Source organism: Eschrichtius robustus, chromosome 9 (assembly GCF_028021215.1).
Source record: "Eschrichtius robustus isolate mEscRob2 chromosome 9, mEscRob2.pri, whole genome shotgun sequence".
NCBI classification, from domain to species: Eukaryota; Metazoa; Chordata; class Mammalia; order Artiodactyla; family Eschrichtiidae; genus Eschrichtius; species Eschrichtius robustus.
Window position 1 is genome coordinate 25,219,519 of NC_090832.1, and position 72,089 is coordinate 25,291,607.

Genomic DNA, 72,089 nt, shown 5'->3' on the forward strand with positions numbered 1-72,089 from the left:
GAGCCAAGGAATGTGGACAGCCTCTAGAAGCTGAAAGGGCAAGGAAACAGATTCTCCTCTGGAGCCCCCAGAAAAGAATGCAGCCCAGCCAACACCTTGATTTTAGCCCAGCGAAACCTGTGTCAGGCTTCAGACCTACAGAACTGTAAGATAATAAATTTATGTTGTTTGAAGATGCTAAGTTTGTGGTCATTTGTTGTATCAGTGATGGAAAACTAATACAAGTGGAAACACATTGGTAAGTTAGAGAAATAGCAAGGAAATATCACTGAAACAAAGTAAACAAGGGAAGGAGTGGTAACATATGCACTAGAGAAGTAACTGGGGGCCAGACCATGTAGTTTCTTGTTGGCCAGTCTAAGAATTTTGACTTTCACTCTAAGAGAAAGGCGGAAGCATTACACAGTTTCAAGTGGGACTGTTATGCTACAGATTCACTGAGAGGGCAAAAGGCAGAAGCAATAAGAGGGACAGGAGGGCTACTGCAACGAGCTGAGCAAGAGACGATGACTTTGTCTCTTGACAGTGACATTGACAATGACCAAGCAGCAGCACTGGGCTGTATGAAGTGTTTGGATTCTAAACATATTTCAGTGGCTGAGTTGACAGGACTTTCTAAAATATTGGATATAGAATATGAAAAAGAAGAGTCCAGCATGATCCCAAGGATCTTGGTCTAAGCAACTGGAGTTGCCAGTAACTAAAACGGGGAGGGATATGGGAGGAGCAGTTTTGGAGGGAAAGATCAGAAACTCGGTGTGGGACATGTGAAACCTGAAATGTCTAATAGACATTCTGCTAGATTGTATTGTTCGACATCATCCTCTCCCTTTCAGTTGATGGAGTATACTTCCCTATTTTATGGACTTTGGTCTTGGCCATCAAAAATCCCCACCTACCCTTTCATTCCTGCTCCCTGCTACAAGAGAATAGCCCAGACCAGACAGAGGTGGGGCCTTCAGACTGGTACCTAGAATGAGAAGACAGAGAAGATCCATCTATGGAACAAGGGAAAAATCTGAACCCAACCTATAGCCTGGAGCTAAGATGCAGCTGAACTACAAACCCATGAGCAAGAAATAATGTGTGTCAGTGTAAAAGCCACTGAGATGCGGGGTTCATTTGTTTTTGAACTAATGCAGCCTAGAGTTTAGGGAAGAAGTCTAGGCTAGATATGTAATGTAGGTATCCTCACTATGTGGGTAGCATTTAAAGTCAGGAGACAGGAAGAGACCATGAGTATAGATAGAACAAAGAAGAGGGTCGAAGAGTGACCACTGGGTACTTCACGGTTAAGTGAGTGGGGAGATGAAAAGAGCCAGGTGGTGAGGGATTGAGAGGAAGCTAGCCAGTAAGATAAAAGGAAAAACTGGAACCTGTGGCATGGTGCCCTGGCGAAGGGAGTGATCGCTGTATTAAATGCTCATAATTTAAGTACAGTGAGGACTGAGAAATGACCACTAGCTTTAACATATGGAGGTCACTGATGAACTTCGCAATAGTCTTAATGGAGTGATTAAATGAAAACATTACTCTTTGTGATCCTGGTCACCTATTAATTCATTCATTCAATAACTACTCAGAGCACCTACTCTGTGACAAAGCACTATTCTAGACATTTGGCATATACCAGTGAAACAGACACCCACACCCACCCCAGAAAAATACATGCCCTTAAGGGGCTTAGATTTTATTAGAGAGAGACACACACAATAAACAATAAGCAAAATAAATGAGACAGAAGGTGATGACTGCTATTAAAAAATAGTGCAGGAAAAGGGAAATCAGGGATGCCAGAGGATTGCTGTTTAAATAGGGTGGTCACCTTCGTAAAGGTGACATTTGATTAATAGCTGTAAAGAGCTTTCTGAGCTAAAACTATACTCCAAGATTTTATTTCCCTCAATGTCCTTAGTTTACATCCCTCAGCTGACATTAAATAATCAAGTATATCTACAAGACCTGTGACTTTAGAGGAGTCCCCAAATGTTAATTAGTTGAATAAATAAACCAGGAGTAAAAACCAGGATTCAGCCTCCACTTATTTCAGTTACTCAGAATAATCCAATTAGTACTGTGATCTATCAGAACCACTCAACAAAGAAAACTCATCTTGGATTAAGTCTGATGAAGGTTCATAAGATATCATCAACTCAAAAAAAAAAAAGCCATTAATAATAGATTATTAAAAACTGAATTACAGGGACTTCCCTGGTTGCGCAGTGGTTAAGAATCCACCTGCTGATGCAAGGGACACGGGTTGGAGCCCTGGTCTGGGAGGATCCCATATGTCGCAAAGCAGCTAAGCCTGTGTGCCACAACTACTGAAGCTCGGGTGCCTAGAGCCCGTGCTCCACAGCAAGAGAAGCCACTACAATGAGAAGCCCGCACACAGCAACGAAGAGTAACCCCCGCTCTCAACTAGAGAAAGCCCGCGCTCAGCAACGAAGACCCAACACAGCCAAAAATAAATTAATTAATTAATTAAAAATAAAAAAAAAAAAACCTGAATTACCTGTACGTTTAGCTACTCATAGAAGAGGCTTAGTTAAGCAGACGTGCTAAATAAGAACACCAGCATTAGGATCACATGACACAGACCTGAAATTAACCTTGGTGTTTCACACGAGGCAGGCAAGGGCCAACAGCCAGTTTCCATTCTGTCTCAGGAACATGCCCTGTGATTGCTCATTCAAGACTGTTGATGTCTGAACCACACACACTCCATGGGGCTCCTGGGTACACCTCCCTCCTAGGAGAACCAAAAATGCCTAATAAGTAACAGAATCATTTCACACACGGTTTCCAATCTTAAATTCTTTATTGAAATATATGATCCAGTGCTAGGGGCCAATCATCGGGAACCTGTACATTAAGGTTTTTCATGGTGGAGAGGAAAGAGTTGTGATGAAAAAGTCTAGTCCAGCAAGGTCCAACAGAACTTTCTCCAATGAGGCAAAAGTTTTACAATTGGCCCAGCCCAGTATGATAGCCACTAGCCACACATGGCTATGGAGAACTTAAAATAGTGTAACTTGGGAAGGGGATTTTTATTTTAAATATTTTAAAATTTAATTAGAATGGCCACTTGTGGCTCTTGGCCACTGGACAGCATAGGACGGCTCTGAAGGCCTCGATTCTAAGTGACGCTTGTATCTGTTTCCCTTTCTATAGTAGGCGGATTGACAAAGAGGATTTTTAAGGTGACTTCTATTTCTGACATTCTCTAATTCTGATTTTTTAATCCTAACTACTTAAATAATCATAAACATGATCACCTTTCTTCTAAATATGTGAGAGATGAAGTGACTTTTTACCAATGCCCCAGAATAAATGTCAGTTCTTATGACCTAGGTATTTCTTTCCTTTTAATATTTTGATATTTGATTTTCTAAAAGGAATCCCCAAAGGAGCAGGCGTCAAAAACACAAAACCAGGGAACACAGGATAATGTATGCTATGGTATAACATGTGAAAAGAAAAACTCTTTGAATTCTCCCACAACTAGCTCTTCCGTGTCTCTGGCATGCAGAGCTGCTAGTACCTTCAACTGTTCATTTAGCTGATGGGTAAGGCTCTGTCCTGGGCATTATGAATACAAGATGTTGAAAACATAGGCCCGGCCCTCAGGGCATAATCAGAGTGGTATCTGCTGGAATCCTATCACATGGTTTCCAGAGCACAACAGTCTAGCACCACCTCTGTACCCCACATCTGGGCAACTTCATAACAATAAGAGCATCCTTGCTAAATGCTGACCCTGAAATCCTATAAAGCTCTGTTTTCATCTGGCTCTGCCCTCCCCGCTCCTGCACCCCCTGACAGCTGCAGAGACGGTATTGTTTTTGAAGAGTTGAAAGCTTACTTCCTTGGCCCACATTAGAAATCTGACCCGGAAGTGTATACTTACAAAATGAGCACATCTCCACAAGCACACCATTTACTTCAAGACATTTCTGATTTCCTTTCTTTGGGGTTTACTGATAAATTTTGAAATCTTTACATTCATAATTAGTATCTTGTTAATTAAAATTATATGTAAACCAAGAAAACTAGTAGTACCAAAGTACTTGTTCCAATCTCAAAATAGAAGTTCTAAAAGAAAGAACTTCAACTTGACTATCTTAAACATCATTCTTCTTAGATAAAATCATCTCTTTTGAATTTTAGCAATTTTGAATACACTTTCCTCCATAGCTTAGAGGATTTGCTAGAGATATTTTCTTAAAACTTTCAACTAATGCAAATCCAAATATGCACATCAGCTTTAAGAGAAATCATAAACTTTTTAGCAACAGAAACAATATGCCTGTCACCTCCTTTGCAATGTTTTTACCCCGAAAGCTATAATAAAACATTAGTACTTCTTACACTAAGCATCATATAAATGCTTAATGTTAAAATCCCAATTTCAAAAGAGTAAGAACCAGAGCCTATATCCCGCCTACACAGACACCAGATTAAAGACATCTGGAAAATGACTGCGATTCCAACACAATTCTTCAAAAAGCTCTTGCTTCCCTGCACACAAAGTGCTACATATGCAATAATAAACCTGACAAAAATGTAAATGAGAGACATGCCAGGAGTGAAATTTCTCTTTCAGAATTTTTTCAATCTAATAAAATTCTTCTTAATTGAAAAATGCAAACCTTGTAAGTCAAACACTTTGTTAGAACTTCATTATTTTAAAAAGGATCTACATTTACAGTTTCATTTTGGTGTTAGGGTAATCACAGATGAACACAGTAATTTTGAACAAGATGTATTTTAGTTGTACATACCTCGAGGAGTCTTGTCACCTCTCACAGAATGCCACCATTTCAAAAGTAGAATTCAGCAGAGTTTTTAAAAGATGTTCATAGCTATTGAAGGTGATCAGCCTTCTGAACAAATAATCATGACTCCTTTTGGCTCCTACTCCTCCTGCACATAGTATGTGCTCAATAAATGCTGAATTGACTAGCATTTAGCGTGTCAAGCATGACATGTGACAGATTTATTTTAGTGAGAAAGTCACAGATGTTTAACACCAAAAATTAAAGGCAGGGATAGATGCTTTTTTTTTTTTTGGCCCGCGGCATCCGAGATATTAGTTCCCTGACCAGGGATCAAACCTGCACCCCTGAAGTGGAAGCACGGAGTCTTAACCACTGGACCACCAGAAAAGTCCCAGATGCTATTTTTTTTTTTTTTGACATCTTTATTGGAGTATAATTGCTTTACAATGGTGTGTTAGTTTCTACTTTATAACAAAGTGAGTCAGCTATACATATACACATATCCCCATATCTCCTCCCTCTTGCGTCTCCCACCCACCCCTCTGGGTGGACACAAAACACTGAGCTGATCTCCATGTGCTATGCAGCTGCTTCCCACTAGCTATCTATTTTACATTTGGTAGTGTATATATGTCCATGACACTCTCTCACTTCATCCCAGCTTACCCTTCCCCCTCCCCGTGTCCTCAAGTCCATTCTCTACATCTGCGTCTTTACTCCTGTCCTGCCCCTAGGTTCTTCATGACCTTTTTTTTTTTTTTTTTTTCGGTTCCATATATGTGTTAGCATACGGTATTTGTTTTTCTCTTTCTGACTTACTTCACTCTGTATGACAGACTCTAGGTCCGCCCACCTCACTACAAATAACGCAGTTTTGTTTCTTTTTATGGCTGAGTAATATTCCATTGTACATGTGTGCCACATCTTCTTCATCCATTCATCTGTCGATGGACACTTAGGTTGCTTCCATGTCCTGGCTATTGTAAATAGAGCTGCAATGAACATTGTGGTACATGACTCTTTTTGAATGATGGTTTTCTCAGGGTATATGCCCAGTAGTGGGATTGCTGGGTCATATGGTAGTTCTATTTTTAGTTTTTTAAGGAACCTCCATACTGTTCTCCGTAGTGGCTGTATCAATTTACATTCCCACCAACAGTGCAGGAAGGTTCCCTTTTCTCCACACCCTCTCCAGCATTTATTGTTTGTAGATTTTTTGATGATGGCCATACCGACTGGTGTGAGGTGATACCTCATTGTAGTTTTGATTTGCATTTCTCTAATGATTAGTGATGTTGAGCATTCTTTCATGTGTTTGCTGGCAATCTGTATATCTTCTTTGGAGAAATGTCTATTTAGGTTTTCTGCCCATTTTTGGATTGGGTTTTTGTTTTTTTGATATTGAGCTGCCTGAACTGCTTGTAAATTTTGGAGATTAATCCTTTGTCAGTTGCTTCATTTGCAAATATTTTCGCCCATTCTGAGGGTTGTCTTTTCATCTTGTTTATGGTTTCCTTTGCTGTGCAAAAGCTTTTAAGTTTCATTAGGTCCCATTTGTTTATTTTTGTGTTTATTTCCATTTCTCTAGGAGGTGGGTCAAAAAGGATCTTGCTGTGATTTATGTCATAGAGTGTTCTGCCTATGTTTTCCTATAAGAGTTTTATAGTGTCTGGCCTTACATTTAGGTCTTTAACCCATTTTGAGTTTATTTTTGTGTATGGTGTTAGGGAGTGTTCCAATTTCATTTTTTTTTTAAAGCAGAAGCAAATGGAGTCATTACTGACTTGCTCACTTTAATAACCTCGTGTCTATTTCCCATTAAAGAGTTTATAAATTCATGAAGCTATTAATTCATTAAACCTCACTCTAAGAACGTTAGAAAGTTGGTATTTACGTTTTCCTGTTGTAACAGAAAGCACAATTCGAAAGGTTAAATGATGTGCCTGAGTGTGTAAGAGGCACAATTTAAACCCAGGCTTCCTGCCTCCGAAGCCACGTCACTGGCCCTGGTTGGCTGAGTGAGTTCAGATGCCTGTCAGGGTTTAACGACCCTGCAGCTTTTCAGCAGGTGCACTGCAACTTTGATCCCTCAAGCTGGATCAGGCCAGTAGAGGCAAACACCAATACCGAAGGGCATCGTCCTGGCCAGCACAGGGTGACCATGATCTGTTTCCGTCACATTCCAAGTGTTAGCATTTGCAAGTGATGTTCACTGCACCAAGTCTGGAGTGTGGATGCCAGCCTCCATGGGCATACTTCAGATGAAAAATACAATCCCTATAGCACAACAGGTAGGCCGGTTTGTTTTCACAAGGAAGGGGAAAAAATGGATCATTTGCCAGCCCAAGAAAGCGTAGGTCTTAGTTTGAAGCTACACCCAAGTGGGAAAAACCAAACGTGGCTTTCATGAAATTTCTAACCCACCTTATTAAATCAGATTTCATCTGTTTATTAGTCCCACAACCTCCTCACTCCCTTCGCGGCTCACTGATGCCTGGTTTTAGCTCGCTTCACACACCCACTGATTTCAGCTGTGTGAAGGAATACCGACACTTCAAAAGTAGAATTCAGCAAATGTTTTTAAAAGATGTTCACAGATATTGAAGATGATCTGCCTTCTGAACAAGTAAGGCTGCTCTCAAAAGAAGCTCTTTTATGAGTCTGACATAAAGTGTGCAATTCCTCCCCTGGATTAGAGAACTCTCTAGATTTTCAGGAGCCCCTTAGGAAGAAGCCTCCTGGGAAGCGTCCTGAGATTATCAACTTGTTGGCGATGTGCGCGACCTTCAGCCCTACTTGCCAATGTGTGTGTTGTTGAGCCACTTTCCTCATCTGTAAAATAAACGGGTTGAGTCAATCTCTAAGGTCCTTCCTGCCCTAATATTATAAAGATGTTTTCTGAAATAACATACATGGTCAAAATTAGGCACATTTTTAGCACTTACTACATGCCAGGATAAGTGCTAAGGACCTTACTGCACTAAGCACTTTATTTACATTACTTCACTTAAACCTTAATAATACCCCAATCCCCAGGCAGAGACTCTTAATATTTACAGCTGAGGAAAGTCAGCATTAGCATGCTTGAGCAGTAGAATCTTCCTCAACCAACTTTTCCTTAGCCAATCCAGCAAATGCACTGACTCCAATTCATTTTGTAAAACTGCACTGTGATGAATGCTTTCAGTACAGTGGATACTACCATCCGGTAGCTTCTATTAGGCAGGGTCTGCATACAGTTTCCCCCTGCAAAGCCGTGTGCTTACCAAAAGTTAGTCATGTTTGTTCCCAAACTTGTTTATGCCAGTTATACTTGGCACTGCAATAATGTAATTTAATAAAAATAGTACATAAACCACTGACATATAATTATATAAAGAAAATACTATTTCAGTAACTCAGTAGGATGCTTTGGAATGATAGGACAAATCATATACACACAAAAACATTGTTGAGTTAAACATAGGAGATAATACAGTAAAAGATTAGGGGACAGAAATCCCCAAAGTCTAGAGAGTTGGTAAATTTACATTGTTTCTCATATGTCTTTAAGTTCTTATTCCATTTTGAAGAGAACGAGATGGGAGGTTTCTTAGATAATGCATCACAAAAGGAGATTTTGCAAGAAAGGCAGCATGGCCCTACAAGTGCAGGAATCACACATGAAAACTAACAAAAGAACCAAATCTGTCCAATGAATGTGTATTCCTGATTTAAATAAAATGTTTATGGTACGTAAGTCATTGGGGGTGGCACTTCTTTATGGAGGGGTATAATTAATGTAATAAACTACACATATTTAAAGTATACAGTAAGTTTTGACATATATATAAGAAACCATCATCATAATCAAGATTATGAACACATTTTTCACCCCCAAAATTTCCTCATGCCCCTTTGTAATCATTTTCTCTACCCCCCGCCCCCATTAACATTCCTCTGCCCATCCCCAGGCAAAACTGATCTGCCAATACGGTTCATTTGCCTTTCCTAAAGTTCCACATAAATGGAATCATGTAGTATATACTTCCCACCCCCATCCTGGCTTCTTCCTCTTTAGTGTAATTATTTTGTGACTCATCCCTGTTGCATGTATCAATAGTTTCTTCCCTTTTATTGCTGAGTAGTATTCTACAGTATAGATATCCCATATTTTGTTCATCCATTCTCCTGTTGATAGACATTTGTGTTGTTTCTGTTTGGGGCTATTACAAATAAAGCTGCCAGAAACATTCATAAACAAGTCTTTTTGTGGACATGCTTTCACTTCTCTTGGGTAAATACAGAGAAGAGGAATAGCTGGGACACAAAACAGGTATATGTTTAACTTTTTAAGAAACTGCCAAACTGTTTTCCATCAGCAGTGTATGAGTGTTTCTTACTTTGCTTACATCTTTGCCAGCAATTGGTATTTTTTTTAAAGTCATTCCAATGGGTGTATAGTAGTATTTCATTGTGGTTTTAACTTGCATTTCCCTAATAACTAATGATGTTGAGTACCTTATCATGCATTTGTCACCTTCATTTTTTTGGCAAAGTGTTCAAATATGTTGCACTTTTTAAAAAATGGGTCATTTGTTTTGTTACTACATTTGGGGAGTTTTTCATTATTTTCTGGATACAAGTCCTTTTCTTCCAGTCTGTGGCTTGTCTTTTTATTTTCCTAACAATGTCTTTGGAGAAGCTCTTAATTTTAATAAAATTCAATTTATCCATTTTTTTAGATTTTACATTTAGATCTATGATCCACTTTTAGTTAATTTTTTTTAATAAGGTATGAGTATGGATCCAGGTTTGGTTGTTTTGTTTTTCACATATGGTTATCAAATTTTCCAGCTCCATTTGTTACATTATTCTCTCTTCACCGAATTCTTTTTACACCTTTGTCAAAAATTAACCCATATATGTAAGTGTGGTTTACTTCTGGATTCTATCCTTCCATTAATCAACTTGTCTATGTCTGTGCCAACTGGAGGAATCTACTCTTTTTAACTTTTTTTTTTTAAGTTTTTTTTTTGATGTGGACCATTTTTAAAGTCTTTATTGAATTTGTTACAATATTGCTTCTGTTTTGGTTTTTTTGGCCCCAAGGCACGTGGGATCTTAGCTCCCCGACCAGTGATCAAACCCGCACCCCCTGCATTGGAAGGCGAAGTCTTAACCACTGGATTGCCAGGGAAGTCCCTAACTAACTTTTTTGATTTACCGACCAACTCATGTCTAGGTTTATCAGGTGGCTATTACCGTATTCCAATGGTTAAGAAATTTGATGCAACAGGAGAGGCAGGAGAAAGGACAAGATAGGAAAGAGAGATGGGCAGGTACAAAAAAGATAAAACAGAGATATCACAACAGGTAAAAGGAAAATGATTAGGAAAAGCAGACACTTTTAAAAAATGGCTTTTTCCCAACTCTGCCATCACCAAAGACCACCCCCACCTAATATAACTCTATCTTGTTTTGAAAGGTTATGTCTGTAAAATAAACAACATTTATTAGGTATTAATTCATTTATGTTCTCATATATTATTCATCAAAGGCATATACTACTGCCAGTGTTTCTGAGCAGTATGAGATAACCAAGGTTGCTACAACTCCTGCGAAAAATAAACTGACCTTTTAGATATTCTGTGCAGCCTTGTGGCAGGCAACGTTCTGATCTCCGTTAAGCTTTTTGAATTATTCACAATAGCCCCCGGGACTGCCACCGTCTCACTCTCAGCCCAAACTACTTTCTTCTTAGAGCCATGAGGCTCTGGAGCTTCAGACAAACCCTAGCCTAGGGGCTTCCCCTGGCTTTACTTTCTTCATCAACCACTTGCTGTGTCATCAGAGTTTCAGAAAAATATGTGATTCGTTAATGTGATGCAAATAACAAGAAAGTGTAAGGCACTGATTGCCAACCCATGGTTTTGCAATAACTAGGAATATCACTAATTATTATCTCAAGAGATAACCCCTACACCATGAAAAATTTTAATTGTCTCAGACATGTAACCAGCACTACAAATAAACAGCGACCAGGTTTAGCAACTCAAAGTCTGAAATACAAGAGCTTCAGACAGAAGAGTACTGAAGAGAAACTCAAAGTGAAACACACCAAGGGCAACTGTTTGAAAAGTCTGAAAAGGAAAACCCTGCCCCAATTGGGTAGACCAAAGCTGTCAGATCCGACCGCCTGACGGGGTTGAATCCAGAAACATCTCAAAGTCAGATCCCAAAGTGAATAGAATGATGGATTCTTAGTGTAGACTGTTAAAATGTCACCTTACACTCAGACGCAGTTCTCCTCAAGCAATGATTGCTCTTAACAAAAGGGAACAGAAGTCAACAAATGAATGCACAAAAAATGAGGTAAAAGACACAACTATTGATTTCAAATATTATTTCTCCCTTTTAGAAGTTAGAAGTGTCCCCATTTGTTTTCTTCTTTCTAAAAACAGGGGATGCTTTCAAATGTGCTCGTCACTCTCATGCAAGGGTCTCAGCAAGGCCTCTCAGAATTACTTCCACCTGGGCTGCTGAAGCAAGGGCTACTGTACCTTTCACATCCAGCGCCTTGTAAAAACAAACCCAAAGTTCTCAACCAAAAACAAAGTACCCACCCACTGATGTCATTTTGAGGACTAGGAGAAGGAATCCAGACTTAATGTCCAGTCAGCCGTGAACTACACGGACTTATTTATGTAGATTTAAGTTCTCTGGGCCTCAGTTTAACTCTAAAACGAGTACAATAGTCAATACGATTTAAACACACAAATGAATGTAACAAAACAGAGAACAAACTAGTGGTTACCAGCGGGGAGAGGGAGGGGGGCGGGGCAAGATGGGGGAAGGGATTAAGAGGTACAAACTACTACGTATAAAATATATAAACTACAAGGATATATGGTATAGCACAGGGAATACAGCCAATATTTTACAATAATTTTAAATGGAGTATAAAGCACACCTGAAACTAATATAATGCTATAAATCAACTATACTTCAATTAAAAAAATATATATACACATACACACACACACACACACACTATGTGAATACGACAAAAACCACAGTCCCTGCTCTAAATTCTGGTATCTCTAATTCTATGACTTTATGGCTATGAGTTTTCTATAATACTTTGAGGCTTGTGAGGAATGCAATTAGATAGTTCCAAACTTGACTTTAAGATATGATCTAAACTTTCAAACAAGTGTATCAGAACCACTTGGCATGGTGTCCATCACCAGGAAACAGTGCTATAAGGGCATATTCCATTTGGATACTGACAAATGTAATCAGTGTTTTTACTGAACACCATGAGACAAAGTACTTTGCTTATTTTTACAATGTTTTTGCTGTCCCTGAGGCTTAGCAATACCAAATCGAGCTTATATAAAGTGATTATCACAGTGCTAAAGGCTGCCATTAGAAGAAAAGTATTCTTTAAAAATACATTATTTCTAGTACATCTATACAACACTTTACTATCTTCAAAGATATTTCACATTCAGTAGATGACATTTATCCTGTGTATAGAGAGCTGAAAGAACATGAAAAGAACAAAAGCTCAAGAAAAGCTTTTTTTTCTTCCAAAATTTAACTCTTTACTAGAGAAATAGCCTCTATAATTAGCAATCTAATTGCTGCTAAATTGAAGTCAAAACAATATAAGCAAGGTTTAAAGAAATGGAAACCACTAAGAACAAATAAGATTTTCTTCCATTAAACTTAGTTCTTAATCACTGTTTAACTTTGGTTTTTTTCTTTCTATTATAGTAAGAACTGTATTTTCCTTTCAATTGCAAAGGAATTTTGTTGATATAAATAACACTATCACAAGTGTAACATCCCAAGTCATCACGGCTTTAAATGAAATAAAATTTACGCCTCAGATGTCTGTAGTAAATAATGGTAAGACAGGCTGTGAATCCACTGGAGACTCTTTCTTCACCCACGTTTCCTGTGTTCTTATGACTCTGTGGATTTCAATCCATTGGCTGAGTATAATATCTGAAATGAAGGGGATGAGGAAATTTGAAAGATAAGCTAAACTAGATCACAGTGCAAGTCAGCAAGAAGTTTAACAGCAACTCAGTTCTCATTTTCTTATAATGAAGAAGGATATAATCCAGTCTTTCCATTATGAAAATTGTTACAGGCCTAGAAGCAACAACAACAAATTGTAGAATAGGATTATCTATTTAGTCAATAGAATTCCCTATAACCAGAACAATAATTGTGGATTATCCACATGGAACCAACTTTGTTATACAGAATGCTTATTTTGTTGCAAAGGGAATTTACATGTGGTACATCACTTTCAAACAGAATAAAAAGTTCGTAGTTTTTATTAGCTGCAGTAGTGACTTTGAAATGGCTACCTGAATAGAGATCAAACCCTCAGAATGTCTTCTCTACTATCTTTACTTATCAAACAATCCCAAGTTCAAAAACCTGGAATCCCAGCGAAAAATAAAGTGACACACTAAAGAGAGAATACGATGTTAGTTTCTGAAATTTTATTATTTTTAATACATACATTTCACAAACAGAAACCTTCTAACACCACACAATTCCATAACCAAATGTTTCAATTTTATCAACATTCTTTAACTATTTACACTGTCTTCCCTCAACAAAAGTGCAATCCAAGACATTTGACAAGAAATCTTCACTGATAAGAATATGTTTTTGAGCTGGTGTTAATGATGCCCATTCATTATATTTTCTTGCAATTACCTGGAATAATAATAAAGTCAACAGGACACAGAGATGAGCTGGGTTAGGCAGCATCCTTTTATAGGAAACAAAACACTGAACAAGAGCACTTTCTCCTCACCTCCTCCCCAACCTCTGACTAGAATTACCCAACAGCTGCTACCATGAGACTAAAGAGAAGAGCAACCTGGAGTTACTGACCTGGGCACGGGAGGAGAGACTGCATGTTAAGCATTGATCTTACAGGACAAAACAAAAGATTTCAGCAAGTTAGTTTGGTGATCTAATAAGTTACGTATCAGTTTATCTGTTAGTTTTAGGATTTAAACACCTAATAATATTTTCCTGATGAGTTAATTTCCCCCCAGACAGATACGAAAATACTTTTTACTCAGAAGATGAATGAGCTTCTTTTACAAAAACTGGGAATTAAAGACTGTTTGGGGAAAGCTCTTTCTTAATTACAATGGGATAATTCACCCCACTCCCTAACTTCACAGCAGATGTCTATCTTTTAAGGTGTAAACCCAGTATTATCAACTGCTTCAAGCGCAACCAGAAGAGAGTGAAGAACTGAGCTGGCCTGAAGAGAAGAAGATGAGCTGATCAGAAACAGTCTTCCCATTAAACTAAAGCAGGTAATTTTATTTGTTCAAGGTATAACTCTTAAAAATAAAACAAGTTAAAGTAGATAAAAATCACTTATTAATCACTTACGAGTAGGTTCATGTTACTGAACACTATTTATCAGAAAAACAGAAGGTGGATCTCTTGGGTGACTAATATCCTTTAATATCCAAACCACAACAAAAATAATCATCTTTTCTGATATATTCCAATTCCTATCAAGGTACTCAGAGCAAAGTACTTTGAGAAAGTGTGGAGAAAATATTAAGGTCAGCAGATTCCAAAATAAAATTTATTCTTCACATGGTTGCATACCCAATTACATTTTATTCTCAAATCAGCCAAATTTTCCATTTTAGGCAAGAATGCAATGCCTTAAAGGCAAAAGATACTCTCGGATATGATACCTATGCCTCTCCTTTTATATCAATTCAGCATCCATAGAATCCTAACTTAATCATCAAAATAAATGCCAAAAGCAAATTTTACTCACTTACAGTGAAACTTCCTCATACTTATTTCTCGGAGTAGACAACAATATAAGGAGAAAATAGTGAATGCATCAGACACTACACTTGCAGAAGTTTTAGGCTGAGGAGCTTGCTGAATGTGATCTCTATGTAAACTTGAAGCTTCAGAACAACAATACAAGCAGGTTTCTCTTCAGAAATTTTGGTGGGTTAAAGAACAGCATTACGAATATTTTACTATTCATTTTAAATGCAGAAATAAAATCCAATGGTACTCTGAAGACAAGAGAAACTCACCAATTTTTATAACTGGGTACATGAGAGAATCAAGAGCGAAACAGCTAGTTCAGTTACAGCTTTGTGTATTAAAGACAAATTTGCAAGGGATGTGTCCTATAGACCTCTTTTCCTTGCATCCAATACTGTGAGACCAATGACAATTTGCTGCTTCTTACAGGCATTCAGCATTTCCCCTCACTGTGATATTCTTCAGATCATCAAACATCAAACTGGATGTGGTCAGCCGAATTACAATCATGCAAACCGAAAGATAAAGAATATTAGTCAATCCCTCACAGTCAGCTGTGTTCTTTCAAACAAAACATCAAATATTCCATGTAGCAGAACTGAAACTCACTTGCAATGATGCCTAAACACTTCTGAGAGGAAAAACAACTGTTTTTCTGAGAAAAAAAAACGGTATAAACTAAATAATAGAAAATGTTCACATAACCCCAAATTTAGCTACCCATAAAAGGATCATATTTTCAAAATTCTTTTAGCATATATGTGTATTATAGTTGAAATTATCAAATTCATTTTTGAGAAATCATATTCCAATTCCAGTTCTCTAAAGGTATGGGGTGTCAGTCTACTTAAATCAGAAAGCTCTAATAAACAGAAGGCTGGGATTTTGGAAAGCTCATTGCTCTGACCAATCAAGTTCTGTAAATTATCATCTTCTTCACCAATGGTAAGGTATCATGGAGATCTTCAGAATAATCTATTTTCAAACATATTGTTATGTATTATAATCAGTGATTTTCCAAAATGAAACACTTTAAAAAGAAATACTAAAATTATTCTTTTCCTCAAAGGCTCACAAATAATTTTTTCCTTTTCTTCTTAGGGCAAAATCTTTGATTTGGGAAACGCAGCATTAAAGGGGTAAAATGCAGCCATAAGCAATTTGGAGGGAAGACAAGTGTGGCAACTGGTTCTGAAACTCACCAGTTAGGGTCTGTGGCTGTGAGATTTACCTGTGTGAAGGATCTGACGTCAAACGGCACTTCGACAGTGCAACCTATATAAATCAGTACCGCTCAAATCATGCTATTCTTGGATTCTCCTTAAGAGCTTGTTTGACCAACTTCAAAGACACAGTTCAAATGACAGCGTTCTGCCTTTTTGCCCTCTTGAGTCAGTCTGCATCATTTCCAAATTCATTTAGCATATTCTCTTTGTTATAGGTCAGCTTACCTAAAAATATATACTTTCATATGCCTTATAATTTGGATATTATTTTCAGTATGAAAACTGGCTGCGAAACTACAACAGGGATAGAATCAGGGCTCATGTCCACCTTCCAATGATCTGTCAGTGAGGGGAAACTGCAGGCCAGCATGCACTGTGGAACGCCAAACCAAGGTTGACAAACACACCAGCAGCTCTCCAGGCACAGATTACATTCACTTGTCACATGTTTTTCCCAAGGCCTGGAGGAGATCTAAAAGTGGGCCTTTAGACAGTTAACATTTTAGTAAGAGTTTCTACCCAACTCCTACCATGCTCTCAGTTTATGACCACATAATCCCTTTCCTAAATTCACCCCGTCCTCCCCACCACCCTAAAAGCTGCCCGAGAGACTCTTAGTGATAGTTAACTGCTCCCCCAAGCTCACAGGAGTACCGGCTGGGCTCTGGTCGTGACCACAGGCTAACACTCGGGAGTCAAGAGAAGGCAAGAGGCAGCCCCCCTTTTAGTGGCACACATACACAAAGGAACTCTCCTTTCAATTAGAAAAGAAATGAATGTCACAGAAGGCTTCCCTAGAAAAGATATGTAATAAAGTAATAATGTCAATAAAATAGCTATTACTAAAGCAAAGCTTTCATCAATAAGCTTCGAGGACTTTGAAGGAGGAAAATGGCTTCACGAAATGGTAGTCCAGGTTGCCACAGTGTGGACACTGCTGGACGTTGCTGTACTCGGAGAAGTACTGCATCCCAATCCGCACGTCGATCACTGGCTTCCCGCAATGCTTACAGTTCAGGCGGGCCTGGGGGGGGAACACAAGATGCCGTGAGCCACAGTACCCCTCCACCTCACAGCGCTGCCCACGTCAGACCAACCAAAACGTGAGACTGCTCTACCTGGGAACCTGATCAAGAGTTTAGTAAAGCATCCCTTTTCTTACCCAAAACAGGGTATGCAGAGCATCAGGTAAGCATGAGATATATACACTCAAATATTCACCCATCAGCCTGAGAGATGAATGACTCTTCTCTCCCAACGTGCAGCACTGCTAGTAATTACTCCTACTGGTGGGAAGAAAATTCTCAACTTGTACTGCCTAAACTTCTCCGGTAAAGTTCCCCTAACAATTGGAAATCTCTGTCCCCTGGATTTTAAGAAGTGACTGAAACCAACTTCCCTCATCCAAACTGCATAAAATTTCTTTGAAGATTTTTTTTGTTTATTTTTAAAATCCATAGACAGTTTTCATTCTACTTGTTACTACATTTCTGTTTTCTTTGGGGTAAAAATAAAATTTCCCTGATACTTCAGTAAAATTGAGGATCCAGGAATAAGGGCCACGCTTACCCTGAGGCTTCTGGAACCTGCAAGCACACTGTACCTTTCTTCATGCCCCAGCCTCCCTCTAACAGCACAAGACCCAAGCTCTCAGCAACAGGTCCAAGGACTTCAGTGAATAACCAGAAATTATAACAGACTCTCAATTCAGACTCATTCTAAAAAGGTAATAGAGAAGTATAATCTCATTTTGTCCTCAAAATGCTCCTGTAGGTAGGTAGTAGTACATGAATTTTAGATGATGGAACTGAGGCAGGCACATGGTGATAAAGCAGAAAGGCTGAGATTTGAACCACAGTAGCTTACTCCAGAGCCTACTCTCTTAGCCATTACATGGACTACCTTTCTGTAACCTGAGATAAACTCCCTTTTAACTGACTAATCTCTCTGAACAATATTAAAAGTGAGATTCTAAGCAAACCTCTCTCTTTAACCTATTATTCCTTTCTAATAATGAATTCCTGCTTATTTTGGCCTCGAAGTCTTATTGGAAGGCACTCCTTGATGCCTTAATAGTGTTTAACACTTGTACCTTCTCAGTGAATATAGTTAATTGATTTTTTTTTAAGCCAAAAGTAATCAAACCTGTTTTCCATGTCAGTAAGGGGCCAGAAAAGAAGTGTTTGGGCTTAAATTGTTTTAAGGAAGAAATATATAGTGAGGAACAGCAGGCTGGGTGTGGCAGGATGCCATTCTGCTTTTCTCCCTGAAGATGAGGAAATAACCCCAGTGCCTTTCAGTGGTGGAGTAGAAAGAGCACCAGACTGGGAGTGACAGAGGTTGTGGCCATGGCTGGGACACGTGCGGGTAGACCTGGGAGAAACATTCTAATTGTTTAGGCCTCCACTGTATGTGGAAAATAAGAGTCTTTTCCAGTGCTAACACTCTATGAGTTATAGGCCCACACATTCTTTCACTTCCTTATTTCTTTAAAAGATAACCCTGTCTGGTGTGTGTGGGAGAGAGGAGTCCCTTCCTTTTGTTCCCCTCATTTCAAGAGCTGGCATCAAGGAACAGTGGGTATTATAAAATGCTACAGTGAATAACTAAAAGACAATGATATCTCGCTTCCAAGGCTAAGTTTTAAATGGAAATGTGGTCCATGTATGAGAATAGCGTAAAAGGAGTCAACCCTATCTGGAATCAAACGACAGGCTACAGATGGCCATTCAGGTCTCTCACGACCATATTTCTCTTCTAAGATCACTAGTACAGACACGGCATAGCTGAAACACCAACTGTGCCAACCTTTTAATTCAACTAACGCAGCTTATCTTCTGAATAAACTGCTAATGGTAAGGATATTCTCTTTATAAAAGTCAAACCATAATGCTAAAGATATAAAACTGTGTAATAAAACTAATGAAATGTTTATCAGGTATTTATATTAAAGACTTAGCCACTTAAGAGGGAAGGAAAATATCTCTCCAATCCATGAATATCAAAGAATTATACAGCAAGTGTTTTCTTTTCCAAAGCACTTGGAAATAAATCCAGATACTTCCAAGGATTTTGTTTTGTCTCCTGTGTTTCTATGGACTTATGTAGGGCATTTTCCAATGTTAATACTTCCCTCTTTTCCTCATGACAGCTAAAGTTCAGATGCTTTCTTAGCTTCAGAATATGCCCCTCCTTAGCAGAGCTTTAAGGACTACAAATCTTTCAAGTCAACCTCAAACACCTGACAGGGCAGGCAGTTCCTGGATAACTGTACTGTTGCACAGAAACGAAACAAAAAGAAAATCCTGTCTATTAAAGAAAGTGAAACTTTCTTCTTTCCTTTTAAATGACAACTTTTTCTTACTAGAAACTACGTTAATCATATAAAACATTAAAAAATATAAGTAAGCAAAAAGAAAACTAAAGGAACCACTCAGCATCCCACCGCCCAGAGACAACCTCTGGTAATAGGCTAGCAGGTTCCTTTCCATGTTCACTTTTTACAAATGGAAGCATATTATTCTGCCATTTAAAGGCGGCTTTTTTGACTTAAAATACTGAAAATATTTCCCACATAATTACAAGATCCCTTTTAATGACTGCCTAGTATTCCAGTAACAGCAGCACCATGCTGCAGTAAATCAACCATCACTGCTGGACTTCGGGGAGCCCCATGGATGCTCACGCCTGAAGCACGTTCTCCACACCCTCCCACCTCCTCCAATGTAACCGCAGTGCTGCCTCTAACTCCTGTGCATTCACTTGGGGACAGAAGCCTGATAGCACCCACTACTCGCTCTGTGGGGTAAATACCAACCTGACAACATGGAGAGGCGGCCAGGATGTCATAGGTGTACATGGTGCCCAGCTGGTGCCAGCTGCCATCCCACCGCGACTTACACTTGATGCAGATGATCTTGTGAACCCCTTCCAGGCAGTCCACGCACACTGCGTACAGATGCATGAGCCTCCCTGTACACAGAAGACACGATGCTGAGAGTGGCTGGCCAAGAAATCACCCTTTGTCACCAAAGGGGATTAAAACAATGGCTCATCTATCAGTTAAAAGCAAAACTTTATCATTTGAATAAATATAAAAAGCAAAATAGATGATATTTATCATATATCCCCAAATTGTCCTTTTACAATAATGATGGATTACTAACTATTGTCAATGGGACACATACTTTAAGTTCAATCTTATTAAATACCGGCTTCAATTCATTTTTCCGAAAAGTGCTGCCAGGTTTATAATACGGACATCCAAACTCAAAATGACCAAGCCACAGATGCTCAAAAGCAGCCTGTGATCATGCAGGACTTTCTGCTCAGAGATCTACTGTGGATTATGGAGGCGGAACCAGCAATGTTGGTCGGTGTTCATGGGCTCTCATCCATCAACAAGTCCCATCATGAAAAAGTCCAAAGTCTGTCTTGGTATTGGTAGCCCAGAATTATACCATAGTCAAAATTACTATGTTAACTCTTCTTGTCTCCAAAATTGCTCATCCATCACCACATCCAATTTAGGAACCAGAATTATATCTTACTTGTGTGTTTTTTTTTTTTTTTCAAAGGAGTTCAATGTCTTGTTATTTACTGGGCTCTTGAAAGTCATAAGCCCATTCCTCCACTATTTATCAATATCTAATGCTTGTAAAGGAGAGATGTCACCCTAGTTGATATGGAAGGGTTCAGGCTCAACTCGGGGAAGAGCGGGAATGTCCAGCATCTGTCTGGGCAATGTGTAACAACAATAACGCTGCTCTCTATGTGGGGATCGGGGGTTCCACTGTGCTAAAAAACTACCAGCAGCAGAACACATACTCCTGAGTGACTTCTTATTCAGAATGTGCTGCTGGTTGCCATCAGCCAGACCATGCTCTTCGTATTTTCAGTGGTTAAGGACCAGCCTGCTCCTTACCCATTAGAAAGGGGTATACAGTACTTATAGGGAAACCTTTCATTTCATTCACTTACAAGACTCTCTCTCCCCCTCCTTGAGGGCAGGAACTATGCCCTCCTTGAAGGCTCAGTGTCTTGCACAATATCTGGAACGCGGAAAGCACTCCATAATTGTATGTTACATGAATGGATGGGATATATTAACAGCCGAAGACGTTATAACCTTGGAGGCCTCTATGCCAAAGAATGGGAAGGGTGACAAGAGCTTCTTGCAATACTGCCCACCTCTGCTGTAGGGCACTGAAAATAAAACAATCTCACACTCAGAGTGGCCTGGAGCATTTCAGGATGTCAGTTCAATATCTAGCAGCCACTGGAAAAGGCTTCATTTCCAATCTCCGTCCTAGACGGAGTTCTCAAACACTGCAGATCTCAAACATTCAAAGACCTCAAGGTGGCTGCTAGGAAGGGTGGGGACAGGGACAGACGGAGAAGTCACATGTTGGTAGCAATGACCATGATGATGAAGTTGACAGGGAACTTTCACTGAGTGCTTACCAAGGATCTGACACTGTGCTAGGAGGCTACGTGAATCATTTCATTTAACCCTCACAACGACCCTCTAAAGTAGGCGTTACTGTTATTCCCACTTCAGATAGGAGGAACTGAAGCTTAGACAGCTGGAATAGCTTGCCCGAGTTCAAAAAGATAATAAATAGCAAAGTCCAGACCTGTCTGACTCTTAACCTCCAGGCTACATCACGGGAATTCCTGGCTGGGAATTTGTTTCAGTTACTGTTATATATTGTCCTAAATACTGAGAATTTAAAATTTCTAAATTCTAGGGTTGTGAGTTCAAACAAAAAGCAGATTTCTGAGAGAATAATTACCAATGGTTCTAAGTGGTAAAGAACTATTGTACCAAAAGAAATTCCTAACTCAATCAACCTTAATAAATTATTAAAACCAAACAAAAACATCTTCTTCTGGAAAAATCAGGGAGGAGAGGCTGGAGCTGGAGGCTGGGGAGGGCACTGAGGGGGAAAGGGCCCAGGGCAAGGGAATGACAATCCACACGGTCCACCACTGGAAATTACACATTATTTCAGCAGCGTATAATCAACTGCAGCCTGGAATCCTGTGGCCTGGAACGTGCTTTCCTACTGGAACTGAAAATGCTTTAAGGAATACATGGTTGAAACTCTGTGATGGAAGAAATTATTGACACTGGCTTGTTATAAAAAAAGATGGCATGGACTTCGAGATGTGGCAATAAAAACATGGACATACGACAAGGCCCCACTTATGGCATTGACTTGTCTGGTGCTGATACGACAACCAGATTCTCAGACTTTATCATGAACAGTTAAACTTCTCAAGACTTCTGTAGTGCACACCTAACGCATCCATTATCTATTTGGATAATGTGTGTATGTACTTAGGTGTGTACACACACACACACATACACAGAATTCTTAGGCCTGTCTAATTTTTACCTTTCTCCATCCACTCTGATGGGTACCCTTAAGATCTGGTCCTGGGCTCTGTCATATACTCCTCCTTTTCTTTCTCTTTTCTCCCCATTCAAGGCCTCTTCCACTCTTTTAGCCACTAATTTTATAAAATAAGCTTCAGTGTTCATCCTAAATGTTTATTTCTAATAGCGCTTGTGAAAGACACCTCCACACAAAAGTCCCAACATCTCTTCAAACCCAATACACACAAGTACCCCATCTTCTTTCCTCTAAGATCAGGTCCCTTCCTCAACATTCTCTACTCCTGTTCGTGACAATACCGTTTACCTGGTCTAGAGCCGAAGTGAGCCAACAAGGACACATCTTTATCCTGTACAGTAAAGCTGTCTCCAAAGCTGTGATCTTTCCTTTAATATAATCTCTTACAGCTGTTCCCACCTTTCAATCCCCACCATCACCACCCAGCTGTCTCTCTTCTCCTTGCATCTAGAATACAGATTTAAGTTTCAACTGTATAGCTTCCACCGCTTTCAAGCAACTTTTCCCCCAAGCAACCGTTGGCTTTAAAAAAAAAAAAATTGTTAAACCCTTCAATTCATCAATATGGCAAAGCTCTCTCTTATGGCTTGAAAGGACATCCACAATCTGTTCTCCACCTACCTTACTCATTTCCTACTCTAGAACCTCTGCTCCAACCAGATGGTGCTCTTCGGTTCTCTCACTGTCTCCTGATCTTTTTATGAACAACTATTCCTTTGCTTACATTACTCCTTATCAACAAACCCCCAGTGTAGTTAGACCATGTACTTATCAAAGTCCAATGCCCCTCTTGACATCTGCCTTCACATTACCTCCTTTGACTACCCAGGCCAAAGTGTCCCCTTCCTCTTTGGAAATGATAGGTTGCTTCACGTACATAATATCCAGGTGATACCAGTTCCAAAGGTGGTACTAGTGCCTTAGGCCTGGTAAAGTTAGTTACACTTTTGTAAATGCATCTTATATCCTAAGATTATAGACTGATGAGTGGCAAGGACTGATAGTACCCAATACAAGTATGCAATTCATAAGTTTGATTGGTTGGTGAACAGATTAAATGAAAAGGATTTGTCCATCATGAATAGAAAAAGGACAACTCTCCTCTCATGTACCCTGTACCCCTGTACCCTCATTCATCTTCATAAAGAATACTTCCAGTCATAAAATGGTGAAGTGAAGATGTTTCCATCTACTTCCCTCTAAAATTATCCCCACACAGTATAAAGTACAAGGAACAAAATACAAATTCTATCTTCCATGAAACTGTGAGGTACTTGCAACCCTGAATATGAGATCAGAAATTAGATGGAGAAATAATAAATGGTTTAGCTCTGAAACTGTACAACAAGCACAGGGGAGGTTGAGACGAGGTGCTGAAAGGGAAAGAGTGGAGTATAACAAATTACTAAATAACCACACATTAGAACTATACAACTATACAACGTTTTTCATTAAGAAGCAGAGTCTGTTGAATCATCCCCTGAATCTGGGATAGCCTTACAGCTTATTTTTTTGAGGAACAGAATGTGATGGAAGTGATGTTACTCGGTCCCAAGCTTAAGCCTCAAGAGAGAGAGGCCATGCAGCTCCATTCTCACCATCTTTAATGTTATCCTGAGAACACCATGTGAAAAAGCACAGGCTAGTCTACCGGCAGACGAAAGGATATATAAACGGGGATAAGCCATTCTAGCTGAGGCTTCCAAGGCCAACCAGACTGCCAACTGCTAGACATGTGTGAGAGGCCATCCTAACCAACCAACTCATAGAATTGTGAGAAATTATAAACCATCACTGTCTTACACCACTAAGTTTTAGAGTGGCTTGCCCTATAACAAAGGCTAAAAGACACAGGACAGTAGGCAAAACTCTAGAAAATGAATGAGACCACTCCACGCAAATTCAGCTCCCTTTCCATGCTAAGAAAGATGAAACAGAAATAGCATGCATGAAACAAGAACAGGATGCTATTAAAAAGAACTTTTGGAAATTACAAATATAATAGATAACAGAAAATCTTAAACTCAGTAAAAATACTGGAATATAAAATCAGAGAAATCTTCCAGAAAGCAGTATAAAGAGATGAACAGGGCCAAAAATATACATAATAAAGGATCTCCCCCCTCCTCAAAAAAAAAAAAAAGGATCAATCTAAGAGGTCCAACATCTGATTAACTGTTCTACAGAGAAGAAAGAAAGAAAGAAAGAAAGAGAGAGAGAGAAGGGAGGGAGGGAGGGAAGGAAGGAAGGAAGGAAGGAAGGAAGGAAGGAAGGAAGAAAGAAAGAAAGAAAGAAAGAAAGAAAGAAAGAAAGAAAGAAAGAAAGAAAGAAAATGAAAATGGGAGGAAATCATCAAAGAAATAAATCAAAAGAAAATTTCCCCAAATTGAAGACTATAAGTTTACAAAATCAAAAAGCCAAGAAAGCATCCTGCTCAACAAATGGAAAAAAAGACATGGTGAAACTTCAGAATACTAGAGAAAATCTAAAAACCTTTGGAGGATGGGAAGGGGAAATAAAGGGCCAGGAATAAGAATAATATTAGATTTCTCGGTAGCAACATTGGAAGACAGGAGACAGTGAAGTAATGCCTTCAAAATTCCAAAGGGAAAATAATTATAACTTGGAAGACTATGGGAAAATATTCCAAAGGGAAAACTGTTCCAAAGGGAAAGTAATTATAACTTGGAAGTGTGAAGATAGAATCAAGATACTACTAGACTTTCAAAATCTCAAAACCTCTATTCCCATGCTTTCTTTCTCAGAAAGCTCCTAGGGGATGCTTCTTAACAAACTGAGGAAATTTACCAAGAAAAAAGAAAGTATGGGATCTAGGAAACAGAAGATAAAAAATAGGAAAGAGATGAAAGAATTCCTAGAAGGACAGCTATGTAGTACAGCAGGCATTAAGTGTAGCAGGACAGACAGGAGTAGGAAGATGAAAGGCTCCATGAAGGAAATTTCTAGAAAAAAATTCATAAAATTGTTTGACATTCATTGCAGCTCTATTTACAACAGCCAGGACATGGAAGCAACCTAAGTGTCCATCATCGGATGAATGGATAAAGAAGATGTGGCACATATATACAATGGAATATTACTCGGCCATAAAAAGAAATGAAATGGAGGTATTTGTAGTGAGGTGGATGGAGGTAGAGTCTGTCATGCAGAGTGAAGTAAGTCAGAAAAAGAAAAACAAATATAGTATATGCTAACACATATATATGGACTCTAAGGGAAAATAAAGGTCATGAAGAACCTAGTGGCAAGACGGGAATAAAGACACAGACCTACTAGAGAATGGACTTGAGGATATGGGGAGGGGGAGGGGTGAGATGTGACAGGGTGAGAGAGTGTCATGGACATATATACACTACCAAATGTAAAATAGATAGCTAGTGGGAAGCAGCCGCATAGCACAGGGAGATCAGCTCGGTGCTTTGTGACCACCTAGAGGGGTGGGATAGGGAGGGTGGGAGGGAGGGAGATGCAAGAGGGAAGAGATATGGGAACATATGTATATGTATAACTGATTCACTTTGTTATAAAGCAGAAACTAACACACCATTGTAAAGCAATTATACTCCAATAAAGATGTTTAAAAAAAAAAAAAGTTTGACAGGTATGTGGACATGGTTTTGAAGGGTGGTTTGTAGAGCTGCTGGAGAGTTAGAACCACCAGCCAAAGCTTCAAAAAAAAAGGCTAAGCAAATGAAAATGTGAAGCAATTATTAACTTTGATAAAAACAAAAGGAGTCCCAGAACATACAGTTCTCTAAATAGGAAATACATCTATACTTCTTGGCTCAGCACTAAATATTTATATACTCATAATAACAAAATCATTAAGGATTTAACTAAGAATTGTGATGGATTATCCTGAGAGAAAGGGGAAGATGCAAGAAAGCATGAACCATCATCCACCTTAAAAGTAAATCTAGAGGTAATATCTAAAATCGGAGAATGAAGATAGCAGTTTTTAAATTATGATGGTAAAAACCTGACGAATCAGTTAAGATTTGAAAGTGTCTCACTCTGAGAAGTGAGACAGCAGGGGTGGGTGGGAAGAAGATAGGTGGGGATATATCATTTTTACTATAGGCTTTTTTAAGCACACTTTTAAAGTTATAAACGGGTTATATGTCACGGATCCCATATTTATATAAATTCAGTAGTTTTACATGAATTGACAGATTTCTCTGTCAACCGACCCACCCCCAGTTATTCATTTTCTGGCTGAAATGTCCCAGTCTTTGTATGTCATCCACAGCACTAATAATAAGAAGCTCCCCACGCCTCACCACCAGGGTAATATCTGAGCTTTCATTTTCCTTTTGCTGCTATCAAGAAAGTCTCACCTTTCATACATTTCAAGATTAATTCAACTAATCTAAAAACACATTGACCCTTCCCTCACTGTGTTATGTTTACAAGGATCAAAGAGAATACACAGCTTGCTGGGCACATTAACATAGGTTTCAAAGGCAACTATTTTATAGCAAGTGAAACATTTTTATGCAATTCCTTCTCTAAAGTTCCTCCCAATTACGAAAAACTATACACCTGAATCCTCTCTTCAAATTACAGCAAGACAGAAACATAAAATTACCCACCAGGACCACTGTACTCGGTATAGTGTGACATCAGAGGAAAGGACACCACCTCCACCACCTCACTGGGCAGGGCTGAAATATTCAAAAGTTAGCTAGCTCCTGACTAGAACAAAAACACATCATCGGTTAAAATTAAGCCCGAACAGAGCCATCCCTTCTTGTTGGCTTTTCACTTCTCACAAACAGAAAACAGGCAAGGTGAGTGAACACCTGTACCTTGAAGGTGACAGGGAACATCGTATTCGATCTCATCGTGCCTCGAGGGGCTTAAGAACAGAGTTCCGTCCACCAGCGGGAACTGCTCGAACACCGGGAGCGCCCGGTGGCACAGGGCGCAGTTCACCACGTTCCTGTGGCTGGCGCTGAGGGCCGCGAGGATGAACTTCCGCAGATCCTCGCCCTGGCCCATCTGGGCGTCGTCCTCCACCCGCACGTGGAAAGTGTTCAGCTTGTGCCGGGGGATGTGCGTGAGGAGCTCGGACAGGTCCAGGCGCCGCAGGAACTGCACGGGCGCGTCGAAGTGGCCCCCCCTGTGAACTGACAACCCGGCCGGACTGTAGTCAAAGTGGGCGTTTCGGAACACGTGGCCCCCCGCCAGGGCCTTTTTGTGAGGTTCCAGGTGGATGGCGTTCTTCAGGAACTCCCCGAGGTACCTGGAGGAGCGGGGGCCGCTGAAGTGGGCGGGGGAGAGGATGGAGTAGCCGGTGGGCGGGGACTGGCCCGGGGAGCCGCAGGGGGAGCGCGCCCCATAGGCTGCGGCGCCCCCGCCCTTCTCCTGGGAGTTCTGCCGGTCCATGGAGTGCCGGCGGGGCAGGTCGTGGCTCAGGCCTTTCTGGGGCTTGGTGGGCGGCCGGCACTTCTTGGCCTCCTCCACCGCCTCACCGGGGGGCCTCCCGGTGTTCCTCTCCGACCCCGACTTCTTCTTTTTCTCATCCTGCATCCGCTTCACCTGGTACCAGTCCGTGTCCTTCTTCAAGTGGCCCTGGCCGCAGCGGCAGGAGCAGAAGCGGAAGGCCAGGTCGTAGCCCTTCTTGGTCCACATGTTCTGGCGGCACTGCTTCTCGTTCCAGCTGCGGGCCCGGCCGATGCAGTTGAACTGCACCAGGATGCTGCTCTCCCACGCGTAGAAGCACTGCAGGTGCATCCAGGTGCTGTGAGGGCAGTGCTCGTTGTTGCACACCACCTTCTGGTAGTCGTCCTTCTCCAGGTCGACCGGCCTCCCGAAGCTGCAGATCAGCGGCGTGGCACAAGGGGCTTCTGGGGAGAAACACAGAGAGAGGGAGAGAGAGAAAGTCAGCTAGCGGGCTGTGGGATTCCAACCCACGGCCAAGTGTGGGATCAAAGCTACCATCCCACCTTAGCCCATTCACGCCAAAGGTACGGTGTTTCTGGTGCGGAGATTTCTACTACTGGAATAACACCAGACAGGGTTCGAAAACATTCACCATTTTCTTCTGGTGTGATGTTGTACCAAGGGAATTTATTTTCTGATTATCCGTTATCTGCTGAAAAACATACCAGTAAGCTTCAAAAAGTCCAAATCCTTCACAGTGCAATTAGCCGTATGTCAGTACTTGTAACAGTGTAGTATGAGGTCTTCCTGAGACGTGGGTGTAATGAAAGGCAGTTTCAGGGTTCTTTTAAAAATGAATCACTCCTGGGGCTTCCCTGGTGGCGCAGCGGTTAAGATTCCGCCTGCCAATGCAGGGAACATGGGTTCGAGCCCTGGTCCGGGAAGATCCCACATGCTGCGGAGCAACTAAGCCCGTGTGCCACAACTACTGAGCCTGCGCCCTAGAGCCCGCGAGCCACAACTACTGAGCCCGTGCGCCTAGAGCCCGCGCTCCACAACAAGAGAAGCCACCGCAATGAGAAGCCCGAGCACCGCAACGAAGAGTAGCCCCCGCTCGCCACAACTAGAGAAAAGCCCGTGCACAGCAACAAAGACCCAGTGCAGCCAAAAATAAAATAAATAAAATGAAATTTTTAAAAAAACCCACACCATTCACTTTATAAAAACAAACAAAAAAAATGAATCACTCCAGTGAACTAGGAAATATGACGGAGCTCTGAACCAACAAGTTCAGATGGTAGCTCCAAAAGGGCCCTCGAAACACTATCACGGGATTTAGGTTATCCTGAATATCACAGAGAAAAGAAGACAGACTTGCCTCATATAATACAACATGCCACCAAACGAAGTGGCAGAGATGATGGGACCCACAAAGCCTATGGCTATGTTACAATCATCCCCTTCAGTGTCGGATTCCAGGAACTTAGCAAAATGGCCCAAACCAAACTGTCTACCCCCGTGATCACCGTGGCTTCCCCATCTACCTCCCGGGTGTCACAACGCTTAATCTTCACTTCTCCAAACCCCAACCGTCCAGTGTAGCAATTCACAGCATGGACTCTGCAACCAGACTACCTCGCTTAGAACCCCAGCAGTACCACTGATGAGCTGTGTGCTCGTGAACAAGTTACTTTACTTCTCTGTGTGTCAGCTTCCTCTGTATAAAATGCAGATAACAACTGAATGTCCCTTATATGGCTCTTAAAAGGATGAAATATACTGATACACAGGTGGTGCTGAGAGCAGGGACTGGCACGTAGTAAACCTCTTCCCCTTCCTCCCATTCTTCAAGGCCCATCTCTAGATGCCAGGACTCCCCTCTTCCCTTGCATCCTGATCTCCCCACCCCCAGGAAGGTTCTGGACTGAACCTTACTTGAGTCCCCACTGTGGTTGGTCCCCACCGGGTGATGACTCAGGAAAGGATGCCTATTACTCAGCTTTGTGCTCCTGGCACCACTGGGCTCATGCCTTGCACACATCCAGTGCTGAATAAAGGTGCATTGAAAAGACACTGGCACATGAAACCCACACATGACAAGCAGAGCACAGGGAGAGAGAGGGCTGTAACCCTAGGCAGAAAGACTAGTGTAGGGAAGCACACTGCAAAGAAGTAGAAGAGTGGTACCTATACTGGGTAAATTAACCGTAGTCACCGGAACTGTAGACACCTTTAGTATCTTAAAATGTTAACTAGTCAATTAAACAAAGTTCAGTTGCTTTTATCTTTAATCCTTCAGAGGAACAGCCTCAAAGGCAGTGACTCTGTAATGTAATGGCAATAACCAAAGTGGTATTAACCCAGGACTAAGGAAATCAAATTTAAAGAATGACCTAGCAGTACCCTTGCATTCACGATATCCAAAATTTTAAATTTTAAATGCTGAGACGGACTTGATATTTCTTTTAAAAGTATTTTCACATTTCACACACTAGGTGTTTAGAAAGTAAGTAAATTAATAATGTCATGCCTCTTTTTCAAATTCCTAAGTCTTACAATTTACTGAAACATATAGGAAACATTTTTTTAACTGTAAAAAACAGGACTGGTGGCATTCGAAAATCACACCTATAACAAATTAGCCATATTATAGAAATGTATTTGATTGTTTCCTGAAAGCTGTTTCTAAATTTACAAAATTCCTAGCTCTTAAGAATAGCAGTCCCACAAAGGTATAAATGGAATACAAACACCTGATACAACCAAACCTTTAAGGGGGAAGTGGAAAGAAGGGAATCCCACATTCAGTGAGGGCCTGTGTTACACACCTCCCCTGGGACATTAGTCTGAGCTGTGACAGCTTGACCAACAAGCAAAATGAGAAAAGGTTCCTTTATACAAAGTCAGCATGGTTTTAAAAAATGTATAGGAACACTCCAGTACCTGTTTCTACGGCTTCACCGTCAAATATTCCGTAATCAGCTTCTATTTCCCCCTGCCCAAGTGAAAATAATCAGGGCTCACCTCATTCTGGGCAAAAATCTCAAGTAGTTTCAAGTCTGGACAGTAAGATAATGAGGCTGACGTCACTTGGGCAAAGTCTGTCACTCTTTTTCTCATCCTGTATCCTTCCTCCCCACTCAGGCCTCGGTCCTCCCCCACCTAGTAAAAGGGAAGGACCTGACTATAGTCATTTACACTGGCTGCCCAACAAACCCAAAGCTCTTGACAAACTCATTCGTGCTAACAGGAACACCCCCAAACCAGACACTGCCATTTTCAGCTTCTTAACTGTGAAATTTACTGTTTTCACCACTCTTAAAATAGTTTCAAGCATCACAAGAAGATGGGGAGTTCGGTGGGGTGGAGGGGCGAGGAGGGGATTCTGAAGTCACATGAGGCTTTCTAGACAAAGCCTAAGGTAGGGACTCGGTCATTTTCATCCTTGTAAACCCACTACCGTGAAGATTGTATCATGTCTAACAAACGTCTCGTTGAAGGCAAGTACGGCCCGGTCGGATTTAGGACTCTGCAGTGACTGGGTGCTGGAGGAGGGAGAGGGGAGGAAGGTGGCCACTGGGGAGCACAGCCCACTGCTCCGCCCCTGAGTCGCAGCAGGCCTTCTAGACTCAGCACAGCATTCTCTCTGGCCTGGCCCTCACCCTCACTTCCTCAGACTTATCATGATCTATTCTACCCTCCTACAGCATCCAGGTACCAAGTGCAAACTTTAGGGTTTCTGAACAACTATTTTACGACAGGGATCTGTTCCGTACAGTAATTCTTCTTACATGGGAACACATCCCCTTGTTTGCAGAGCAAGTTCCCCTCGGGGTATGACGGTTCTGACCAGAGGATCCTCATCGCTGAGCTTCCTGAGAGGCCAGAGCATGAGACTGAGGATACGGACTCTGGAGCCAGCCAGCCAGCCTGCACTGACTCTCAGCTCTAAACTTATTAGTTTTAAGACCTTGGACTAGTCACTTAACCTCCCTGCGCTTCTATCTTCTCACCTGTTAAAATGGCAGAAAAGAGAGTGAGCACCTACCTGAAAGGGCTGCCGTGAAAACCAAAGGAGGTGTGAAGGCAGTCTGAACAGTGTCCAGCACATAATGAGCACCACTTAAATATAAGCAATTATTATTAAAAGCTTTATCACTTTATATTACCTGATGTCAAAACCAAAGGACTCTGAATGTGTTTAGAGCAAAGCTACAACCAGCAAGTGACCGTCCTCCTTTCTCCATCTGTAAAGAAGTGCAAGCAATGTTCTGCTTCCCTACAACAAACAAAGCAGGGTGGTGTGCGTAAAATAATTCACTAAATATCTACGGACAAGTTTTAAAGAAGAAGGAAAATTTACTTCTTCTAACCCCTTAAAGATTTTCTCCTCAGTGTCAGACAAATAAGTATCCTGCTATGTGTGTTTTTCAACCTAAACAATCTTTTCCAAGCCTGGATAACAGGGATTCATAAAAGGCATGGCTGTATTTGATTCACGAGATGTGTTCCTAAAGAACTTACGTAACTCAAGATTGATTATCCCCTAGTCTGGGGGTAGAGTATGGGGAAATGCATCCTCAGAATGCATAAATCTGCAGCCGTTGTTCTGTATTTTTGCTTTACTGGTGCTTTTTAATATCAGCATTATCTCTAATATTTCTCAGTTGTACCTCATAAATTGACAGCATGGCATATCATAGTGTTTTATCACATTTCTGTTCCAAAGTTACAGATTTTCAGGATGTTTTTCAGTACCAGTATTAGCATACTGGGGTATTTTGAAAGCTATAATAAAGGTTTAAATTATAAAGTTAATTTTAAAATAATAACACAAATGTCACCAAAATCCATGAAAAAGTTCTATAAACAACAAGAGTTCACATAATATTGCCAAGGGTTAGTAGGTATTTCTCTTTAAAAGAAAAGGTAATGACATTGGGTAACAAAGCATTTTTATAATTCAGTTGACCTGCTGGCTTTGAAAATATGAGGTGGCTTGATGCATAACTTGGGGGAATGTGTCTGTTGAAATTTTCCATATAATGTGAAGCTTTTATTATTATTTATGTGTCATTAGCTGAAATTTGCATAATTCAATTTGCATATAATGGGATCACACCGTACTAGGAAATAAATTAGCAGGCTGCCTTTTCTCCTGCTTGGAGATTTAGATCTTGAGGGCGCTGTATCACGGAGAACTACACAGCACCCTAGCATTTCATGTACTGCATGCACTCACCCTGAAGGAGAGGTCGGTCCAAGAGCTCTCGGAACCAAACCACAATACAATAGGATGGGAACAGAACTCCAGATTAAGTATATATGTACGTGCACTAGTGTGTGCATGTGTGCCTGTATGTGTGCATATATATAAGTGCAAAGAGACTGCCCAGTTGTTAAACTATCCCACTGTTAATGACTCCAGAAAAGACCTCACGTCATCCTCGAGTACTATAATCCAAATTTAAAGCATTTTCCTTGCTTCTCTGAAACACTCTAGGACCTGATTTTGACTATCCTTGTCAATGGCCTCCCCTTTACCTGCACAAATATTCAAAATATGGCCATAATCAAAACTCCTAAATCATATTTTTTATATGTAATTCCCATTTTACCACCTAAGTTATAAGCACAGTGTGCCCAAAACGTTGACCTACTTCTCTCTTGGTGCCCCCAGAACGGTGCCTGGAGACCAAAGGCCACGGTGGAGTTGGCCGCTCCCCTTGCCTCTGGATTCCCAAAGCCCTCAGCTTAAAAGACAAATGGCTTCACCTCCCCCCAGTCTGTCCAACGGGTAAAACATATGGCTGCACGATTAACTGGCAACATGGGTTATCTGCAGACCAGGTACCTGTCAAAGAATACGATCCATAACTCACTGCTGTTCAATATCTGCCAAGAGCTCAACGGAGAGAAACAATTTTTAAGAAAGAGTCCATAGATGATGTCCACACATTCCTCTAGATCAGAGTTCCAGTGGGGTGGTCTGGCCTGCAGTGTCTTATTGAACCAGTACAGCGTTTTTTGTTATGAAGTGTAAATGCCTTTTAGATGTATCATGCCCTCTCTGGGTCATCCAGGCCTCCACTCCAGCCCCATTCATATACTTACTCGTATGCCAGGACCCTGGATGCATTTGGGTGTGTGAGCCCTGTGCTAGATAAAAGCTATCCCTTAGTTAAGCCAGGTGTCCCAGAGTTGGTTACTTGGACCACATTGTTTTATTCCCTGGACAGGCTGTTTTGAAGGACGTGAGCAGGCCTAATAAATTTGTTTTATTTATGAAAGGACATTGTCATGGACATTGCTCAGTATTTTATAACATATTATAAGTCGCTGCTTTTGTTTTGCTTCATTTGCTAATCTGATGGACACTGTAGCGCAGGCCACTGCTTCTGTCTGCCTCTTTCCTCTGTGTGCTAGAAATCCGAAAGCCACGTTTGTGACCTACCTCTTGTAATGCCTCAAGACGTCCATTATTTTTCCCAACAGTATCATCTCTATTACTAATATTCTCACTTATTTATTATTTCTTATAGTATTACATGTATTTTTGAAAGCCACTTTATTTTTAGAAGAAGGAGGCTATAAATGATCAAAACAGAAATCCATTCCCCACCTCTCCTCATAACTTTCAAATCAGCTTTGCCTAATACGTATCAAAATTTGGACTTGACGGGGGCCCAGGTGCTCCCCTCCCTTCTCATTTTCCAAAGTCAGCCAGAGCAGGGTGCAAAGTGAGAGGGGAGGCCGGTGCTGACCCACGACCCCGGGAGCCCCACAAACACAGCACCGTCAGGAAAGGCTGCCTGCCCCCTCTGCCTTGCCTGCGGCACAAGCGGTGGGTCCTGGAGCCGTTCTGCTCACCCGCTCCATGCCTCTCCCCCATCCCACAGCCCAAGCCTCTCACCCACTTCCCCTGGGCCCAGCTTCCCACTCTGCTATTCATACCCAGGCCTCTACTGTTCCCAGCCCACCTGGCTTCTCTCAGACACACCTCGGGCTGGTTCCTGCCGCTCGGCTCTGCCAGCCAACCTGGCCCCTCTGGCCTCCTTGCCCCACCTGGACCGTGCAGGTGCCTCCCCCATCACCTGCTCCCAGCCTCACTGATGAAATTAGACATGGTGAAGTGGGCTCAGACTCCTCCGAACTCCACCCCGCCTTGTCTTCTTCTGGGGGTGTATGGAGTGGGGGGGGGGGTCTCGCTCCTGGGCTCTAACCCACAAAGCCTAGACTCTTGCGGGCATTGTCATCCTCATGTGGGCCCAGTCTTGTCTCCACTTAGCTCTTCCCAACAGCAGCCTCTTTACCTCCCCTCCTCCCCTTCTCCCCCCTCACCTAGCAAACCCAGGAATTCATTTCTGGAAAATATGAAAAGGAGAATCCCATGTTCACTGCAGAGACTAGCTCTAAGGGGAGAGGCAGAAAAAAGAGCAATGAACTGAGAAATTGCAAGTATTACAGATGTGGCCACACAATCTGAACCTGCTGCAGGGTCACATCACCACTGACAACTACAAGAATGCAACCAACTCCATCTTCCTAGGATGGCTACTGAAAAAACACCAATGTAAAAACTTAATAGCAAGAATAGCAGATTACTGTAGTCATCTCGCTTTTATTAATGGCATTAGCAATTATAATGACAACTTGTTTTAATAATAAAAGTCATATTCATTGGTAAACTAATCATAGATACATGTACTCATATATAAGAATACAAGAAAAAATAAGTTTATAACAGGTGCCAAGTGAAATAAGGCACATGCGATCATATACATGTGTACATGAGTGTATCTATGAATAACTAGATATCACCTTATCAATGTAATTTCATACACATGCACGTGTACACACACACACGTCTACTCTAGATGCAATATTATTTCCACAGTGAACAACAACAACAGACCCTTGCTTTTGCTAACCAAGTTCTTTAACAGTTAAATTTGAACCTCGAGATCCACTGTAAACCCATCCTTTTGGCAATTACAATTGCCAGTAAACAACTGTTTGCTTTATGGGTTGCCCTTTCTCATGTCACTCTTTGAATACTGGCCAGCTTGGCATTAGCCACAGCAGGAATCTGTCATCACCTTTTGGAATTCTGACCACATTCTCTAAGATATTAATCATCCCTTGCCCCCCTGCTTGGCATCAAAGCAAATTCAGTGAGCATCTTCTCCTTGCAGTGACACGGGGTTTTGAAGCTTGTGGGTCCAGCAGGTTTGCTTCATCTTTTTTACAGACACTGGCATAAAAAAGAATGATGAAAAATATAGAAAAATATACACAAATGAGTATTTGGAACCAGGAATATATTGTTCCACTCTGTGCACAGATGTGATGCCATCAGCATTTCCACTTTCCTCCTGCTCCTGGAATGAATCAGGGAACATCAATACAGCGCATGACAACCCTGAATTTCTTCCATCATCGCAACTGATCATGAAAATGGTAAAGGTTTATCATCTGCAAATATTATGGATTTGAGGCCAGATTTTTTCAATCAGCATATCCTGATAAGTAGACTTAACACCAGTTTACTAGGTCTGACACACTAAAATCTTCTGAATCTTTACTATAGAGAAGTCAAATACAGGATAATATGAGTACTTGACTACAGGTCTCTAGAGATCTGGACATCTGCAAAACAGTACAATAGTTATATTCTCAAAATGCTGTAAAAACTCAAACTATACAGATAAACTTCATATAGGAAATATTTCTAAGTGATCTGGTCTCTGAATAAATCAGTTTTCTTAGCAGGTTTATTATACATAATTACCTAAAGAAAGAGCCTTCAAATTTTCCAGGATACTAATAAACACTCATTTGGGCAAATGTATGGCTTCTTTTAATAGCTATCGTTTAATAAAGACCCTGTTTTAGAAGACGTAATAAAAACACCAGGGTTTGTCTTAGGGTTAAACACTTACTACAGAAGAAAGAAAATACATGGGGTCTCTGAAAATCAGCTAATTACAAGTCAATTCAAATAACGTTTTTGAACACCTGTTATGTGCCCAGTTCAGAGCTTAACATAGGGGCTGCAAGTGTTGAATAAATTTGTAAGCCATACTTTCTTATGTCTTTGAGTATCTTATACTTTTTTGTTGAAAACTGGACACTTTAAATAACATAAAGAGGCACTCAAAATCAGATTCTCTCTACTTGCAGGATACGCTTCTGTTGTTGTTACTGCTGTTTGTTTAGTGATGTTTAATTCTGTAAAGTCTCTATTTTTTCGTCACGTGTAGCCACTGAAGTTTCTGCTCAGTTAGCTTAGTGGTCTAGCTAATAAACTGGACAGAGACTTCCTTAAATGCCCTAAACCAATAAGTGTCCCATCCTTCGCCAGGGGGCTGTGTGTGTGTGTTGGGCAAGCCTTCAATGCTTCAACAGTTTACAACCTTACTTAGCCTTTACTCTCTGCTTACTCAGAGCCTCAAGGTCAGCCAGAGGTGAGAATGAGGGCCTCCTCAGGTCTTTCCTGGACATGCTCAGAGCGCTGCCATGTGCACAGTCTTCTAGAGCACCAGGAATACATCAGAGCTTCTCAAAGCCCCTTATGGACCTCCTACTTCCAACACATTCTCTTTAAGTTTTTTGACCCATTTCTTGTTTGCTCCAACTGGTATCACTGCTGCAGGCAGTTGCAATGATAAAGAATTGCTGCTGAGTGTTTTCAGCAGACATCCTAAGAGGGCTTCGAACACTGGGTGACCTCTGAGCCAGGTCAAATAAAGACCAGCCCTGTGAATGAGGCTTTACCAGGGACCTTCCAGACAGGTCAAATGGTGAGAGTTCCCTGGGGCTAGGGCTTTTGGGGAAGCTCCAAACCTGTTCTTCCCCCTCTAGTGACTACGAGGTTGCTTGTTTTAAAGCTACCACGTTGGTGGGAATGTAAATTGATACAGCCACTATGGAGAACAATATGGAGGTTCCTTAAAAAACTAAAAATAGAACTACCATACGACCCAGCAATCCCACTACTGGGCATATACCCTGAGAAAACCATAATTCAAAAAGAGTCATGTACCAAAATGTTCATTGCAGCTCTGTTTACAATAGCCAGGACATGGAAGCAACCTAAGTGTCCATCATCGGATGAATGGATAAAGAAGATGTGGCACATATATACAATGGAATATTACTCAGCCATAAAAAGAAACGAAATGGAGTTATTTGTAGTGAGGTGGATGGAGTTAGAGTCTGTCATACAGAGTGAAGTAAGTCAGAAAGAGAAAAACAAATACAGTATGCTAACACATATATATGGAATCTAAGGAAAAACAAAAAAGGTCATGAAGAACCTAGCAGCAAGACGGGAATAAAGACACAGACCTACTAGAGAATGGACTTGAGGATATGGGGAGGGGGAGGGGTGAGATGTGACAGGGTGAGAGAGTGTCATGGACATATATACACTACCAAATGTAAAATAGATAGCTAGTGGGAAGCAGCCGCATAGCACAGGGAGATCGGCTCGCATAGCACAGGGAGATCAGCTCAGTGCTTTGTGACCACCTAGAGGGGTGGGATAGGGAGGGTGGGAGGGAGGGAGATGCAAGACGGAAGAGATATGGGAACATATGTATATGTATAACTGATTCACTTTGTTATAAAGCAGAAACTAACACACCATTGTAAAGCAATTATACTCCAATAAAGATGTTTAAAAAAAAAAAAAAGCTACCACGCATACTACTATATAAAATATAAACAACAAGGTCCTACTGAATAGCACAGGGAACTATGTTCACTATCTTGTAACAACCTATAATGGAAAAGAATCTGAAAAGTATATACATATATACACATACATACGTGTGTGTGTGTGTGTGTGTGTGTGTATATATATATATACACACACAGAGACACAAACACACACACATATACACAGCAGAGTGATTCAGGTATCATTCTGCTGTGTACCTGAAACTAAAACAACATTGTAAATCAACTATACTTCAAATATATATATAAATTTTAAAAAATAAAGCTACCACAGAGCTAGGGAGAAGGAATGGGAATAAAGCAAGTTAAAAGAAAACAAAATTCACTGTTCTTACTACAATTCGATCATTTCCCCGAATAAACACTCCTAGGATTATTGCAAGCCTTTAGTTAATTTCTAGAATTTTGAAAAGTTGATTTTGATCATTTTTGCCAGTGTTTTCATTGTTTCTATGGAAAGGCAGATTTATAGATGTCCTTCTTCTGTCATTCCAGAAGTGCTTCTTAATATAGATTTAAGTTTAAATACATATTTTGTTACAGAAAAATGATAAGATGATCAATAAGAGAGTTTCAAGCAGGACGATACTCTTTCTTCAGATCAGACAGATTCTGGGTAAGAATTTAAAAATAAAGAAAAAATGTAGGGACTTCCCTGGTGGTGCAGTGGTTAAGAATCCACCTGCCAATGCAGGAGACATGGGTTCAAGCCCTGGCCTGGGAAAATCCTACATGTCGCAGAGCAACTAAGCCTGTGTGCCACAACTACTGAGCCTGTGCTCTAGAGCCCGTGAGCCACAACTACTGAGCCCACGTGCTGCAACTACTGAAGCCCGTGTGCCTAGAGCCCGTGCTCTGCAAGCCCCCGCTTGCCACACTAGAGAAAGCCCGCACACAGCAACGAAGACCCAACACAGCCAATAAATTAATAAATAAATAAATTTATTTAAAAAAAAAAAGAAAAAATGTAAAATTTCTGACCATTATCTTTTAAATGGCTGATAATGGTTAGCAAGTTACTATAATATTTGGATTCTGTTCAAATACATTAAAATGACACCATTTACAATAAACTAGGATATTTGGATTCTGTTTAAATGCATTAAAATGACACCATTTACAACAAACCGGAGACTGTATCCTCTGCATTTACTTAAACCTTTAAAAAAAACTGGGTGTGACAGTATTAATATGCAAAAGAAACTTTGTTTTCTCAAATTCTTTTAGAGGATACACAAGCAAAAAAGTTGTATCACCACCTTCAAATCAGCCTTCTAAAAATTACACTTTGACGACATCATACACACATTCAGGAACCTCGAAAACTCCCAGACTGAAGCCCCATATCCTCTGGCTATGATCAAGGAGCTCCACAACTAGGTCCCCAGGCTGTACCTCCCACCTGCTCACCCACCAGGCCCTCGCCCCAAGCCTCTGCTTCAGCTGCCATCCCTCCCTGAGGGGCAGTGCAGAGTGCAGATCAGAAGGGGGAGGAGTGGACCCGGACCACTGTGCCCACACCACACCTCAAACTCACCAGGGGGTTAAAAATAATTTCTTGACTAACTGGTGAGTATTCTTTGAAGTGAAAACTAAAAAAGTTTTAAAATAAATGTTCTCAAATATTTTGAGATCTTTCTCTACTAAAAATTTTTAAAAGACACTAAGTCCTGTACAAAAGGGAAGCTAATACTTTCAAAATATTTTGTCAACTTGTTTTAATTAGTATAGGAGCTATAGTAAAGCTCACTTAAGCATATCTGTCTTAACCTCTGATTTAGTTTATCCTCCCTTATGTTATTTTAGTGTGTGAGACTGTTCCAAAGAGGGTAGCAAGTTGAGTACATGGAGATTACATTCAGTTAAACATGTTTTTATGCTTTGAGTAGGATTTAAACACAAGGCTTTTCACTCAGACAAACTCAGACAAATCTATCCAAATAAACATGGAAGCCTCACATTCTCCCTCAACCAAAAAACAAAACAACAATGTGCTCTTCAACTATATTTAACAACTTGGGGTTTTAACATTCTCTTAATATACTGGGTTTATTCTCCTAGATTCACTCTTTTCTTACGTTCAATTAAAACTCACAAGCCTACCCAGCCTCAAGTTCAAACTAAATAGAAAGCTACAGGCTTCTATTTTACCCATTTTTTAATTTCCATTCTGGCCCCAACACTCTGACATCAGTAAGTAATCTGTATAAATAATGACTTTAAAGTAGAAAATTCATATTTTTTCTTGTCTACCAAAGGCCATGTCAAGACCTAAAAGGACATGGACCCAAAATATGTCTGGTTAAGGCTGAATATCAGGATAAAGATAATGGTTTCATAGTTTTCCCTGAATGTCTCTTAAAAATACCAAAATATCAGAATAGAAATAAGACAATCCCTTGGTTCAGATTCTACAAACACATCCTGAGCCCAAAAGAGGATCCTTTAGTGATCTGCCCAAGTCATTCAGCTGGTAAGGGGCCTTCCCTCTTCCATTCCCACCCACAATGCACACAGATCAATAAAGAACACAGAGCCAGTTTATAAGGAGAGGAGGCAGTGACCAACAGCTTTGTGTAATCAGGTCATAGTAAGCAGTTCTATAATTTGGAATAGTGTCTCATTCAAAATTATAGAACTGCTTACTATGATCTGGTTACACAAAAGTTTATTCAATATGGTCAATGTCCACATTAATCCTCAGAATTATTTAAAAACTAGGTCTACAGAAAGTCAAGTTAAAGAAGCAAGTGCTTAGGGCTTCCCTGGTGGCGCAGTGGTTAAGAATCAGCCTGCCAATGCAGGGGACACGGGTTCGAGCCCTGGTCCGGGAAGATCCCACATGCCGTGGAGCAGCTAAGCCCATGCACCACAACTACTGAGCCTGTGCTCTGGGGCCCACGAGCCACAACTACTGAAGCCCACGTGCCTAGAGCCCATGCTCCGCAACAAGAGAAGCCACGGCAATGAGAAGCCCGTGCACCGCAATGAAGAGTAGCCCCCGCTCGCCGCAACTAGAGAAAGCCCACATGCAGCAATGAAGACCCAACACAGCCAAAAATAAAATAAATGAAATAAATACATTTATTAAAAAAAGCAAGTGCTTAAACCAATTACAATATAAAGGTTTCCCAATCTTTGCACTCCTTAAAAACAAAGATAGACAAAGAGGTAAATCTACTCTAGCTAACAGAATTGTTAATTTCAAAAATAAATAAATAAATAAGCCATGAGCAAAGGCTTACTCGTTTCTTAATGAGAATAAAGCAACTTTTCTTGGAAAAGATGTAAAGAAACGGCACTCTGTTAGTATGGAGACTATCGAATAGGGCAGCAGAAAGAGCACTGATGTTGAGAAACAGAAGCTCAACCTGCTTCTCCTGACCCCTGTTTGGGTCAACATGCCAACCCTCAAGAAGATTTTTAGGGTAACTACTGTATTTAAATCAATAAACCCCCAGCACAACATGGTTAAATTCATTTCTGTACTCTATCTGTACCCTAAACTAAACTAAATCCTTACACTCCTTTGTTTTCCATGTGCCTTTTCTGTCCTGCTGAACTCCCGGAAAGATACACTCTTTCAGCTCCCCTGCCTTCCCATCAAAATAAACCTGGGAAAATACTTTATAGCAGCGGTCCCCAACCTTTTTGGCACCAGGGACCAGTTTCCTGGAAGACAATTTTTCCATAGACGGTGGGGGGGATGGTTCAGGAGATAATGCGAGTGATGGGGAGCGATGGGGAGCAGCAGGTGAAGCTTCGCTCACTCATCCACCACTCACCTCCTGCTGCACGGCCCGGTTCCTAACAGGCCGGGACCGACACCAGTCCGCGGCCCGGGGGTTGGGGACCCCTGCTTTACAGCAATCCTTCCCACCCTGGCCGTCACTCTGCTGGGATCTAGGGAGAAAAGACAAAGCTTTTGCCTGTGGGCCACACCACTCAGCCTATTTCTGAAATGATGCATCAGCAACCAACAAGCAACTTATAGAATCTGTTGCAACAAGGAAAGACTTGTCAAAGGAGAGGGCGTGTCTAAGTCTTATACAGACCTCAGTAAAAGTGAAAATGAGACTCAAGAATAAATTATGTCTATGTCCAAGCCCAGTAGTTCACCACATATACACACTCAACACAGCTGCTATAATATGACTTGTTTTCAGGAGAGTAAGCCATAAAAGTTCCTACTGCAGAGGAAGCTAGAAGTTTAGAGCCCAGTGATACATTAAGCCAATGATGTCATTATAACTAGACATTCATTCCTTTTCCAATTACTAACTTTTGTGGAACACAGATACAATTTCATAGTATGACTATTTTCAAAGACTCAAAACTATTCATTTCTACGCTTTCCTGGTGGTACAGTGGCTAAGAATCCGCCTGCCAAGGCAGGGGACACAGGTTCCAGCCCTGGTCCGGGAAGATCCCACATGCCACGGAGCAACTAAGCCCATGCACCACAACTACTGAGCCTGCACTCTAGAGCCCGCAAGCCACAACTACTGAGCCCACGCGCCTAGAGCCCGTGCTCCGCAACAAGAGAAGCCACCTCAATGAGAAGCCCGTGCACCTCAACAAAGAGTAGCCCCAGCTCGCTGCAACTAAAGAAAGCCTGCGCACAGCAACGAAGACCCAACGCAGCCACAACTAAAATAAAATAAATAAATTTATTAAAAAAAAAATATTCATTTCTAAACTATTCATTTCTAAACTCATTTATAAAATAGTTACCAAAAATATCCAGAAATTTGTCTTTTGCCATAAGAGAATTTGTCCAGTTAAATACAGTTCTATTAAAATATATAAATATATACAAATGTATATATGATTATATTCCATATGAATTCTAAACAGTATTTCCAAGTCTGTCAAGAGAAAAACATTTCAAATTAATTCTTTAAAAATTCTTCCAAGTCATCTTTAGATCACATATCTCATGGAACATTAAAAAATAAATTATGAGGAAAACTGATATATTCCAAAGTCAAAAATTTCAAATCCGACTATCTCAAAGAGGAGGCTTGTTTTTAATCAACCAAATCTCAAGAAAAACAATGATTTAAAAAACCACATCCATACATTTACATAAACACACTGATACAGATACATACCCAGTATCATGTGCCTGTAGAAGTTATTTTGATAAAATCCATAATACGGTTTGGTACATTCACAATTCTTTAAACTTATTTAAAATGCAAAATGTGAAAGGGAGGTAGGGAAACAACTGAAAGTTGTAAGTAAGCATTCCACATGCTTTTACAACACAAACTCCTACTCCATAGGACCCTAGAGGCAGATAAATAGCAGAAAGCAGAAAGGCCTGAAGTGAATGGAGATACAAACTAAAGAAAGTGTAATTACAGATACAGGTACACCAGTGTAAATCATGAAGTACAACAGGCCAAAAGTAAGGCTCTGTTAATCAAATGGTTAAAATCACAGTACAGTCTGCGGTTATAATGAAACCTGGGGACAAATGATTCACAGATTACAACAAAACCATACACAAGTCAGCTATTCTCAGGCTGGTGAAAGCATCCTCCCCAAGGCTTCAGCCTCCACAGCCCTTCCCCACAGTGAGGTCACAAACTCTAGAAGGAGCTCCCTCAAGGAGTTGGGCTTGCCCTGAGGCCAGCAGGTGAGCACTGCATATCCTCTGGGAAAATCCACATAGCGAGAGCTCCCAGACCTGAACTTGTAGAGAAACTAAAGGCTCCCCAAAGGAAGCAGAGTAAGGATTTTAGAAGAGTAACATTCACTGCAAACTCTGTGGGGCAAAGCCCAGGTTGGCCCTGGGTTCTTTCAACAAATCGGAGTGTGCATTCATCACTAAGGGAAGCAGGCACACCACCACATGACAAACTAAAAACCAAAAACCCTACTAGAAAACGCTAAAAAACCCCAAATCATGACACAACCGTTTGCTTTTTCAAACAGATCTATGGTTTTTTTGCAAAGAGTTAGTCACAAACAATAACATGTTATCCTCGTTTTCCACAGATAAGAATAGTTGGGGTCAGAAAGGTTCATCAGCCTTGCAAAATGGCAGACCTCAAGCTATGACCTGTGTCTCTCAAATCTCACACTCTTTAAACAAGCAATGCATTTGGGAACCTCTTCCAAGCCACAGACATTTGAGAAGCACAGGGCAGACTGGATCAGCGTGACACACAGGGTGCAAATAAACTCTTGGTTCAATTCAGTACTATGTTCTCATTTTATTAACACAGAAATGTAATTTCAGCGCAAGTGCCAGAAAGACAAAAATGAGAACTTTCCTATGATTCAGCATTTAAGTTTATTATCACAAGGAAGTTATGGGTAATTTAGCCTTAAGAGGCCTCAGTTTGTAGCAGAGGCGATAAGTAAATAACAAGCCTTTATCTACAAGTTTCAAAGTCCTTGGAACTGGCTCGAATAAAAACCGCAGGGGATTTTAGGAATGCGCAGGAAATGACAGGTGTTGAGCACAGGAACTTCAGCTGTCAACCAGACAGGAGTGGTCAGGGAGGAGGTCAAGGAGGGCGGCAGGAACCGTAACCAATTCCGTGAAACAGAGCTTTGCAAATTACGTACAAAAAGGAAACAGACACTCACAAATGTAACAGCATTACTGTGCACTGATACCCAAATGAACTCAGTCACTACCCCGATGCCAGGCCCAAACTGCTTTTCCTACAAGTAATTTCACAGACAACTTTCCCCACTCTCCCCTTTCTCTTGAGGTTCTATCTCTATGTGGATGTTCTGTGATCATACAAAATTGTAACATGTCTAACCAGCAACACCTTAAACAAGGCAAAAAGATAAACAATAAGCCAGGGGAAACATATGTCAAAAAGTATCCTGAATATAAAAAGACCTTGTTTAGATCAATGAGAATACAACTATCCCATTAGTAAAATGGACAAAAATCACGAACGGAAAAAATACAAATGAACCACATACATATAAAAAGACATTCATTCGGCTGGCAATCCAATAAATGCAGATAAAAAGTACAGCGAGATGTGATTTTTCATCTATCTGATTGGCAAAGGTGAAAATGGTTATCAAAATCCCTGTGGAAGGGTGTGAAGAAAGAAGCACTCCATGCAGGGCCAGCGTTAGTGGAAACAGGGAAACCCTTTGTGGAAAGTGGTTTGGCAACACGTATCAAAGCCTTGAAAGTCACATGCCTGCTGACCAGTGACCTCACTTCTAGGACTGTAGCCTAAAGAAGATAATCGCATCCTCGCTATGAACTATGATCCATTAAGAACAGGAAGTGTCAGTTCAAATGTTCACTATCGCCACAATCCCAAGACCAGGAAGTCCTTGTGTCATCATGAGAAGGATCAGATTAACAGGAGCGAACGACGTGTCAGCTAAGTGCTTCCTTGGTCAAGTGTTTTCTTGTTTCACAAATTTAGTTTCAGTTCAAGTACCAGAACGATAAGCATGAGGCCTTCTAAAAGTAACTTAAATAGCCCTATTGCCTCCTTAATGTTTTTATACTAAATTTAAGCCCTCTACTTAAAAACTTGTTCATTATTCATACACATGTCTGCGTATCAGTCAAGATGCAGCCAGTATCACATAGGATCCAACGGCCACAGCAGGGTCAGGCACATCTCGCTGACACGAGTGTGCCTTTTCTGCAAAAAGGGCAGGAGGCTGTCCGTGGAGCTGAATGCCCCCATCCTCCAATGCAGACCGCAGACGGCTGGGTGTCCCGCTTGGCTCCCAGTCAGCACTCCATAAAGGGGGTCAGCATCATCACTGTTCCTGCCGCTGGCAACGGCTTCTCCTCCTTCCTATGGGTCCATGGGTTCTGCAGCCCCAACACACCTACCATCCAGGTACCTTACCTAATTTCCTACTGAACTGCAACACATCGTCGGCATTTGTAAAACTAAATGCCTAATACAGTGGAACCACATCATTATAGGGCTAACGTTAACTCCAACACGTAAGCACTGCCCAATAAGAACAGATCTGAGGAGTTGGAAACAGAAGAATTCTTGGAGCTGCCCTGTGTATCAGACGTGCTCGCTTCTGCCTCTACCACGGAAGGATGCTTCCCGTTTCCCAGTGCCAGGCTCTCTCCATGGCTTCTGGCAGCACCGTGTCTGTTCCTTAACAACAGTCACCAGGCATCCCAGCTCAGCCTCTCAGATTACAGACTGCACCTGCTGCCAATCAAAAATAGCCAGACCTTGATTCCCCCCATTCCCCAGTCTCCGTTTCTGCCCAGACACTGAGGTTTGTCAGGCATAACAAGTAATATGTCACTTTAATAAGAAGTTATGTTGTAATACTACAGTTCTACTAAATATTATATTGACATAATCATCACATTCAGGAGTGCTCATTTAGAAACCTAAAACAGTTTGTGATTTAGTTTCAACACTTGCGTCAAAAGACTCTCCTGAGGGCTGGGCTTCCCTGGTGGCGCAGTGGTTGAGAATCTGCCTGCCAATGCGGGGGACACGGGTTCGAGCCCTGGTCTGGGAAGATCCCACATGCCGCGGAGCAACTGGCCCCGTGAGCCACAATTACTGAGCCTGCGCGTCTGGAGCCTGTGCTCCGCAACGAGAGAGGCCGCGATAGTGAGAGGCCCGCGCACCGTGATGAAGAGTGGCTCCTGCTTGCCACAGCTGGAGAAAGCCCTGGCACAGAAACGAAGACCCAACACAGCCATAAATAAAATAAATAAATAAAATTAAAAAAAAAAAAAAAAGACTCTCCTGAGATGCTTTTATAACTTGAAGGGACATGATCTAAGATATCAAACCTATGCTAACCCCTGGGAAAAACATCCATTTTAAATTTGACAAATATCTCCCTCACTTATAGGAGCAACTTGATACCCTGCTAACTTTTGCCTACAGTCATTCTATCAGTTTTATAAAGGCATATGCCTTAAGGCCATCTATTTCTAATAATTTCCAATAAAATGAAAAATAGAAATCCGGATTTATGACACTATCTTTTGCTACCTGACTATCTGTAACTGCTATTACAGGGGTGATACTGAACTGCAACAAATTTTGAAGGGGTCCAGAATATACCAGTGTGGCCTAAAAATTATTTTGAGCTTAAGGCATTTGAGTTCCTGAAGTCTCTTATCTGCCTAAAAGCAGAGCCTCTCAAAAGAACTCAATTGTCATAAATCCCCTCCCAAAAAGCTACCTGGGAAGACTGACTTTTACCACCAGAGATAACTCTCCACACCACACCTAAAAAGACATTGTCACAAAACTATCATCGCCCATCTATTCTCTTAGGGCCCTTTTATCTTTTCAAAAAGTCATTTGTTTTCTATAAGTGTCCTTTCTCCCCCTCTCCTACTCTTACTAAGAAGCCACTCATTTTCCTAGAAGTGCCCTTCTCCCCTCCCCTTCACCTATTAAGACGGTATATAAGCCACAAATTATAACCACCCCTTTGAGTCACATTTCTTCTGTGAGTAAATCTGTCTTTTCTCTTGCTGCTCTGTCTTCTGTCAGTTTAATTTGCAGGCCCCAAATCCATAAACCTAAGAGGGTAGAGGAAAAGTTTTTCCTCCCTGACAATTTAAATCAGTGAAATACACTGCACTATGTGTGCATATGAGAACCACGCTAACGTTCTTATTAATTATTCTAAACAGTTATAAGATTAACAGTTAACACTTCCTTTTTAAGTTTTCCTCTTCCTTCACTTTTCTTTAAATTTCCTCTTAATATCTTTCGTTTCTAACTCTTAGATTGTTTTCAAGTATTATCCTCCTAAGTATAATTTAGCAGAAATAATTTGTTTTTCCTTTCTACTTCTGATAAATCAGAACATATAATTATTAAGTATTAGAAATGCTACTTATTTTTTGCCAGTTTATAAAAACCTCTCAAATACAATCAAGCTAAAGCATCCTGTTGATTAAATAAAGCAAGCTACTATTTCACCAGCCACTGAGAACTGGAAGCCTTCTGAAACACACAGATTTAAAACACATGGTCACTTTGTAGAAAACAATGACATCCCCCCTCACCAGAGTTTATCGTTTTAAAACTGATTCGATGAGGATAAAAATAAAATGACAAAGATAATTAGTCGAACCTGGACCAGAGACAGATACTTTTCTACCAAGATATGAAAAATAAACTATAGGGACAACCCCTCCCTCCAGAGAAAGTCCTTCTGTTCAGATGGCCCCAAGCCCTCCCTTGGCGTTAGGTTCTCTGAAGTTCACCTCAATTAGCTAACCTCCCATGGCTCGCAAAGCATCAGGATGCTGGTGCCCACAAATTAAGGCAGACTTTCCAAACAGCAGCCTTGAGTGCTGTGACACTTTCATTTGCTATGCAGAAAGGCAGTGTGTGCAGCGTGCCCACTACTTTACTGAAAAATCACAATCAACAGTCCGCAACAGGTTGTACCACCAAACCTTGATTAGCTGTATTAAAAGAAAGATTGCCAAAAGATACCCATTCTGTTAAAATATACAATAACTTTACAAGCTTGCCAACAACGTATGATTATCCCCCTTTGCAGGCTCAGCTGACCATGCCTTTGCTTATAAACCTCAGGGATTGGTTCTGCACTGGTGACGAAACATCCAGATTTGACTGTCTGGCCCCACTCCCTTTCCAGTCCCGTGTCCTACCACCGTACCTCAAACCAGCCACAGACTCCTGGCAGCAACCAGAACTCAAGGCTCTTTCCCACCACCTCCTGCTGAGACACCCTTCCTCTGCTTTCAGAGCTAACTGCGTCTCTTCCTGCAGCACTCAGCTCAAATGTCCCCTCTTCCAGGAAACGAATCCTTTCTTCCACTGGGCACCCATAGCACATTATCACGCCTCCCAATGTTTGTATGTCTCTGTCCCAGCTCCATCATAAGCCCAGGGGGGTGCAGATTCTGAGGCCTCCAAGTATAATTCGACGTTACACTTTCAGTCATAGAAGACAGTAGGCACATAATAAATGTTTAGTAAATGCATGAGTGCATAGAGGAACAAAATAGTGAATGAGCAAACGAAAGCACAAGCTAATGAATGAACTTTCAAGTTGTTAGCTGGGGAGAGAGGAGGGTCTTTTGTTCACTTCTCAATAATATTAAGCCCCGGCTCATCCCAAAAGAACACCCTCAGTGCCTCGCCTCCTCTGAGCTACCCTTCACGTCCACGTGCTCAGTTCACTTGCCCCTGTCCTCAGACACAATCCCCAGCTTTAATCCAATATGTGACCACCTCACAAGCTCCTGTTCTTTATTCCACAGCTGCCCTTGTGTAGTACACACAATAACCTACTTGCACTTATTTCCATAAAGACTCCCAACTAGACGGTAAGCCCCCGGGCCCAATTCTTCTGTCCTTGTAATGCCAGAGCCTGACACAGTGCCTGACAAATAGCAGGCGCTCAAAACATATGAGATGGATAAATAAATGAATGAAGAAAGGAAGAGGAAACTATGTTTTCACACTATGTTTTTAACTTTTTTCTTTTGGCTAAATCATCTGATTTTTCAAGGTAAACTATGATCAGAGAGAGATGATGAGGGAAGAAGAGAAAACCCTGTATAGTCAAATCAATGCCTGAATAAGAACCTGTATGATACCACAGTCTTTTTCTATATTAATACAGAAACCATCTTACTGTCTCTCAGTGTCTGTTTTCAACAGAATAGTTTAACAAGCTTTGTAATTGGATAAGGCTGAACAAATCACAAAACTTATAAAAGATATTGTTGATAGTGTCCATATCTGCCAGACCCTATGCCAAGATCTTTCATATACACTGTTTTTCTTAATCTGCAAAAACATTCCAAAGGGTTGCATTTAGAAAATGGAGGCTGAGAGAGGTTAAGTCACTTGCCCCAAAGTCACTCTGCCAGTAAATTGTGGCACCTTGGGCTACACCTAGGTCTATTCAAACAGCATGCTTTTTTTTTTTTTTTTTAAAAGCATTTCCTAACACACTAACTGAGTGCGGATGGTTATTATCATCCTGTTCTAAGTACTTTACATTTTTAACTCATTTGACCCTCAGAACCACCCCCGCAGTAGGTACTATTATTTTTTTTTTTAATTTTTATTTTTTGGCTGTGTTGGGTCTTCGTTTCTGTGCGAGGGCTTTCTCTAGTTGCGGCAAGCGGGGGCCACTCTTCATCGCGGTGCGCGGGCCTCTCACTATCGCGGCTTCTCTTGTTGCAGAGCACAGGCTCCAGACGCACAGGCTCAGTAATTGTGGCTCACGGGCCCAGTTGCTCCGCGGCATGTGGGATCTTCCCAGACCAGGGCTCGAACCCGTGTCCCCTGCATTGGCAGGCAGACTCTCAACCACTGCGCCAACAGGGAAGCCCAAACAGCATGCTTTTTGACTAAAACTTTAAAAATTCTAGGCCTTACTTCTTAAGATTAGAATAATGGTGCAGACAGAATTTCAAAGGCTTATGCTTTCCCTTCACTATCACCAGTTGCTAAAATGGCATTCACCATTATTAGGTATTTTGTTGAATCCTTGTGAGCCAGCAAATCACTAAAGAGCACAGGGGAAATAAATGCGGCCTTAGAAAAGCGTGGCAGCATCTGCTCCAGGCTCTTGATCCAAATGGGGCCTTCCTACTGCTGATACATTTGGGAGTATCAGCAATTCTCCAGCATGCCTTTAAAACAATAAGAACTAGGAACTGAAGAGGCTGTGGGGAAAGGGCACTCTGGCCACAACCTTTCCATAGGGCAATCTGTAAGCATGTATTTATTAAAAGTCATAAAAATGTGCATATTCTTTGACATAGCAAGTCTACAGGTAAGAATTTATCTTAAAGAAGTAACTGAATAATGCCCAGAGATGTACAACTAAGAACTTAAAGATCAAACAACAGCAGAATGATCAGTTTATCCAAGATGCAGACATAAGATGGCATATTAGGCAATCATTAAAAATAGTGATGCACCTGTATTTACCGCTCTGCTAAAATGTCCACAAAATATTATACATATTAAAAGCAGATCATAAAATATATGATCTGATCTTCTTTTTTTTTTTCCTGAAAACTGTATATGTACTTTTAAAAGTCTGTAAGAAAAAAATTTTAAAGGCTATAAGAATATGTATCACAATGGTGATCTAAGTGGTAGGATTACATGCTTGACTAGAAAGTCAAAGAGAACTTTGCCTACCTTCTCTATTTTTAAAAAATTTTTTTTCCACTACACCTATTCTATTACTGGCAAAATAATAAAATAACGAAATATTTTTAATTAAATCAACTCCTTAAAAATTCCAAGGAGTTGGTGATCAAAATCAATCAAGACAGACCTTTTTCCCTGAAGTCTTCCTTTTGATACCTTCAAACTCTTTAAATTGTACATAGCTAACAGCCTGGAGTAAGTTCATAGGAGGATTAAGCTGCAAGATATTTCCCACTTTATCTCCTGTTTTCAATTCTCTATGGAATGATATATATTCTTGGATTTATAGGAAAGCTGACATTGAAGGTTTGGGCTCTAGAATTTAAGGCTCAGGTCCTGTAACAAGTAAAAAGAGAAAGAGTAAGGACTGTGCATAAGACACCATTAGCAGAGCATGGAATGGTTCTTACTATAATATACAAAGTACACAACATGAAGCTTTGATGGATGAGGCAATATTTTCTACCAATCTCCATTACAAAGGTGGATTTCAAAAGACAAGGTCTAAAACCAGCAGACATTTTTAAAGAAGTAAAAAAGTAACTTTTAAATAAGGTAAGAAAATTCCAAGAGGACAATGGTGTTCTACATACCTTAGACCCTCAAATAAATATTCCTTGATTTTAAAATAAACAGCAAGCAAACATTCTGCATTTTCCTTCTGATGGATATAGGTAATTTAAATGTAGTAAAGAGGGACTTCCCTGGTTAAGAATCCGCCTGCCAACGCAGGGGACACGGGTTTGAGCCCTGGTCCAGGAAGATCCCACATGCCGCGGAGCAACTAAGCCCGTGCGCCACAACTACTGAGCTGGCGCACCACAACTACTAAAACCCTCGCGCCTAGAGCCCGTGCTCTGAAACAAGAGAAGCCACGGCAATGAGAAGCCCGCGCACCACAACCCACAACGAAGAGTAGCCCCGGCTCACTGCAACTAGAGAAAGCCCGCGCGCAGCAACGAAGACCCGACGCAGCCATAAGTAAATAAATAAAATAAATATACTTTAAAAATAAATAAATGTAGTAAACATTTAAGTAAACACCTAAAAAGAGAAACTATTTAAAATATAATACAAACCTAGGACTATAAAAGTGTGTTTGGTGGCCTAAGTATGAGAAAAATACAATTCGTGTTGACGGGGAAGAGGTGGCACTCCAAAAATCTATTTGTAAGCAGACGTATGAAATTCAGAACACATTTTTCCATCAAAACAATGTTACTGTATTATGATGGTTACCTCCTGGCCTGTTCTGCGAAGATTTAGTCATTCCTGAGAACTATTTATCCCACGCCTGCATTTTAGGTGAACGGCACTAGTGGTCTGAGTGAAGAATCTCATATGACCAGCAGCTCTCCTTCACTCACAGCTGAGGGCTCTCAGCTCCCTCTGCACGGAGGCTCCCCAGCTAAGAGAGGCCAACCCCCAGGTCACTCCCTCTTCTCCAGCTAAGAGATGCCAACCCCCAGGTCACTCACCAGTCAATGGCGGGGGAGGGGGAGGAGGTCCCACCCTCATGCCTCAAGGTAAGATAACTCTGCAGGACCATCCTACCTCCAGAGCTACCTGTAATCACCGCATCACAGTTCAACCCCTCCCTCTGCCCAGTCCTGCTTCCCTCACTCCCCCACTAGTAACGATTCCAAGAGCACGTTCAGTAAACCTCTGGCAGGTAAATCTTTGTCTCAAACACTATTTCCAGAATCTAAGACAAGTGGCTAACCCTTAGTAAGCTCATATCATATAAGTCAGTCACTGTGCGTGTGTGTATATATATGTGTGTATATATGTATATATATGTGTGTGTATATATATATGTATATATAAATAATACATAATAGATATAGATATCTTATTATATATGTATGGGTAGGTACTATAATCCCATTTTAAATATGCAGAAACTGAGGCTCAGAGAAGTCAAATGACTTGCCCCAGATCACAGAGCAAGTAATTTGAGGAGCCAGGTCTACTGAATGCAAGGTCAATCACCGGGTAAACTAATTCCATCTACTACAAAGAACTGTTGAGTGAATGAAGGCAAACTCAGCAGCCCAGGGGTTCTGGTGGCAGTCAGGAATGAGTGGAGTGGTGAACCATGGTCATCCATAAAACAGGAATTTATAAAAGGACTTGGGATCCAGTCCCATTAAAAAGTAGATACTATGACCAAGGTTCATATATTTTTAGGCCTCAAGCAGAAAAGCAGTGGCCTAATGGAACCAGAATTCCAGAATGAAACTACGTGGGTATAACCCACTGCATGATTACTAGATCCTAAAAATAATGACTGGCAAATCTTGTCCACCTACAATCAAAATGTTGCAATATGTGCAGACAGATGTTTACTATATAGGAAGAGGACAGCGCTTTTACTCCAGTCCCCAAAGAAATCTTCATAAACCTTCATATCTCAAAATAAAATAAACCTTCATATCTAAAATAAAGCTTCATTTCTAAAAATACTAATAAATTTCTTTTTAGGGCTATAAAGTCCCTACAATTGACATGCAACTTACCCAAGAAGCACAACTGCAACTAGTTCAACTCCTTCAACTACAACCTCGCCCTGGCTTCCCCAAGCTTTCCCTAACTAGCAAATCTTTTTTTATAGAATCAGTAGTTATTTATAACTACTGACTAACAGTGAAAAACTAAGAACTAATATTATCCTACCCTGGTGTTCATGCTGCCCAAGAACCACAAGACATAAAACCGTTCTATAAACTCCATACAACTACAAACAAACACTATTAACTTCAGGTGCAGTCATTAAGTTTGCATGTTTGCAGATGTAGATCACAACTGACTCGAACAGTGAGAACAAACCGTTTAAAAGATTAATAGAATGTAGATTTACTACACCCTTGGAATAACTGTTTGATTTGTAATATTTATAATCCCAAAATCTAATATCACAGCTAAATAAAAAATTGAAATATACTTAGAAATACCATAATAGTTGATTAATGTCATTTTTAAATTTAAAAATAATTGGGCCTTATCAGCTGATTCTGAGAGTTTGCACATATCAGTTGCCCCTTCCTTTAAAAATTCACCAATGGCACCTCTCCCACCCTTACATTATAAAGCACAGCTTTAAATGGCAAAAAAAACAAACAAACAAACAACAGAAAAAAGCATTTATAATTTCCTTATTTACCAATTTTGCACACAGGAGGCCTCAGCATCCATGTTCAATTATCAACTGCAGTGAGAGGTTCTTCAAATTAAGGTGCATCATTCACTGAGACTTCACACCAGGTCAGAACCAAGAATTTGGCAACATAAAATTCAACTCACTGCTCTAACATAACTCAAGTTTGTACCTTCTCTAACTGTAATTACTGCAGTGTTTGCCCCATTTCTTCCTTCTGCCCCCCATTCATTTAATAAAACAAGCTCCAAATCAGAAATACATACCTTCACACAGATATATACAGAACTGCTAAATATACCTTAGATTGCCACTTCAGAGGAGAGCAGTAAGAGGGACACCATAACCGTAGCTTAATGTTTACGAATGAGGAGATACCACCAGCCCGAGAAAAACATTTCCTCACACCACCTTAGAGTGGCCTAATCTTTTGGAGAAAGAAGAAGAGGAAACAGTCAACCTGAAGCTTCCACTCGGACAATAAAATAGCAGGGTAAGCCAGAAACACCCTGGGAATACCAGACCCATGCAGATGTCCTCTCTTGATTGCCACCTCTCCTTTAATACTTAACACAGCACTTGTAACACAGTAAATGTTTAATATCTTTTGAATGAGTGAACGATAGCTATCATTCACTGATCACTCACTTTTCTTGAGAAACTTTACTAAGCTTGTTACAAATGTAACAAGCCTTTAAAACAAGTACTGGGGACTGGGTAGGGAAGGGACACTCTGAGCCTCACAATAACCTTATGAGGGAGCCAATACAATCAGTATATAATTCTTTTTCCCAATTTTACAGGTGAGGACATTGAGGCTCAGAAAAGCTGTCCTTCCCAAGATGACAAAACTCTAAATGGTTGAGCCAAGAGTCTGTCTTCTTTCCTTTTGCCACATCAATACCAAAATGAAGTTTAGAGCAAGGAAAACAAAAGAACATGGAGAAGACAGTCTGGCCAAAAGTTGTATTTTCAAACATTCACAAATGGGATGTTTGTTCCTGGGGAAAAAAAACACAAAAACTTCCTATTTCAAAATTGCAGAGACACAGCCAATGGGGCCTAAGGTTCTGTTCCTAATAGGCTACCTTTAATCTCCTCTGTTCAGATCACTGTCAGGTTCTTCTAAGTGCAGGTAACCTGTTTAAAAAGTGAGTGATCTACGTAAAGAATGGCTTCAAAAGCTGAAACCTACAAGTTAAAAGCCAGATATTAAAGAACCTAATCTCCTTCATTAAAATAATCTATATTCCCTGTCCTGAAAAACTGCCTGACCAGAAGAATTCAAAGAACAGTCCAAGTCCGAAAAAGTGTTTGCCCGAAAAAGTGTTTGCCCTATAACTAAAATTATGTCTCTGCAGTGACAACGGCAATCCTGTCACATCTTCACTATTCCTTAAATGCACCCTCAAAAGGTGTATTCAGGCACTACCTAAGATTATTAGGCTTCCTTCTAAAAATGTGAAGCAGAATTAAATAGAGGATGATTTTTTTTTTTTAAACTCCTGGCTGAGAACGGAAGTCAAGTTCAGATTCTCTTCCTTCCTCAAGCGAGCAAGAGAATTAAAGAGCACACCCCCGCCCCCAGCGACACACACACACACACACACACACACCCTACAGTCAAAATGTCTTGGGGCCTCTTCACCTGTGGCAATCGACACAGCAAGCCTTGGTTTTCTGGGATTTGAGGCTCTCCTTCACTCTGGGGAGGGGAAGGCGGGTGGGTGAGGGGAGCAGAGGCAAGAAGGAACTGGTGCCTAAGTTTTCAATCGGACCATTCTTCTCAACTTGGGCAGCTCTTTTTTTTCTTCCTCCCTTCCTTCCTTCCTTCCTTCCTCCCTTCCTCCCTTCCTTCCTCTCCCCGGTCCGGGGCACACGCTCGGCTTTGCCAGCGCGGGCACGACGGGCAGGGCCCGAGCGGAGCGCCGCCGCAGCCCGGCACCCAGGAGCCCCTCGGAGTCTGGGGAGCAGGCTGCACGGGGCGCGCGACCTGTGCGCCGCGCGGACACCGAGCCGGGGCCGCCGATCGATCGCCGCCGCCGGGCGTGGGGACCGGGAAGGGGCAGCCGCGGCGGGGCGGAGGGGCGGGGTGAGCACTTCCTGACTCTCGCATTGTCCACGCATCGCCCGCGCCACCCAGGGCCCCGCCGACGCTCCGTCCCCGTCGGCGAGGAAGTTGGCGCTCGCCCCTCCGGCCCCGTCTTACCGTTCTTGGCGTCGCCAGCGGCTGCAGCCCCCGCGGCGGCCGCGGCGGCCGCGGCGCCGGGCCCCGCGCCTCCCGCGCCCGCCGCGCCCCCGGTGCCCGGCACGCCCGCCGCCGCCGCTCCGCAGCCGGCCGCCGCCGCCAGGGCCCCCCCGGCCGCCGCGCCCGCCGCGCCCGCCGCTGCCAGGGCGCCGGCTCCATTTTCCTGCTCGTCCCCGCTGCTGTTGGCGCGCTTGTTTTTGCGGCCGCCTTTACTGTTTTTGGGGTTGGGCATCTCGCGAGTGTCCAGGTGCCCCGCGTCGGCGAAGGCGGCTCCCAGCGGCGCGGCGCCCGGTCCGGGAGGCCGAGAACGGAGGGCGCGGGCCGGCGGCTCCTCTGGCGCCCGTCTAGCCGCGCGGCCCGCGCCGCGCCATCCCGGCCGCCGCGCCCTCCCCGGCTTCCTGGAGCCGGCGCGCGGCCACCCGAGGCTCGCAGCCGCGCGGGCGCCGCGGGCTCGGGGCGCAAGCTAGACGCTCCCGAGCCGGAGGGAAAAGGCGGGTCTCGGGCTTGTTTTGATTCGGCTTCGCTGACACGCTCTGGCCCCGCCCCCTCCCGTGACGACACTGGGGATTCAGCCTGGCCGCGCCCACCAGGTGACCTCACGGTAGCCCGGCCCGCCCGCGTGACGTCACGCCCCGCGCTGAGCCGGCCACCTTGGAGTGACGTCATCGGGGCGCCCTTACTCCCGGGCCCCTGCTGCACCCCGGCGCCTGCGGACCGACCTTCCTGAAATGGCCCCGAACGCCAATTCAATGGCATCTGGAGTTAGTCGCGGGCCTCCTGACCTTCATGCAATTGAGGCTTACAGCAATATGGTCTGGGAAAAATAGGCGGGCGACCAGAACAGGAATGGAAAACAGAGGTTTTCTAATTAATCATCCATCGAAAGGCTTTGCCATTCAGAAACAATCGTAGATTCAGAAACAATCGTAGATTCAGAAATTAAAGAAATAGAGTTGAGTTCCTAGACAATGGGAAAGGACAGCGGAGTCCGTGAATGGAAGGCCATCACAGCCTAGTGGTGAAACCGCTCACGCAGACAGGACCCACCATTCAGGGATGTTACTAAACATCGCCTGGGACCAAGAAGCAGGTAGTGCCTGGAGGGGAAACCCAATCCCCTTGGATAGGACTGAGTTGTTCTGAAAGATAGGTGGCCACTGTTGTGAGCAGGTGGAGATTAGAAGGTGACACCTGTGATAAGGTAGTGACTTAAGGGGCAGGGGACCCTGGGAAGAGTTTCACATGGTCTCTTTTTCTGCAACTCTTTTTCTGCTTTATGGACAACCAGCTCTTTCCCAACCCTCAGGTCTCAGCTCAAACATATCACTTCCTTCATGATGCTATAACTGACACACCTCCCCAGAAGAGCTATCAGAAGTATCACCTCATCCATCTCTAATTATGTTGTCAAAGTATAAGTTTAATTATTTCCTGTCTATCTGCTTCTCAAATGAAAGCTCCATAGGTAGGAGATTTTATGTGTCTTGGGCACCTCAGGGGACAGCTAGCATATATTTGTTGAGTGTATAAATTAAGTACTTTCCCCATAAACTATGGAGCGAAAACTATGTTAGCTGACAGTTTACAGTTCTCCCTTCCTATATAGTGTGATCTTCTTTAATTGACCCAGCTCTCCAGTAAAGAATCTTCGGCTGTGTTCTGAAGCATAAAGAGGTAGACAGCGAGGTACCCGCCCTGTGCCCACCTAATGGGGAGACTCTGACTGGGAACTCTGGGCATTTATAGCAGAGTCTGTTCCAGAGCCTGGAGCTACAGGAAAGAGCACTGGATACCCAGGAGCAATTGGTGGTTGGACTTTTCATTAGGCAAGTGATGAATCTTTTAATTCCCTAATTTTGTTTGAGGAAAGTGACTCTTTAGAGGGCCACCTCATAGTTAAAATAGATATTTTGTGCCTATACTTTCATGTCTATTTCTCCCCCACCCCAACTCCCCTAAGCACTAGGAGAGCCGGGATTGTCTATCTTTCTAACTAATTCTGCCGAGTCTAGCATAAAGCCTGACCCACAGTTAGTGTTCAATAAAATTTTGTTGAATGGAGGATGCCTAAAGCATTCTTCTTCTGGATACATTTTTCTGAACCTTAAAGTCTCAGCTAAATCATCAATTCTCTAGGAAGCCTTCTCTGATACCCCAAAGTTAGATTCATCCCCATGTGCTCCCGGTACCTCGCCCACCACAAGAGCTTGCACACACAGTATTGAAATTGCCTATTTACTTGTCTCTTGTCTGGGCCCCCACTAGACTATAAGCTCTGTGATGGCAGAAGCTGTCTGTCTTAGTTGTCACTGTATCCATGGTACCTAATGCGGTGCATGGTACACAGTAGGCATTTAATAAATGCATGACAAATACATGAATAAGTAAATGGACAAATGCTTTGAAGGTAGATGCAGCAGGATTTGGTGGCCACTTGGACGTGAGGGATGAAGGAGAGAGTTAAGAAATTCTGAATACTGGAGGAAAGGATGATGGTAGTTAATGAAAGGAAGACTTCAAGGGGAGGGTATTGGTGCTGTGGAGGAAGGTAGTGAGTTAATGTGGGCCACTGGACTTAGATTAATTTCATTACTGATATCCCTCACTAGACATGGCTGAGAGATCTCAAAATATTTTGGTAACTTTGGCTTTGACTCTTTTTTTCTTTAAGTGTTTGAGTTTGGGGTTTTTTCTTTAATGGTGAGGACGAAGAAGCTTTAAAGTACAGGAAAATTGAGATAATTCTTTTCTTGAATAAGCGCGTTGCTGTCATGCCATATTGAATCAGAGTAATCGTGCATGTACCCTGCAGACAGCCATTCCCACCAGCTGCCTCCCACCTCTACATAACTGAGACTTCAGAATTGGAAACTTTCCCACAAAAATATCATAATTGGCTCAAAGCACACAGACACCCAGCCAGTTGCTGTTCTTGTTCATTGTGTGAGCCACCTCCTTCTCATTCAAACTGAAACAAAATGAAAAGGAGGAAGGAGAAGCGGGCCACTTCTTCCATGCCCAACCTTGCTAGTCTATTTTTAGCCTTAGTCAAATTTGACACACAGGCAATAGTTCTGATTTTATTGCAACAACAAAAAAAGTGTACTAAATTCAAGATGTTAAAAACAAAACTTAGGTACAGTTAAAGGATTCCATTTTCTACTTTGCATACAACATGTGGAATTTCACAGGAATCCTACTGTTCTAGCCCTTTTATCTTTCCCTTTTCCCCACCATTTCTGAAGGAGAAAGAGAGGGAGGAGGGAGAGAGGGACAGAGGAAGGAAAGAAAGAAAAGAAAGAGAGAACCAGGCTAAAAAGCACAAGATGGCAGAGATGACACAAAGCCCTCCCCTCAGATGCTTCCGGGGGAAGAACTCTAGGAAAACCGAGGAAGTCACTGAGCTCTGTAGAGCCACACTTGGCTTCTCTTTCTTTAATTTCCCTGATCAACTCATGTGCTCTGAAATAAACTTCAGAAAAATCGTACCTCTACCCAAGGTTTCCTTTCTCCAAACACCATCACTTGCTCCATCACCCAGGTCTTTGCAAAATTAAATAAAACACGGCAACAAATTAAGGTCACCGAAAGTAAACAATTTACACCCTGGAGAAAAGGAACAAGCTAATCTTCAGGGCTGGATGAGAATAAGTGGTCATTGTTTCAATGTTCTTGTTCTGTTTGGTTTTTTTGTTTGAAATTTGTCCCTGTCTTCTGAACTCTCAGAGTGAACTAACTCATCTGGGCCAGAGTTAGCTTGATCTGCTAACATCACTTTAAGTAAATATACCTTGAACAATGTATATTATCTCTTTGCACCAGTTTCTTCCTCTGAAAATAGCTTCTCCCTTGCCCACAGGTTTACTTTGAGGAATAATGATGATTGTGATTACAAAGAACTTTGACAAAAATGGAATACTAATATAAATAATAATATGGATTATTAAATGCCATAGATCTGCTCTCCTATTAGATCATTCCCAATTATCAACAGTAATTTTTTCTCAAATATGTACCCTCAAAATCTCTGTTCAGGCCTTTAGTTTGACTTTTACATTATTTCCATAATATACAAAAACAGTCACATAAAAGATCAGAATTCTGCTCTCAGTGACCCCTGTACTGGTTGCTTACTCCACTTCAGTGACTTCTTTGCTCATACTGTTGTCCCAACTCAGCATTAACACTGTCTTGGACCCCAATAATCTAAACAGCATGCTCCTTTCAAGGAATAGATCAAGTATAATCTTTTGCAAGACAGATTCCCCTGGACTCATACCACCCCATACTCTCATTTTCCACCTCTGTGTGCCTACCACCTGGCTCCACCAATGTTTTCCAAACTGTGGGTCATATTCTCCTGACAGGTTTCAAAATCAATTCAGAGGGTTTCTATCAGGATTTTTTGTAAATTGGAATAGAATAGAAAATATCAGAATGCATTGCATTTAGAAATTAAGTATTGTTTTGTAAAACATACATATTATTTTGTAAAATTTAGTTTCACACACACACAAACCCAAACAAATATATATATATATATACTGAGTCATGATGTAAAGTCCATTTCTCATTGTGGGTGCAGACAAATGAACAATGACAACAAAAAAGTCTGAAAGTCACTTGCTATACCATACCATGAAGTATCTGATTTTATACAGGCTCTCTTTCCAAGGTCTTCTCACCACAGGGAGAGCATTTTCTCTCTCCCATTATATTTTAAATTCTCTGAAGATAGGCACCATATCTCATCTTTTATATTTCCTCCGATAAGCCTACCATCAAGAGTGCTTTGCTTGCAAGTACAATAAACACATATGAAACAAAAAAAAATTAATCACCTATTAACCTGAACGGAAACACTTCTTTTCTCATACAGTGGTCCCCTCAGGTCCCCAGGAGATAGGTTAGCAGAGGCTAGCATTGTCAAAGAAGGCTTCATGGGAAAGCCTTGAAGAGCAGCCTTTTAAAAAGCCATGAAAGCAAGAATAAGTATGGAGCATACAAAGGGGAGAGGAAGCTGTAGACACTCTAGTGTCCGTCAGGCGGAGCTGGAACACTCAGATCACAGTGGGCCCAGTGCAGCAGTGGACACGCAGCTGGTTGTGGTCCAGACCTTGATAACTGCTAAGAAAGCTAGAACTCACCCTCCCTCTTTCCTTTCCTTGTTTTCTTTTTCCCCAATAGTACTTAATTACCATACTACATATTTTTTATTTTTATTACTATATGATATATTTTAAAGTTTATTTACTTTGTTTACTGTCTTTCCTCACTAGAATGTAGATTTCAAGAGGGTGAGGATTTCTCTGTTGAATCCTCAGTGCCTAAAACAGTGCCCCGCGGATAGTAAGTGTTCGACACATATTTGTGGAATAAAAGAACATATAGAAGAACACCAGAAAAGAATAGTTCAAACCAGAGGTCAAGGGGGGGAAGAAAGAGCCTTCTAAAACCATATTACTATGTTCTCGGTAGACATAACATCCTTCTCCCATAGCTAGTGTAATATTTAATCCAAAGGAGACTAGCTTTGTATAACAAGGAGCCCTATGACAGCCATATCTTCTTCAGCAACTTCAGTGACCATGCTAATATCACTTTCTACACCTTATATCTCCTCCCAAACTGGCACTGAAAATTCCAAGACTCTTTCATCACCTAGATTTCATCTTCAAGATCCTCTATGTTTCTTCCCAATTAAATCGGTATTTTTCTACACTGCCACTCTAAAGCACGATTTCACCACTATGCTTTTGTCTTTCCTTCAACTGTCTACAAGGTTTGACTTAAATAATACAGCATTGGTCTTCTCTAAATACCTCTTTTAATACTGCACTAGTTCTATTGCTGCCTACCAAATTACCCCACAATTTAGCAGCTCAGAACAACAAACATGCATTATTTCACAGTTTCTGCATCAGGAATCTAGGCATGGCTTAGCTGGGTCCTCAGGCTCAGAGTCTCTCACGAGGCTCCAGTCCAGGTATCAGCGGGGATGCAGTCCTGTCAAGTCAAAGCTCATCTGCGGGGAGGATCGCTCCTGAGGTTGTTGGCAGGATTCAATTCCTCAAGGCTGCTGGCCCGAGGCCTCCCTCATTTCCTTGTCATGTGAGTCCCCACAGAGGGCAGCGGCTTCATCCGAGTGAGCAAGTGAGACAGCAGGAGAGAGTAAGCAAGACAGAAGCCAGTCTCCTGCAACTTAATCTCAGAAGTAACATCCATCATCTTTGCTGCACTCTGTTCCTTAAAAGCAAGTCCCAGGTTCAGCCCACACTCAGGGGGAGAGGGTCACACACGGACATGAATACCAGGAGATGGGGATCATTGAAAACCATCTGAGAAGTTGCCCACAAGTATGTTAATATATTGCTTGCAATCCAAATTCTAATTCCTAAGGGCTTCAAGTTTAGTTTATAAGACAAGAGGGGTGGATTGTGGTAATCACTTCATAATGTATACGTATATCCAAACATCGGTCTCTGTACACTGTAAATATAAACAATTTTTATTTGCAATATGACAATAAGAGTGAGAAAAGGTACAGACTTGTTCTGGTTCTTTCTTTTTCAATTACTGTTTCAACTAATCAATCTTTGATGACTAAATTTCACAAATTTAAAACTTTTGCAAAATGATTTTTGTTTAAACTGTTTCAGTCGTCTTATTCAAAACACTACTGATGTTTAGAACAAACACACAGGATAGTACATTATTGGATCCGAATGCCTGCTTCAAGGACACAACTTTTTTAAGTGCTAAGGTCACTGCGTGCCTGTTTCCAGAGTTAATTTTGATTGATCTGAAGTAGAATTCTCTCTCAAGATTCCTCTTCCTCCTTTATTTCCACTTAGAACGATTTCTACCAAGGGTATCCTGATGAACAGTGCTTACGTAAGATGTGCCTCTATTTCTATGGTTAAATAAGTCTAAGAAACACTGCATATTTTATGAGTCATGATATACATTACTATAGTAAAGACCCTAAGAAGTCCAGCAGTAAAGAAACCTGCTTACTCCTAACTTAGAATTTCCCAAGTTTATACAACCTATAAATTCCTTTACATGTAATACCATTAACATCCTGTAAAACTAGAGTTCTACTAAATAGTTTTTTGGGAAAATAGTGCCTTTGAGCAAAACATACCTACTTCTAGCATTAGCGTTCAAGCGAATAGATACAATGGTGAAAATTGAAATGAAAGGTAGACAATGGATCCCGCTTGTATGCAACCAGTTCTTTGGAAAATGTCTTGGGAAAGATCTTTAAAAACTCTATAAGCTCCAGCTGTTATAATGGTAAGGATGCATTAAGTACTAATTCTAAATTATGTAAAACAGCTGAACATTCACAATACTGCTTCCGTTTTCAGAAATGTATTTATGCTATCATTATTCCATCGAAGAACAAAAAAATTAGTGTCCACAACCTACTAAGGACTACTCTTTTTTCCAATGGGAAGACATCTTTACCAATATTACAACCAGAAGTAGCGTCCAACTTTTGTTCAGAACTTTTGCTCTAATAAATACTCTAGAATCTGAAAATAAATCTCCTGTACCCTCTGAGTATGATAACAGTTCTTTTCTTTGCCATCACATGAAGAATCGGTTTCACCTTTAGTCCAGTTATAAGGGTTGTTTTGTATGTTTCTGTAGTTAATTTTGCTTGATAGTGAACAGAATTCTCTCTCAAGATTTCCTTTCCTTCTGCAGAATATTCATTCTGAGTACTTGAATGTAGAATGGTACTGCATGTACTGAAGATGACCGCAAGTCTGCTACTCCTCTCTTCAAGAGGCGAAGTCTATTTCCCCTCCCCTTGAGTCTGACTTGGCCTTGTGACTTGCTTTGACCCATTAAAAATGTAGCAAAACTGATGTTACTCCAGTTCCCATCCCAGCGTCTGCTCATACTCTCTTCAAGCCAGACATTCTGCTGCGAAGGAGCTTGAGCTGGACTGTGGAAGGATGAGAGTCCAGTGGAGGAAGTGACAAAGACGCTCTGCTTGACCAAACTTGAATCAGACTCCTCAGAGTCCTCTTGTTGATTAGGCCCTAATCTTGGGCTTTGTCCTTGGTCAGCTTAGTCCAGTTTTAGTAAGAATCCTGCTGAGTCAGTTTATCAAAAATATCCCACCCTTGGTATCTCATTGCCCTGGCCTGCCCTCAGCAAGAATCCTATCGAGTTGGTTTAGCCAGACTCTTGCTACCCCTGATGTTTTCTCTCAGTAATTTTCCATCCACTGACCCCCACCCAGCTCTGCGGCTATAAATTCCTGGTTTTTCTTGTTGTGTTTGGAGTTGAGCCCAATCTCTCTCCCCTTGTAGTAGTCCCCCTGAAGAAAGTCCGCCTAACCATCTTAAACAAGTTTCAGGAATACATTTTTCCTTAACAAAGGATCTTGGACAGCTGGAAGATAAGAAGCTGTCTTCCAGCCTCAGCCAAGCTCCTAGCTCAATGGTTCTCAGCCTGAGCAGTTTTGCCCCCGGGGGCATTTTTGGTTGTCACTTCTAGCATCTGGTAGATAGAGGCCAAGGATGTGGCTAATCCTGCAATGCACAGGAGAGCCTCCACAACAAAGAATTATCCCAGCCCCAAACGTAGTGCCAAGGTTGAGAAATCCTATCCTAGCTGAACGCAGCCATATGAGGCACCACAGCTTCACCATATAGAGCAGATCGTCCAGATGAGCCCAGTCAACCCACAGAATTGTGAGAAATAGTACATAGCTGCTGTTCTAAGCAACTCTTGGGGTAGTTTCAATGCTGTGCTCTTGTTAAACCACTGAGGAGGGGAAGGGAAGGAGTCCTGACTTGCAGTGTTTGCACCTGCCCAAGGTATAAATGCTCCTACCATGGCCAAGTTTAGGCTACCAATATGAGCCACTGAACACAAGGCTATAAAGAGATGTGACAGTTGGCTCTGTGAATCAGTAGGACTTGGTTACACTGTCATAGGCAACTGAGGCAACATATGTAAAACATCCTTTTATATCCGAATTCTAGGCAGGGGCTTTCCCGTGTTCCGTTGACCAACTAGTCAGGGGTCTCTACTTATATACTGTCTGTGATCACATTTCTATCAGAAGCTTCTTTAAATGCCGAGACATTGATTCCAGTCTTCCTGGCTTGTGCCATTTTTTACACCATTAAAACTGTCAAACTGGGTTTAGTCAAGAGGCTCCCACAGAGGATCACAGCATGGACTCCACTCCAAAGCAACGCCGCAGCACTCTCAAATCTGTAGTCCTGAGGCGAGTGGTCTGATTCGGAACAAAACATTGCTCTCCCTAAACTGTGAAATGTAACTTCTGAACAATAACTAGAGGATCCAGGCCAAAGTGGAAGCAGGGGTGGGGAGACAACCACCTAGGCCGGCTTTGGGCCCATGCTAAGGCATGCTTTTCTTCAGAAAAAAAAATTTTTTTTTGGCCACTTGGCTTGCGGGATCTTAGTTCCCTGACCAGGGATTGAACCCTGGCCCCTGGCAGTCAAAGAGCGGTCCTAACCACTGGACCACCAGGGAATTCCCCAGAAAAAAAAAATTTTTTTTCCAGATAGATGGAATTTCTTCTAGCACATAAGCCCAAAACATTCTTTGTTATTTCCTAGAGCACCCATTCGTCAGGTTTCAGGGTGGACACTGGATTTAGGTTCTATTAAGTGTTATTATAGCTGTGTGGTTAGGAGATTATGCACAGAGCCAAACTTCCCGGGTTTCAGGCTTGGCTTACTAGCTGTGTGACCTTCGGCAACATATTTGTGAAATAGGGATAATAATGGTATCTATTTCAGAGTTAAGATAATTTTTGTGTAGTGCCTAGCACATAGTAAGCTCTCAATAAACAATAGCTATTATTTTTATTAGCAGGAGCATTTGAAGTTTATATTCACTGTTGCTACTCAAAGGCCCTCCTTTTAACTGTAAATGCTATTTAACATTCTACTTTCTTAACTGTAAACAAGTTTTTTTTTCTAAAAGCAGTACTGGTTCTAGGTCAAGGATAAACTGTTTTCAGCACACAACTTTAGTCTCATCCAAGAACAAACCACACTCTACTTCCTGTTGTGTGCAAATACGGGTACCTTAAAGAGACAGTCAAAACCAGCGACACACGCGGATGCAAAGATTGCAACAGAGTGCACTCTGGTGTACACAGCTGGAAGCCAGAATGGGAGAAGATTATAAGAAGCAATGTTTTCTTTGCCCAAGAGTTTGAAGTTGATTTGTGTGGGTATAAGAAGTTATTGCAAGTTACTAGATTAAAAAATAATGCAATGAAAACAGTATTTTTGGAAGAATAGTCTGACAGTAACATTCAGGACTGATAGGATAGAAAAAGTGGTGACTCGGAAGCCAGCAGAAAATCTAATGTATCATTCTGGGGATGAGATCATGAGACTTTGGGATTAGGAGGTCAACAGGGAAACCAGAGGAAAGGATGTACGTGATAGACATTTTGAAGGAAGAAATCATAGGCCCTAAAGACAAAAATCTTTAACCTTAAAGAAAGGCAATCTCATCAATATCTTATTTGGTTTAGATGGATACCATGAATTTCAATACCCACAAATAAATTGGTAGCACATTCTATGCTGGAAAAGCCCATAAGGGTAAAAAAGAACCCAATATTTACCCTATTGGTTTGTTTGCTTTTAAAGAACAAAATTAATTTACTATTAATCAAGATTTGAAAGCTCTAGTTAACACTGGGCATTTTGCCATTAAAAGATGCTGCCCAGTGAGCTAGATGTCTTTTGTACCAACTCTGGATTAAGCCAACAATCCTGGGTTCAATGGTTTCTCAAGACATTTGTAGGTTTCAGTCTGAGATGAAACAAGTGCCAGACATTTCCTGCCCCGCCTTCTAGGTGACTCTATTTCCCAACCTAGTATCCAAAGAAGTAGATTTAACTACTCAACATGTATTTTTCTGGTACCAATTTTATGCAAAGCTCTGTAATAGATGGATAGCAAGAACCATTCATTTATAAGTCACGAAGGTGTCATGACCATAGCATGAACAGGTTAAACAGGAGGAACTTTAGATTTGCTCCATCTATTTACCTTTAACTCACATATGGGATATCTTCTGACTTCTTGTCTATAGGTGACAATTTGATTCACAGTCTTTTCCCTTTGTCTTACCACAGAAGAGAAAACAGGCGTGGATCAAATTACCAGCTGATTCTTTTCTATTTTACAATGACAACTGCATTTGGTTTATTTTCAAAATATTTACTGAGCATATAATGAAGGTCTGTGCCAGATCTAACTGCAGTGATGAAGAAACAAACCCCGTCCACTCTCATGGAGTTCAGAGCCTGGTGAGAGAAAGCCACAGATAACGTCCTTATTCTCATGTCTTTCTTCAAAAGGACTTACAGAGAACAAAGAGATGTGTAACATAAGAAAATGAAGTATATTAGAAGAAAATGAGAAAGATAAGGCAAAGGGAAAGCAATGATGGTATCATACAATAGAGGTGGACTAATACACAAAATAAATACAATGAAGGCCTACATGTATTTGCTAAGGATCCACTAGGAATTTGGCTCTAAGCTTTTTAGCAATCTCTGTAAAAGAAGAAACATGGTCAGTTACACAATCCACAGGTTCCACCAGATAAAAGCGGACCAACTGCTCAAGAAAAATATAGCTAGTCCTGATATAAGGCCAAACAAACAAACCCCCAAGGATCCTACAAATGCAATACTATTGATATCCTGAAGAGCATCCTCAATAATATCCTTATAGTGAAGGAGTGGGGCTATTTCTTATAGCACATCTCAGTGTGAGCTGATGTCTTATCATCAAAGTCCAGTTCAGTAAAAGCAATTTTACATGGGTTTGCTTAAGCAGAAAAATTCATTATAATGTGATAGAAATATGCATAAAGTTCTATGGGAGAACAGAGGGGACACAACTGCAATTTCTTGTTCAAACTGTTGGAGCATGGGACTTCCCTGGTGGCACAGTGGATAAGACTCTGTGCTCCTAATGCAGGGGGCCCGGGTTTGATCCCTGGTCAGGAAACTAGATCCTACATGCATGCCGCAACTAAGAGTTAGCATGCCACAACTAAGGAGCCCTCACGCCACAACTAAGGAGCCCCCATGCTGCTCCTAAGGAGTCCCGCTGCCGAAACTAAGACCTGGAGCAACCAAATAAAAAAAAACCAAAAAAACAAAAAAATCTGCTGGAGCAGATGTCATCATTGAGGAGAGATTCTGGGAACTTCTATTCAATTTCCAAAGGAAATATACAAGTTTTGTTGCAAACACCTAACCTTCTTAAAACTCGAATTTTTATTATGGATGCAATATTGTTTTAAAAGGGCATTCTCACCATGGCAAAATTCACATTAAAAAATCAAAAGACACTTTCAATTGAAAGATTCTCATTTTCTCTACAGTGTACATATCTCAGCTCACCTTTAAGATTAAATATAATGAATAATAAATTGAGGGAAAAACAGAGTCTACTAACCTGAGGGGTGGGTGCCCATAGAATCGATGAGAGGTTAGACTTATATCAAGTTTATAGTAGGCTCCCCCGCAAACCCAAGACCACAAAACAAAGGGAGTTCTTGGGAGATGAGTTCTGATTCCATGTTAAGCTGCATTTTTAAAAAATGATATGGTCAGGAGTTAGATTTCTACCTGATAACAGAAAAAGAAAGAGCAAACAGAAAAAGAGGTTGTCAACATAATTCACACATCTGGTATCAAAGAGTCTTAAATTGCTAATCCAGTCAATGAAAAGGGGTGACAAGATTTGTCTCGAAGGGAAAGAAAAGCAAAAAGAATGTAAATGCTTCTATGGTTGGTTTTATGAAGGCAGTATTTTTCTTCAGTATTCAAACAGGTGTGAAAGGGAAGTGGCATTTTCCAGCTCTTTGTACCACTACCAGCTTCCTCATCAACAGGTACAGGGCAGCCTGGGTGAACCAGCCAAGTGAGTGACAGAAGGGTCTCCATAGCACGGTGATTGAGACTAACACCAGATAACAAAGGATAATGTTAAATCTCTGCAGGTAAAAATGCACAAAACGAGAATGATAGGCACAGATGAGAAATCTACTTGCCCACCACCAGTCAAAGAGCACTGAGAACCATTTGCATTTGACTCTCTATCTCCCAGTACCTGTGATTAGCTGCTGAGATTACAAAACAATATTTAAGATCTTCACCCAGCAGTGCTTTATATACTAAGGTTGACAACATTTTGTGCATGACAGAAATAAAAACCGAGTATTTCAAATCCATCTGCCACCCTGTAAAGAGGGTGGATCATTCAGCTTAAGAATCTTTTGTCTGCTGAGCACAAATGAAGTCATCCTCGGTACTACAGACACTTGGAGACAGTATTAAGTGATGGGTGAGGAGGCGTGGGCGTGAGATATATTTCTAAGCAGAGAGAGGGGAAAGGTGGGCGGGGAAGGAAACTAGAAGGGGAGGAAGCTGGAGGTGTTATGAAAGGGAGGGAAGAGGAAACACGGGAGCTAGCGAGCATCAGCTGGCGGGAGGGAGAGGGAGAGATCTGGGGGAGAAAAGAGATTTGAGGAAGGAGACTCGCCTCTTCAAGGAAATGTTTTGCCCTGTAACCAACCGCCCCAGTCTCCATATACGCATATATCACAATATAAAACCTCATGTAAAATACCAGCCTCTCAACACTGGCTTCTGGGGTGGATTTTCTTTGGGGGAACCAAAAGTCGTGTTTGATCCTACTTCACAGCTGGAGTGGGGCGAGAATAGAGGCGGCCCTGAGAGGACTGGCATATCCATCCAGTGTATTTTCCTAACTCTGTGGCGAACCAATAAAAATCATTGAAAGCCTGCAGCCATCTTTGTCTCCACCTCACTCTCCCCGCTTCATCCACTGAGTGTCCAGATCATGTAGATTCCGCCTCTCCGGTCTCTCACAAGTAGACCTCCTTCCTTTCTATTCCCACCACCATTTCCCCTGTATGACCTTCCCTGACTTCTGGCAGGGCTCAATCTCTCCCAGCCCTCAATACCCGCCACCCTTTTCTGTAATTCACTTCCCCCTTGGATCTGTTCTCACTTATATTTTGAATTATTGATATTTACGCAGACACTGACTCTCTGAGTACAGCGGCAGCTATATGAGAGCTGCGTTCTCCTCAACTTTATAGATTTGACCATCTATATATTTCCTATGTTTAGGAAATCTTTGTGAAAGCAAAGGAGAGAGAAGGAAAAGGGAATGAAAAGGGAAGTAGAAAGGGATGGAGTAAAATGAAAGGGGAGAGAAGGAAGGGAGTGGAAGAAATTCAGTAACATCTTTTTATCCGGGGTATGTAATAGGTCTTCCGTACAAGTTTAATTTTGTTTCTTCTCAAAATCATCTTTTCCATACTTTTTCTTTTTTCATAACCGCATCCCTATTTTATTTGGAATAGGTGACTCACACAGCATTTATACACATTCAAATAGCAGTGTTTAGCCCCACATTTCCCTCTTACCCTAATACCTCTTCTACTTTGATTTTCTTTACAATCAATGTTCTTTATTCTTAAGATAGTAGAAAAGTAGACTAAAAAGTTTGGAGGCTGTTCTAAATAATTTTATTCTACTATATACTTCATTCATCCTTCCTGAGTATCAGAGGTATTTCATGAGGGCCAATATGTTACATATTTCTAAAATGATTATTTTTCTCATTTCTCTGGCTCAGAGAAGTCTGACAAGAACCTCTGCAGCTGCACTGGTTATAGTCTCAGACTGATCCCCAGCCAGGTGCAAGGACAATGGCTGTTTATTAATATACCCCAGGCCAGCTGTTGTCTTAACATGTGCAATGCCCAGGCCCTGGGGAGAAGGACTCTATTTTATCTGCAGCCTCCCCTTTTTTGGTAAGGAATAAACTTTGCTATCAGTTTTGAAATAGCTTCTAATAAGTTAAAAGAAATAAATTTTGTTTTATGCAATATATTTTTCACCCAAAGCACCAATGATAGACCCTAATGTCTGCTGTGAAATGATTGGTGAAATGATGTATGTGATTTCACTCGAGTCTGCCATGGAAATCAATCCTCCATGAAAGTACCCTGTAATCGGGTATAATTGAACATAATGAACAGGTAAAA

General features: G+C 41.4%; 1 protein-coding gene across 1 annotated transcript; it reads right to left on the reverse strand.

The window, feature by feature from the left end:
• Positions 1 to 13,307: 13,307 nt before the first annotated feature.
• Positions 13,308 to 57,323, reverse strand: HECA (hdc homolog, cell cycle regulator). The gene is made up of 4 exons (XM_068551293.1): positions 56,933 to 57,323; positions 27,084 to 28,124; positions 19,653 to 19,807; positions 13,308 to 16,859 (listed from the first exon to the last, which is right to left on the reverse strand). Exons 1-4 carry the CDS (start codon positions 57,201 to 57,203, stop codon positions 16,695 to 16,697), a joined length of 1,632 nt encoding a protein of 543 aa, XP_068407394.1. The 5' UTR covers positions 57,204 to 57,323; the 3' UTR covers positions 13,308 to 16,694.
• Positions 57,324 to 72,089: the final 14,766 nt, after the last annotated feature.

Coding starts and splice junctions, on each gene's coding strand:
- HECA (XM_068551293.1), bottom strand. CDS start 57,203: ATGCCCAACCCCAAAAACAGTAAAGGCGGCCGCAAAAACAAGCGCGCC. Junction 19,808..27,083: donor TGTTCCCTGTCACCTTCAAG/GTACAGGTGTTC, acceptor TTCTGTGTACAG/GGAGGCTCATGCATCTGTAC. Junction 16,860..19,652: donor CCGCCTCTCCATGTTGTCAG/GTTGGTATTTAC, acceptor TTCCCCCCCCAG/GCCCGCCTGAACTGTAAGCA.